Below are 71788 nucleotides of genomic sequence, written 5' to 3'. Positions count from 1 at the left end.
GAATTTAGTACGCTTACCTTGGATAAGCTATCCAACTTGAGTGACATGTAGGGATAATAAGGCAACTTGAGTATGGAAAGCTTTTCTGGATTAAAATTAGAAGGAAAATGTCTCGATGGATACCTCCTCCATTCCAATACTCTTAAACTATTTGGAAGATATTTGGGACCTTTGGAAAAACGACCATTTTTTATGATAAGTGTTTTGAGATTTTGAAGTCTCTTTAAAAGCTGTTCCATCCCATTTTACTTCTACATCATCATTTTTCTCTTTTTCCAATGGACCTTCACCCCTTTCCTTTCTAAATAAAGGAAATTCCAAATGTATGATTTCAATGGCACTAGTTCCCTTTCATCACACAAAAGTAAGAACATGAGTTAATTAAAATACATGTATTAAAAAAATCTTTAATAAACTTGAGTAAAAAAACTATTACTTACTTGATTATCTTCCAAAACTTTAATTATATCCTTGTAGAACCATAATCTACTATGTTTTCCAGGCACTTTTGACCATTTTTCTCGACATATATCTTTGCCCATGTCCTCTATTAGATCATGTAATGTTATTCTGAATTGATCAATCTTTATGAGAGATTTCTCAACCAACACTCCAATATAATATTTCATGCAACTTCCATAATGAGCTTGAAGTATATATGCAAGTTCCTCTAATTCATACCCTTTAAAACAACAGGCAATATCAAGAAAAACACTCTGTTCTTCTTTTCCCAAAGCATCAAAACTAACCTGAAGTATCTCATGTATTTTATCATCAAGATGTCTTTCAAATTTATTCAATGCAGATTCCCATTCTTCTACTTTTTTTCCACACAAGTGACTACCTATTACTTCCAAAGCCAATGGAAGACGGGAAGCATAAGTTACTGCACGGGTTAAAACATTCTTATACCTTGGGTTGACAATATCTGTTTTAAAAGCTTTCCATTGAAGCAACTCTAAGGATTCTTGCTTATTTAAACCTTGTACCTCATATGTTCTTTCAATGTTATGAAGTGTCAACAAATGTTTGTCCCGTGTTGTAATAATGATTCTGCTTCCAGGATGAAACCAATCAGGTTTTCCCGCAATAGCTGTCAACTGTTCATGCTCATCAACATCATCCAAAACCAAAAGAACTTTTATTTGACTCAGTCTACATTGTATCTGTGAAATTCCTTCCTTAACACATATTATCTGGACTCCCTCCTTTTCTAATATCTTACAAAGAAGATTGTTTTGAAGATGCACCAACCCATATTTTTGTGAATTTTCTCTCACCTTTTCAAGAAAACACACACCTTCAAAATTGTCGGCAATCAAGTTATAAAGAGCAAGAGCAAGTGTTGTTTTCCCTATGCCACCAATCCCATGTATCCCTACCATGTGAACTCGATCAGTAGAATCCATTTCCAAAAGTGAAATTACTTTTGACATTGGAGACTCGAGTCCAACAGGGAAGTCAGCCACTGGCAAAGGTAGACGTCCAATCTTTCTTGAAATGTCTTGCACGATCTTTTTAATAAACTCATGTTCATATCCATGCCTGCCCAACAAACAAACACATAAATACTTTTACAATTCAAAATTGTAATAATGAGAAACAATTACAGAAAGAAGTATACGAAGTGAAGTTACCCATCTTCGAAATGATAGCCAGACAAATTGGCTACTTCTTTCAGAGCCTTCTTCCATGTGTCCACCTTGTTGTTCATGTGATCCTTGTATCTGTTCTCATGCTTAGCTATTGCCTCTCCAAAACTGTTTTTTAGACGGCGCACATCAGAAGGATCCACCTTAAAGAAAACCGGCTAAACAAAGCGATTGTTTCCCTTGATGCAGTGAAGGATATGGACAAGCTCATCTAAGCAAAAAGAAGAAGCAGCATAGTTAGGAGAGAGCACAACGATGGCAATCCTGGACTCTTGAATTGCCTTGAGAAGTGCAGGTGTGATTTCCTCTCCGCTTTGAAGCTCGCCATCATCAAAGAAGGAGTGGATTCCTTTGCGACAGAGAGCTTTGTAGAGGTTGCCAGTGAAACCTAAGCGAGTATCTTGGCCTCTGAAACTGATTGAACACATCGTATTTCCATACATATCTGATGGAAGAAGAGGAAAATGGACGGGCAGAGTAGGAGGAGGAGGAGGAGGATTGCAGAGCCATGAGATGGAAGCAAGAAGGATATATGTTGGAGTGTTGGATGATGATGAAAACCAGAGAAACATAGTAAGTATAAATAAAGAGAGAGAGTGAGAGTGAGAGACAATAATAGTGGGTGTAAGTCTAAGTCAGTCAACTTAGCAACCACGCAGAAACTGCATTCATTCATTATTGATTCCTTGGGTCCACCTCTCACCCACGCGTCATCACTATTTAAGTTTTGTTCAAAAGAATCCTATGCTATTCTACAGTGTGGTGTAATTCTTATTAACTATTTCTTTGGCACAAACGTTGTTGTAATTAGCATACTGTGATCTTGAAAAACACTGACTTATTATTAGTTTTTGCCTCGAAATTTCAAGCAAGTGAAAACTTGTATCCCATCGGCATCATGATTTCTTGTTGCATATTGCATACAAATTCCACGCAGTATCATTATTCATCATTTCATCCCCATGTAGTAACTTGTCAGTAGATTAAAACTTTAGCGGTCAAAAAATGTGGAAAAAAAGGTTACATCTTTTATAAAAACAGCACTTTGATGTATGAATGAGTAGACAAATGTTGGAATTTAGAACATAAATGTTATAGTTTGTAAGCTTTCATTAATTAACACTATCCAATATGAGATGTGAATTTTCCTGTATTATTCTTATGATAATGTGTGATAATGCCAAAAATTCTTTAATTAATCACACTTATACAGACTAATTGAGTTGATGTGATAAGGTGTCAATTCTTTTTGCCCTTGTAGAATATCAGAATATAGATAGCTAAGTCACAAGCTTGTTGTGAACACATTGCTACAATTCTTGGTTTGTAGAAAAAAGAATCAAGAAAAAGTAACAGAGATTGAGAGATGGAAGTAAAATAAGGTACATGGTTTCCTTCAAAACTAGGATTCAAGAAAGTAACAATAGAAAACTTATTCAAACCAACAAGGAATCATTCTTAACCAAGAGAACCACCCCAATTACCAAATACACTCTTAATTATATGCATTGAGCCTTGTATATATATTGATATAAATAGAGATATTGTATCATGGTTCTCTCATTCATTCATTCAATCCATTTCCATAAACTTTGCTGGAATAATAAGGAAACTAAAAATCACAAGTTTAAGAGAGAAGAAGCTATAGCCACTAGTATTATTCTGCAATGGGAAAAAATAACACTGCTGGGGCTACAATGATTGGATCATATGAGGAATTTGAACCTTGCTGCAGATGGATTAGAGAAGAAAAACATGTCACTGTTGAGATTGATTTGAAGGGTACTAAAATTTCTTCCCTCTATGTTCTCTTCTAGAAAATAACCTCATATTATGCATATTATCCTAATATAAAACTTTTTTATATCGTCAACTAAAAAATTTATAACCAAGTGTCAAATTAGGTACTAAGAAAATATGTAGAAGAGTATCATAAGTCTCTATTAAAATATATAATAACATGTCATGTTTTCTTCTGAATAATTTTTCGCAGGTTTCAAGAAGGAGCAACTTAAGGTTCAAACAAACAACAAAGGATTGCTAACTATCTTTGGAGAAAGGCCTCTAGATTCATCCAACAACAAATGGAGCCGTTTTCACAAAGAAATTAGGCTTCCAAAAGACACAAATGTGAATGAAATCAGTGCAAAGTTATCTCATGGAGTGCTCTCTATTGTGATGCCAAAGAAAGTTGAAGAGCATTACTCCTCCTCCATTGGTGAATTGAAAACAAGGAAGAGGACAGCAATTAAGGTTGTAATTGGAGTAGTGGCTGTGGTGGTTACATTGGTTACACTTGGAACTTTTGTAACAAGAATTATGAATACTCATTATCCTCATGGTGGTGCTGCCAAGGTTGATACTTGATAATGTTGCAAATGTTTAATAATTTGAATGAAATTGTTAAGTATGATGAGTCTTTGTTCTGAATATTTTGTGTTGGGAGAAAGAACAGTGCCAAATTTTAGATAAATGTATTATATCAAATCTTTAATATATGAGAAAAATTGAATAAAGTATACAATAAGTGATTTGGGATGAAATAAAAAATTAAACAAAATTTAAGACAAAATTGACATGGATCTTGCCTTTTTGAGGCTATCTGTATACATAAGCTTGCACTTTACGAGAACCTAATGGAAAAGTAACAGAAGGAAAACGGTTTTTAATGGTTCCATCGTAACGATTGATATATACAATAATACAATACAGGAAGGATTATTTTTCCAGTTTTTAGAGAAGCAGAAATAGAGGATTTTGGCTTCATTAGTTTTCTAACTGCAAATCAACATAAGAAACTAAATTATACAATATGTTGCGGGGATAGCTCAGTTGGGAGAGCGTCAGACTGAAGATCTGAAGGTCGCGTGTTCGATCCACGCTCACCGCATTTTTAAACAAACCCTATTTTAAGTGCCAATTTTTTATAAATGATAAGACATATACATACGAGATATCACACCATAGGAAATACAGAGACAAACAAAATTTTTTAAATGATTGAACACATGCAATGGAATACGTATATATTTTTCCAAAATTTATAAGATAATCAAGTAATTATAAATGTTAAACTACAAATATTTACTACCACCAACATTCAAACAATTAGTATTAACTTTTCTAAACCATATATTAACATTATATCTAAGTCATATTTGAAGTGTTAACAAACTTTTAAAAAAATAGGCCGTTACACATACAAATTTTTTTTGTATAAAAGTTTATATAAGTTAGCTCAAATCCAACAAAAACAATTCTTAATTTAGATTACGTGTAAACGCGTGTTTTCCTAACTCTTGAATAGCGCAAACGGTTATTCTCCCTCAATCAAAACCGCAACGCTTATCAAACAAATATCAAAATCTCTCAAAATCGTCGGGAAAAAGTGAAGGAAGTTGTGAAGCTGAATTCGAAAAGAATTATGAGAAAATAAAATAAGAAGATGAAGAAGAAGTAGCAGGAGAAGGAAGAGGAAGAGTTTTGAATTATGCACATCACACATACACCGAAAATTTTTAAACAATACACTTAAATATCTTCATGTTACATTGAAATTTGCTGCAAATACAGAAAAATGTTTCCTCAAATGCTGTATTTTTTTCTTTATTTATTTCTTTCTTTTAGTTGAATGAATATAAGTTCACAATCTTCCAAGTAATTCTGTATTTAAGAATTTAAGAATAAAACAACAAGAAGTTTGAGAAGATAAAACAAGAAAAAAAAAGGATGATGATGATGATAATGAAAAATAAGAAGAAGAAACAGCAGAAGATGAGGAGGGAGAAGAAGAGTTTTTAATTATACAGAACTTATCAGCACACATAAACCGAAATTTCTTAAACAATACACTTAAATATTTTCATGTTACACCGAAATTTGCTTTAAATACCAAAAAATATTTTCTTTAATGCAAACTCTTATATTACATTCAATTCAAACCATCAACGATGAACAACAATTTTCAAAAATAAAAACAACATTATTCACCTACAGAATCATAAACTACTAACGAAAACATTAACTAGAATCGAACCACACCTCAGCCACTTGATTGGATTCAAAACAATAATCAACTTCCTTCTTATTCAATTGATAATCTAAACTTGAATTATTCATTATCTTCAACAACGAGATAACTGTTCAAAACTGATTTTAGAGCTAGATTTCAAAAACGTAGAGAACAAACGAAGAGAAACGCAGAGAATGCAGAGATGGAAGAGAATGTAGATCGAAAACGTTGAGAAAATTCGAAAATAGAAACGAAATCTTTTCGAAAAAGGCAGTCATATATTCGCGCGTTGATTGAAAAGTTAGTTAAACAGTAATACGTGAGGTGAATTAAATTAAGGAGATTTGTATAAAGTATAAACTTGTATGGAATAATGACTTATATGTGGAGAATATTTGTTAAAAAAAAAATACTTACTTAAATAAAAATATATGTATAACATAAGTATATTTTTGAATGTCGAACACTTGACACGTGTCAAATACACTATCACGTTACTTAATTAGTATACAGTATATTTTAGTTTATAACTAGTATATGTTCCCGTGCTCTAGACGGGATAATAAGTAAAGTTATATAAATTTTTTATTAAAAAATTAAATAAAAATATATATATAATAATTATTATTATAAATATTTTATAATTTAAAAATATTAAAAATAATTAGTATTTATCTTAATCAATTTAGATTGGTTGAATAATCATCTCATTTGTCTGCTTAAGCAATTATTTGGAGTTCGAATCTCGCCTTATGTGTATAACAATTTATTAGTTAGCGGCACACTTTTAATAAATAGAGCATTAGAGCATCAATGTGTGGTAGATTAGTCTTTGACATGCCAAGTTAAAAAATCCGTAGAAAAAAATGTATTTGTCTTTAAAATAGATTAATATCTCATTATTAATAACAATACTTATGGATTTTTGTCTTTGTTAAAATTTACTTGGGACAAATTTATTTGTTGATATCATATTCATTCTTGAAGTCAAAACAATATTATCAACATTGTTCCTTGTTAAAACTTCACATTTTATGACATAATTTTAAATTTTTAAACTTATAGACTTACGTCATTACAAAATTTATTAAATTGATTAATATTTCTTGGTAACATAGTGTACCGAAATATAATTATTGCTGAGTATTAGTCAGTGTGAAGAGAAACCAATAACAACTTTTGTTATTCAATATATAATTTATTCTATTGAAAAATAAATTAGTATTTCCTGAACTGATAAATACATTTCTTTTTAATTTCTTACACCATTTGATTTGGCAATATTTGTCGTTAAAGAATAACAAATGATCACACTGTCTGACAATATGATATACAAAGTAATTTCTTATCTTAAAATTAATTATGGTTAGTGAGATAAAATTCAAAATATTTTTTTATTTTCTTACTCAAATTTAAATTTAAATATAGAATTTATTAACAACTTATCCTTTTTTAATTTCAATAACAAAAATAAAATTGATTAGGTGCAAAATATTTAGCATTTAATCATTTCAATCATTTAAATTTTAGTTACCTTTAAATATGATTATGATACTTAACTAAGTATTATATATTCTTTACTAATTTATATTTAATAATTTATCTCTAATAATATATTTAATAGTGTAACAATTAGTTTGTTATATCTGTAAAACTTTTAACTATAATAAAAACTAAAAATGTTAGATATGATGCAGAAAAAAACTAAAGCGTCATAAATATTTTACTAAAATAAAAAATATATTTTTTGTTCATTTTTTAGACACGTATCTATTTTTTTCAAGTTATAAATTTTAATTGATATAAATTAATGACAATTAAGTGTATAAAAAATATTAATTAATAAGAAATAAAAAATACGTAAGGCAAATATGGTCTAAAAACTCAAAATATTAATATGTTATATTTTATATTTTCTCAATTTTAGACTATCACAAACGAACATTAGTTACTCTTCAATAATGACAATATTTTTAGAAAAATAAACATAATTAAACGATCTTAAAAATATACTAATTTTTAAAATAACAAAAAAAGTACAATTACCTAAAATATATAACATTTGTGTAGTAACTAAAATTTAATTGTCAATATGAAAGTTATATATAATATCATATCATAATCAAATAAGTGTTTAATCAAAGAATTTAATGTTTATATAATATGACAAAATAAATTGAAATTTGAACTTAATCATAGTAAGAGCTCAAGTTTAAATTTTCATAAATCTTTTTTTCTGTCAAAGTGAATTATGCAATAAAAAATATTCATAAAGGCATTATTAATGTTCAAATAATAGAAATAAGATCATACTAATTATATTTATACAATAATCTAAAATTATAAAATTAAATATTCATCATATATATCAAAGTAAAAAATAATTTATTTATGAATAAAAAACTAAAAAATGTTCTTAAAAAATTGTATATGCAAATAAAAAAATAAATTATAACTTATAAAAATTATTTCTAAATTTATTATATAAATAATAAAACTGTAAAAGTTATGTATCTTTATAAATTAAGTTGTATTAAATTATAAGATATCTAGATATTTAATCAACTTAATTAATTAGTTGTAATAAATTTAATTTAATAATTTAAAAATTTTGAATAACACGTTTTAGAAATATGCCAATTCAAATAATCTAGATTAAAAATAAGAAAAATATAACCAAATTATATAATACAACATAATATTCTTAGAAGGTTTTTATAGCATATCTAATGCCAAGTTTATCATCATCTATGGTATACTATAATCTAATTTTACAATTATTTAAACTTTATTTTTATAAAAAAATCACATTATTTATTTTGAAAAATATTTATTCACAATTATAATTTAAATAGAATATAAATAAATATTAAATCAATTTCTTTTAATAATTACTCAGTCACAAATATCTATAAGAGAAATGAGATTTAAGAGCATATAAAATAAATATAGCACCTACAACCTTTACACTAACACGATAAGATGATCATCATAAGCATTTTTAGCACAATTAAACAGAACAACATATAATAATAAAGAAACAATCAAATCTAAAAAAGTTATAGAACACCTATCATGCACTACGACTATTAGCATTGAAGAAACTTTAACCATTTATTCTTTTATTAACCATCTTCTTATTTATTCTGCATTTCATCTACGAATATGCCAAGAACCAAACTCATGCTTATTAAGCCTTTCAAAATCTCATATATTCGTGCCAATCACAATATTATTATGCGTCGTCCATACATACCAAAGAACTAAAAATAACAAAATTATCCATTTATTTTTTATGATGATTTTTTTATGATTTTTTATCAGTCTTGAATAGTTTGCCAGTGTATTATCTGAGCTTATACAAAATACCAAAGACCGTTGCTGAGAAGATAATTTTTCTACAGAGAAGATTTTTGTGGAGTAAGGAGGATGGGAGGCAGGGTATGGCGTTGGTGAAATGAGAGTTGGTGCAGGTCCCAAAGAAATTCGGTGGGCTGGGAGTAGGAGATGCTATGATTCGGAACACAGCACTGTTGTTTAAGTGGTGGTGGTGTTTTGCTAAGGAAGAGTGCCCATTGTGGAAGAAGGTGGTCTGTTCCTATAATAATTTGAGGCCGAATGAGTTACTGTCTTCTCAAGTGCTGCCTACTAGAGGAGGCCCATGAAAGAATATTTGCCATATAGAATTTAAGGAGCAACATTTGGGGGATAAGATGATTACAGGTCTGGCAATGGAGATTGGTGACGGACGAAAGATCCAGTTTTGGGAGGATGTTTGGTTGCAGTGTGGTTCCTTGAAAGATCATTCCCCCAGGCTCTTCTCTGTTTCAAACCAATAATGTGGGTCGATGATTGGGGATTGTGAGTTTTGGGATGGGTTAGAGTGGATTTGGAACTTCCAATGGAAGCGGGAGCTCTTTCAATGGGAGTTAGATCTTCTGAGTCAACTACATGAGGCTTTGAGACCTGTGAGGCTAGCGAATAATAAGGAGGATAGAGTTGTGTAGAAATATGATAGACTTGGTATTTTTTTGATTAACTCTTTTGTGCAAGTGCTACAAGAAGAAATGCTATCAGAGGATGTAACCAGTTAAAGCTTCACAAAGACCATCTGGAAAGGTTTGGTTCCACCAAGGGTGGAGTTGTTTGCTTGGTTTGTCCTGGTAGGCAGGGTGAACACCAAAGATCGGCTAAGTCGGTTCGGAATTATTAGCCAGGATGATAAGAGCTGTGTCTTATGTAATAAGGATGTTGAGTAGGTCCATCACTTGTTTCTTGGCTGTGATTTTGCTTGGCAGGTGTGGAGTGCATGGATATCTATGTTTGGCCGGCTCTAGACTTTCCCGGAGTTAGTGAAGGACCATTTCCTGACTTGGACAGATGAGCCGCGAAGTAAAGAAAATCGAAAGCAGCGTTTAAGGTATTTATGTGCGATCATTTGGCACATTTGGATGGAGCGAAATAGGAGGATATTTCATAATCAAAAGAAAGACGTAGAAGATATCATCACAATGACCATCCTTAGCTGCGACGAGTGGAGAGGTGTGATCCCTAAGGTTGTCTTTGTTCAAGGAGTTTGTGGGAGTTGCCTGTTTTTTTGTTTTGTTTGATACTATTTGCTCCACTCTAATGTGTTGAGCTCTTTTACTTTAAAAAAAAAGACAAAATAATATTGTATATATTTAAGTTAATTTTAATTTTTTTTAGTAACCAAATTTATCATAACATAATCGATAAACAATGACAGTTAATACGGATTGGATACGTTTTTAGTATAATATATGTTTTATTATTTTGTACAAAACAATAATAGTTTTAATTTATATATTTATTATTGGGTATTAAAAATAAAAAAAGTATTTATATTATTAGTATTTTTCTAACCTTCCTAAACTCGAATGTGATTAGGCCTAAAAGCTTGTCCACCTCGTTGAAAATAAATGTAATCTAATCAGTTTTCATCTGATAGTGCTATACATTGGCATAATCCACAGGAGTATTTTTATACATAGAATTATCAATCAATTACGTATGACTTCTGATGAAAATAATATATTAAACATAGATATTATTTGTTAGATAAAAGATAACAGATTGATAAAGAAAATTAATTATAATGGGTATATTCATTTTAACAAATATTTTTCTATCCAACACTATCAAAAATACCATGGCCACCCTAAATTAATGAGACAGCAATAGAATGACTAAATTGAGACATTTTCGCACTATAATATTCCTCAAACAAATAATTAATGAAACACTCATTTGTGCCTTTTCATTTTGAGTACATTTATATATAAAAAAAATTACACATAAAAAAAAAAAGAAAATACCATGACTATTATCTAACAAAATTAATTTGTATTTATTGCATTTAATTTGAATAAGTAAAAAAACATCTTATTTTAAGTTAGTTCTTAATTCACATGATTTGAATTTAGCTCAATATATATATGAATATATGATTTGATTTGATTTAACTATTAGTAAAAAATATCTCGATTATCTATTGTATTCATAAATTTATTATTTTATTAATTAATAAATTAATCAAATTAATTAATTAATATAGATAATTAGTATATATAATTAATTTGATTTAATAAATTAAATAGAATAAATTTAAAAAATACTAACAAAACATTAAAATAAATAAATTAAGAAATACTACCAAATAAAATTGATATAAATTATAATAAATTATGTGATATTTAAATATATAATTAAATTAATTAGTTGATATAGTTAATTTATCGTAATAAATTTTATTTAATGAGTTGTAAGAAATAAATTGCTAAACACTCTTAGAAGCATGTTACGTGAGCTCCATCGACCATCATTAAGTGTAAAAATCTGATTTTTATATAATAGAATAGATAATAAATAGAATAGATGAGAATATGATATGTGACGTATTTTAATCATAAAATTGATAATATATAATATTTTTTATGAATCCTTATTGCTTATTCGTTGCTAATTTTTACGTTATTACTTAATAATTTTCACTTATAAAACTATCAACTACCTAATATTATGGTTTAGTTAATAATAATGATGACGTTAATATTTTTCATAAGTCTTGTTAGTATTTATAATTAGGAAAGAATCATAAATAAATTTATTTCCTTAACGACTGTTAATTTTGTTGTGAAATTTTATATTATCTTTAAAATTTTAGCGTAATTGAGTATAATTTTTACATTTTAAAATGAATTTATTCGAGAAATTAAAATATAAATCATATTATTATTACAAAATTACTTTATTAACATAATTAATGGTGCTTACTTGAACAATTAAATTTGGGCAAATCACCCATTTAAACGAAGCATTGTTTAAATTTATACAATTCCACCAAAGTAAAAAACGTTACAAAGTTCCACCAGGTGCATATTTCTTTATAGTTCGAATTAGTATAATTCGAATTGCACATTTATATTAATTCGAATCATACTGATTCGAACTACACACGCGCACACAAGCACTAATTCGAATCAAGCTGATTCGAATTACACACACAAGCTTACACTAATTCGAATTGAGTAGTAGTCATGTATTCGTGCCCATAGTAATTCGAAAGAGGCCATTTCAAATTACTTCCTGTTTTGCCTATATAAGGAGTTTGAACTAACCTCATTCGAACCACTATTCCAAATCCAAATCCCACCAAATCCCAGAGAAAACGACCCATAACGACTCCAACAAAGGCTTGAGCAGAATATTTAGCCAATGGGGAATAATCCAGACAGACTTGATCGTTTGGATGGAGTAGCCCATATAGCTGGTGTCATCAACGAAGAGGTTAGTGCGAAGTTGTTATTTTAAAATAGAAGCGAATAACTTTTTTTTCTATATATTTTTTGTTAGTGATTTTGATAGTGAATTATGTTAGTGACTGTGTTAGTGAATATTTTTAAAATGAATTTTATTAGTGGTTTTGATAGTGAATGATGTTAGTGGTTTAGGGGGTGCACGATGTTAGTGGTTTTGTTGGCGGTTTCGTTAGTGGTTTCGTTAGTGAATGATGCTAGTGATTTTGTTAGTGGTTTTGTTAGTGGTTGTGTTAGTGGTTTTGTTGGTGGTTTTGTTAGTAGTTTTGGTGGTGGTTTTGTTAGTGGTTTTGTTAGTGATTTTGGTGGTGGTTTTGTTAGTAATTTTGTTACTGATTTTGTTAGTAGTTTTGGTGGTGATTTTATTAGTGGTTTTGTTGGTGGCTTAGTTATTGGTTGAAAGATTAAAGTTATTTTTTATTTTCTGGTACATTATCTTTGCAACCCCAGCGATGCATCTCGAGCATGCGGCGACAGCAGGGTATGCGTCTGGACGAGAGGTACGTTCTGTACTTGCAGATGGTTGGCTTATACCATCTTGCGAGGCTGAACGAGAGATGGTTCAGACTGGATGAGCCGCTAGTCAGTGTGTTCATTGAGCGCTGGCGTCCGGAGACACACACGTTTCATATGCCGTTCGGGGAGTGCACTATTACACTGCAGGACGTGGCGTACCAGTTAGGACTGCCAGTCAATGGACGTTATGTTAGTGGTTGCCTGAAAGATTTCCAGACGTACATCTAGGGTGGTCGGCCAGCTTGGGTCTGGTTCCAGAAGTTGCTTGGTGTATTGCCTCCTGCGAACCAAATCCAGAAGTTTGCAGTGAACTGCAGCTGGTTCCAGGAGACCTTCGGAGAGCTCCCTGAGGGCGCCGATGAGCCCACAGTTAGGAGGTATGCCCAGGCCTATATCATGATGCTGTTAGGGATTCAGCTATTTGCCGATAAGTCTGGCAACCCCATTCACATCAGGTGGCTCCCATACGTAGCTAGGCTTGAGAACATGGGTGGCTATAGCTGGTGATCAGCTGCTCTCTCGTGGTTATACCAGTGCATGTGCCGAGTGGCGAACAGACATGTGGTGAAATTAGCCGGACCGTTACGGCTACTTCAGTCATGGATCTTCTGGCGCTTTCCTGGATTTAGACCTGCTGGATATGATACATTCACCTGGCCCTTGGCCTTGAGGTATTGTTATGTTTTTTTGTCGTCTACTATTATTTTATTATATCTACGTTTATACTGTTATATTACTTGGTGTTATTCTCATTTCGTGATAACATGGGCATGGGTTGCAGGTGGTCTGGTCACAATCCTACAGTGAGCGAGAAAGGACCTCGAGTGTAGATGTGAAGGCTCAGGATAGACCTCTTACAGGCTGGGGATGTAAGTACATGAACCACTACTTCGGATTATATACTCTTTCAGATTAGCAAGTGTTCTTGGCTAATAGCTGATTCTATGTACTCGCAGTTTATTTGGATGCCATACATCTCTCCTGATGTTCTTCAGGTTGTGCATCCGAAGATATTGGAGCTTTGGCATACGGTGTTGGGGAGGTGTGTGACGGCGCTGATATATTTTGTTGTCATAGAGTGGCACCAGATAGATCGGGTGCTACCACAGTTTGGTGGAGTACAGCCCCGACCCCAGCCCGTCCTCGACATCGACTTCTTAATGTCGAAGGATGGCAGAGGTAGTGATCGTTGGTTCCCGTACAGCTTGCAGTTCTGGCACCTTCATTGAGAGAGCCGAGCGGATCATGTGCTCTGGTCTAATGTTGTACCTGACCTAGGTCCGTCACATGATTTTCTAGATTGGTGGAGTCAGCATGGTAAGAGATTCCTGTCACCTGAGATGTATCTTGGGGATCCCAGAGCCGTGCCTATTCCAGAGGAGGCGACACAGCGAGGTGCCGGACGAGTGCCTGACATGGATTGGGTGGACGATGTTTCGGATAGGCGTCGCGTTGAGCGGAGAGCTCGTGTTGGGACACGTAAGAGCCAGCGTGAGTGGAGGTGGCTGAATCAAGCCATGGCGGAGGGAGACGCTAGGGGGAGGGGTGGTGGCAGACGATGGGGCCGTAGTGGACGACGCAGAAGCCGTGCTGGAGTAGACGGGGGCCATGACGAGGATGACGACGCTGGAGATCATGATGGGGCTGGTGGGGAAGATGACGGAAGGCATGATGGTGGAGGGGGTGGCAGGATCCCGGGTGGATTAGGCGGCAGGACCCCTGGCGGAATGGGTCGAGGAGGTCATGGTGGAGATTTGTATGTGTCTGGTGCGGTAGACGACTTGGGTCATAGTGGCGGGGGAGATGGAGGAGGACCCTTTGGCGATTACTTTGTTGGTGTCCCCAGCTCCGACCAGGCAGTTCATGACAGCCAGACATGGGTTAGTCCAGGGCAACTACTGTCAAACTTGCTGACCAGTGATGGTCTTGATGCGGATTTCGGAGGATCACACTTTCTAGAGGAGATCAGTGTCATCTGAACTCTTAAGACCCACCGCAGCAGCTCATTGTATGACTCATCCCAATCACCGTAAATATGGGTGACGGCCTTCTGCTTCGCCAACCAGACCCTTCTATAAGTCGGCCTGAACCCGAAGTATGCCTCCATGGCATTCAGCAGTACCTTGATGTAGACGGATGCATCAGCTCTAACCATTTGACTTATGAATGCCGAAATCACATGATAATCAAGACTCATGTGGTCACTTGAGATCAATGTCGCGAGACAAGTATGAGGTCCGTTGTACCGTTTTACCTCCCAAATACCCTTGCGCTGCCGGAGACTAAGCCTAATCAACCATGTGCACCCGTTCCTAAATTCGGTACACTTTCCAACGTACCTGCGATAATCGGACTCCACCACTTTGTACTGTACCCCGCGTCGGATGCTATACGTCTTCACGCTTAACACAGCCTCCTCTTTATCCTAAAACTGCTAATCAACCTGGAACTCTGTCAGACCTTCAGTACCCTGGGTATCTCTAGCACCAAATCCAATGGGATCCCCAGGAACCCCCTCCTGTCTCATGGCATCCAAGTCCAAAGATGAAAAGTGCGGAGGGTACTGCTGTGTCCCAAAGCTAGAACCACCGCCAGTCCCAGCTGGATTACTCGCTGCAATGTCATCGCCACTGTCATCAGCAATGAGGTCCAGGTCCACATCATCATCGTCATCATCATCCAGCAATGCATTACCCATACCAGCTGGCGCCCCACACTGTAAAGAAGTCGGCACCCTATCCACGATACCAACCTCTCCGCCACCACTGCAGTTTAGATCAACGGCGAATGACGGGGAGGCAACAGGCTCGTCCAGAGGTGCATTCATAGGCACGGACGAAGATGCACCAACAAGTCTCGAGCTAGAACCGGCTACCATGCCTATAGTGTGGGTATTCCGGTTCGAACCCCCGAGCTAGATACCATATTAACCAATTTTGCCAACAGTTTAGGTGTCTTGACCTCGGGAAACTGCCGACGACAATGAAAGAGGACCTGCAAATCCTCATCACTCCCTATGATGAACAATCGTACTTCACGTCATCTCGCAGCACTGAGATAGGAATGCGATAGAATAACTTCTGAACCCATTTCACGTCTTGCAGCCCAAGTTTCTGTATTATAGAATTCACGAAGTTATCGAATCTCATCGTAGGTCTCATAAAAATACTCAGAAGATCCTTATGAGTGAACTTCACACTAGATCGTGTTTTTCTCTTAGTTGACCCTCTGTAATGCACCAACACTACAAAACTCTCCTCACTAGCCATTTTGTCACTCTAATGAGAGGAATTCACGTTCACACCATATTTATACACGTCTGACCCTCTATAATTCGAAATTGTTTCGAATTATACATATATAATTCGAATAAGCTCTCTTCGAACTGCCTACGAACCAACCATTTCTAGTTCAAATTGACTAGTTTCGAATTACCCTCCATATAATTCGAACACCCTTGATTCGAATTACTCACGTTTGTAGTTTGAGCTGGTTTGATTCGAATTACAGATATGCATGCTTTGGTTGATTCATGTCTCATTTTTTTTTTTTTTGCTGAATGGCGAAAATTGTCTCTCCTATTGGCTTAAATGGGTGATTTGCCCATTAAATTTAGCTTCTAATGATACTAAAGTCAACCTATTTTATTGTCTTGTGCCTTCAAAAATTCACAAGACTGACATAAAAATCTAACAATTGAGAAATAAAATTCGTTATAATGGGTATGTTCATTTTAATAAATATTCTTCTATATACTATAAAAAATACACTGGTCACCTTGAAGTACTACAAGTTTAACTTCCATCAACAGTGATAGAATGCTTAAATTGAGATATTTTCAGGTTATAGTATTCGTCAAACAAACAATCAATGAAACACCCATTCGTACCTTCTCATTTTGAGTACATTTATACATAAAAGAAATTCTACATAAAGAAAAAAAGAAGAAGAAAATAAGAGTTGAAATAGCAAGAGCGATAAAAACGACGATTCTTATAATTTTGTGTGGCCACATATATATAGTAGACCAAAAGAGCATGATTATCTAATAAAATCAATTTGTATTTATTGAATTTAATTTGAATAAGTAAAAAATTATTTTATTTTAGTTTAGTCCTTAATTCATATTATTTGAATTTAGTTCAATATATATGATTTGATTTTATTTGATTTAATTAGTAATTGAAAATATCCCAGTTGCCTATTTTATTCATAGATTTATGATTTTAATGACTAATAAATTAATCAAATTAATTAATAAATAAATTTATTAATTTAATAAATAAATAAATAATTAAAAAATACTAACAGAACATTAAAAGAAATAAATTAGAAAATACTAATAAATCAAATTAATATAAATTATAATAAATTATGTAATATTTAAATATCTAATCAAATCAATTAGTTAATATAGTTAGTTTATCGTAATAATTTGTATTTAATGAGTTAAAAATAATAAATTGAGAAGCATGCCACGTTAGTTTCATCATTAAGTGTAGAAACTCAATTTTTATATAAGTGATACTCTAACAAAGATTTTATAATTGTCTTCATGTGAAAATTTTTCTTTTTGACCCTTAAATGATGAATTATAGGGTTAGATTTTATATGTTTTGAAAGTGTTGTTTTTATTTAAAATGTGATCAAATAAATAAATCACATTTTTATATAAAATATTTTTATAAAAAAATATTTTTAATATCTTCGTTTGAGTAGCTCCCTTTTTATATAATAGAATAGATAATAATATAAAAATTATACGATAAGTGATTTGAGAAAGAAAAATACAATTAAACAAAATTTAGGACAAAATTGATATGAATGATAAAAGTATGAAATGAAAGTAAACAAAAGAATTGAAGAATAAACTAAACTTTATAACAGGAATATTAAGCTATGTTATATTAGTACATTAAATATGTATTAAATTGCGGGGATAGCTCAGTTGGGAGAGCGTCAGACTGAAGATCTGAAGGTCGCGTGTTCGATCCACGCTCACCGCATTTTTTCTTTCTCATTTGTTTTCTGCATTTTCGGATTAGGGTTTTCCTTTTCCGTAGACTTGCACCTTGCACCACCTACTCTTTCGTTAGGTTCTTCCGTTTTAATTAATTCTTTATCCAATTCGATCCTCCATATTCAAATTGCGACATCTACGGTGCCCGCAAAACCCCAGATTCAAAACCTTTTTCTCCTTTCCATGGCTTCTCGGGGAGCCAGCGTGGTACTTTCAAGGGCCAACAGAATAAAATCGAAGCTGCAAACGGCGCTAGAAGCCACTGTTCTGGAGGTAGACGACGTGTCGTATCAGCACGCCGGACACGCCGCCGTTAAAGGAAACTCCGATAACGAGACTCATTTCAACGTGAAGATCGTTTCCCCAAAATTCGATGGGCAGAGCCTCGTCAAACGACACCGTATGGTGTACGACCTCCTCGCCGACGAGCTCCAATCAGGGTTGCACGCTATCTCCATCGTCGCCAAGACACCCCAGGAAACCACCGGCGCCAAATAATGCGAAAGTTCCAAGCTTTTGAAGGTGTGAGTGCCCAAAGTTTGAATCTTGTCCCTCTTTTATGCTAACCCATTTAAATTTAGGCTATTGATATAATCAAAGCTCGAGGCTTTAGTGTTAGATGTAATAACTTATTGTTCATTAAATCAATAATTGGAGTGAAAGCTTAACAGAATAAGCTTAGTTGATACTTACCATTCCTTGGAACTGGGGCTTCTTTTGAGCACCATGTGTTTGTGTTTATGTGTGTGATGGTTAATGTGTCTGAATTGGTGGTTTTGTTTATCACCTTCTGTTGTGTTTGAACTGGAGAGTATGCTTACCTGTCAATGGTGCTATGCTAGCTGCATTATCATCTGTCATTACTCATAAGCTAGCTGTTTCAGCTGTGCTAGCTTTATGAATGGAACCTTGATGATCTTATGTGACTGAATGATTTGTAGAGTGTGAGATGTTCCAATTGTTTTGTAAACTATTATATTACTTTTTGTTTGATCCTGAATTATTAATGTGCACATATTCTTCTGTTCATGATGGTATTTGCATGCCCTGCCAGGATATATGTCACAGGTGTTCTTCATTATTATGGCATTTGTTATAGATCTTGATTTATTAATTTTTATAATTAGCTTTTTTTTTAAGTTGACTTTTTTTGGTAAATGAGAGGAAATGTCTTTGCCTTTGAGATTTTTTAGATGGAAACAAGTTTTCAGTCACTTCAAAATGTTGTGCTTTTGCCATTTGAATGGAATTGATTGACTCTGGCCAGAAGCTCCAATGATGAATCATTTATATGCCATAAAACTTCCTAATTCTTTCGTTCCAATTTCTGAAAAGTTTATGTTGAAGAAGGTAATTCTGAGGAGCTACAAAAGAAGAAACAATACAATGCTTTGAACTATGTTTGGGTTGAATTGGTGCATATCACTGCCAAATTTTTTGCTTTCAAATATTTTATGTGACTCTTCTTTTACATTATGTTTTTCTTTTACTGCTAGGTTCCCGATTTTCTGCATTGGAGAGGACTTAAATTGACTAAAGACGTTGACAAACCCGCATATTAATAGTGGAATAAACTAGGGAATTTCCATTTCAATGTTGTTTGGAATTTTAGTAGAATTGATTAATAAATGAATGGAATATAGTAATCATTATAATAATTTATTTATGTTACTTAGACATTTTAGACTTTTCGTCATTAGTAAGCGGCGATTTAAGTTAACTAACGGATGAAGTGAAAAGGCATGCAAATAATAATGAATTGACTAGCTAAAACGAATCCAAAGTTTTGTTCCTTTTTTTATCTTATTTTATTATTAAGTAAAATAAAATATAATATCTGGTATTATTATAGAAAAATATAATTATTGGGAGGCTATGCTTACTTTCCTCCGTCTATACTCTCTTTTCTTTTCTCCTTCTATACTAATATATCGATAAGAATTATTGATGATAATTTGGTTGAATAATTCATGATTCAGCTGATAAGTATGATTAGGTTAAGTCATTGAAATATATTGAATAAGTCATGTGATTTGGATCATGTTTGTTTCCCTGTACTAAAAAAAAAAAATTTAAGATTAGGAAGTCGAGAAGAACTTCTACTTTGATAATTTTATTAAAAATATTTTTTTGTAAGAATTTTTATCAATAAGTTTTATATCTAAATGCGTGCATAGAGTTTATTCACGAATACTTTTACTTTTATAAAAAGAAAAATCATCAATATTTTCACTCCAATTAAACACGACTTCAGATAAATGCTTTTGAGATGATATTTTACTACGATTTTATTTATATTTTTATATAGAAATTACTTTCCTTATTTTAGAGGTAGTTAGGATTAATTTGGATTGACTTTTGAAAAGTAGATATTTTTTCATTTTTTTTAAATATCTTCTTTTAAATAGATATATTTGGATAGTTTTTTTTTTTTTAAATCAAGTATCAAAACTTCTTTTACTTTTATTTTTCTTTATAAGATATTATTGACTTTTTAAAAAAGTAAATAATTTGTTTTTCAAAAAAAGTATTCTTTTTTAAAAAATACATATAAATATGGTTAAACCTAATAGAAGTATTTTATTTTTGAAAAAAATTACCTTTTTACTCAGAAAAACCAATTCAAAAAAAAAAAACTTATTCCAATGGATTTTTTTTTTGGATTCAATTTATTTTTTATCTAAAATAAAACTTTTTAAAGTGACTATTTACATAAAAGTAATTAGAATAATCTTTATATAGAGATATTAGCTAATGTTGTTTTGATGGTAGTTATTATCTTTACATGGATAGTGATATATATTTTTTTTTTTTTGGGTTCATAAATAGTGACATTTCTTAATATCTAAGCAAAATATTAGTCTCTTGAGAGCATTTTCTCGTTTTTTAATACCAAAAATAATAATAAAAAAAAGATTTCCCCAAATTTTTGTTATTAAATGGTACAGGATATTTTAGAAGGGTAAAATGTGTTGATTTTCACTTGGAAGGTTCAACTCCAATTCAAACAAAATAGAAAAACCACAACAAAAATTAAAAATAAATAAAGAAAGAAAGAAAAACCAAATAATATAAATATCTAAATGCAATCAAGATAAAATTAGATATGATAACTGTAAAAAAAAAAAAAAGAAGATAAAATTAGATATGATAGCTTTTAATTTATTTATTTTGAAGATAATTTATTTTGAAGGTGTATATTTATAAATACTAAATAGATGCACGAAAACTAAAGATAATAAACCCCTCTCAAAAGTAAAATAGAGATTCTCAAACACACTCAAAACCAATTGTGCCCTAATCTCGCTTTCTCTCTCTTTCACATCATCACTCTCTCCGATCAACGCTTCTGCCGTCGTAGCTCACCAAGTAATTCCTTTTCTTCTTGCTTTCTATGTTTTACCTATTCGATTTTCTCTTCCGTTTAATTCACTTCTTCAATCGATTCCAACTAGTGTCTCTGTACTGGTGCCCATTGGGAAAGAAAAAACTAACAAAAAGTAGTTTTGTTGGGATTCCTTGTAATATGGATCGGATCTTTGTGCTCGCAAATTAGGAGAAGCTGTAATTCTCCAAGATGCTTAATTTCTAAAGGGGGAATTTTTCTTCTTCATGAATTGGGATATGGGTTTTGCTTGGAGTGTTTATATTGAATTGGATAGGGGTTTTTGCCTGTTATACGTGTTTTGGTTGGTGTGTTTGTATTGAATTGAACTTCAATGCTAGAAAAATTCCTCTTTTTTCCTCCTGGTTGCTAGAACCCTGATTAGCTAGCTACCTCTGTAATTAAGGTCATTAGTTTATTTGATTGTTCCAAACTTCTATGTTATCCATTGAGAATGCGAGCTTGTTTGTTTGTTGAGGAATCAGCTAGGAAGCAATAGCAGTATAGAATTTCTACTCTTTTTTTCACTCTATATTTTAGAATCATTGTAATTGTTTTGGTTCTTTCTTGTATAGTTGTTGTTTTCTTTTTTGGGGGGGGGGGGTGGGGGTTGGTGGTTTACAAGGGGGAAGAGAGCAAGCTTAGTAAAATCTAGAATAGTTCAATAATGATGTTTCCTCTATGTTTGTTTCCTCAAAATATGATTTTGAAATCATGAAAAAACTTTTGGCTGCCAGCTTTTGTAGAATTATGACCCTGTATCACTTACTCCGTATCTGCCTGATTGGTTTTAGTTTGAGGAGGTGTTTCTTATTGACTCTTGTTTTTGTTTCAGATATCTGACTAATAAGTTTGTTCATGCGTATTTATGCAGTTGATCAGCTGCTATTTTGTTATTCTATTTTGTCAAAGAAGTGCACACAGCAAAATGGACGATTGGGGTAAGATTCTGATTATGGTTTTTTCTTCAGCTGTTGCTTATAGTTTTTGTTTGATTTTTTTTTTTATCTTAATTGGTTAAAAATGTACTTTATTGGAAAGAAAAAAAAATGTCCACATGTATGGTGAACCTTAACCTCACTTGAAGCTGAACGAACTTATCTTAATCTTAATTTTTATTTGTTGCTAATAGATGGAATTTTTAAAATGGCAGAACTTAAATAATAAGATACATTAAAAAGTAAAATCTCACACTTTCTTTTATCCTTTTTAACTGAAATTTTCATTATTGATCAATTGTGTTCCCAAATTGTGTGGTTAAAAGCAGTGCTAATCTAAGTGCTATTAAATCTACTGTAATAAATAATCATTCAATTCAAGTATTACATGTTATCCTATTTTATTTTGTTTTGTTGTTTATTTGACCAATTTTGTGTATTTGTTTTAGAGGATGAGCAAATTGCACCTATTGACCTTAACAAAAAGGAAGTGACTAAAAGTAAATGGGATGATGAAGATGTGGATGAAAATGATGTAAAGGAATCATGGGAGGATGAAGATGAGCCTGCTCCGGTATGAACATTTAAAATAATGTTGCTTAATTACACATGAATATGGTTGTGTGCTTGTGTAACTTATACAGTGCATGGCCTTTTAAATACTTAAATGCAATCAAAACCACATTTTTTCTTTTCATCCTTTGCATGATGCAGATTACCAGATGTCTATATTTCTAATAGCTTTTTAGTAAAATATATTATATTAATATTAACATAATAAGATTTATTTGTTTTAACTTTTTGCTATTAGATTTTCAATTTCAGTTTTATAAAATATTGTACTTGAGTGTCATGATTGCTTTTTATGAAGTGATGCTCCGTTTCTTATAATTACAATCTTTTAGGATTTGCTCCTTTGTTATTAAATTTGTGTATTCTTTGCATTATATTGGCAGGCACCAGCACCGGCACCTGCCCCTAAAACAACCGAAAAGGCTCCTAAAAAATCTGAAAAAGCTGCTGAAAAGAAGGGAAAGAGTGTAGAACCAGTAAAGGAAGAACCGTTGGATCCTGTGGCTGAAAAACTTAGACAACAAAGGTATTTCTCTTAAATTAAATTAGTTTACCTTGCGTGTCTTTTGGAAGTATTGTTTTGGTTAACAGCTGTAAATACCATACAAAATGCAGGTAGCAAGTTTAGGTTTGCCGGTTAGGAAGATGTAGTTGTGAGCAAGTGCTCATTGCAAGTCTAGTACAATGAACATTCTATTAGAGCTAGATCTAGTTTGGTTTCATTATAGGACACACTTAGTGCGGTGATTTTTAAAGTGTACTTTGACTGTGGTGCTTACTTCTTACGTGATGAAGATTTGTCTTTTACTTTTTGATTAGAACTATCCATAGAAGATAAAAGAGATTGTTAAAGGGGTAGGTAATGAATGATCCTAGTATGGAAGTAAAAAGTTTGCACTTTACGATCAGTAATCTTCCTAACAAATACTGTAATGGATATGAGCACTACAGTACCTATTGTAATCCACAAAAATGATTCACCTTAATCTATGAGGTGAGTACTATATATAGGCCAAGGAACCAATAATACTCCAGAGCAAGATTAAGGATGTTCCTTTTAAATCAAATGCAGAAGTTCAGTAAGTAGGCACACCACACTTCCATGGAACAACCTTTTCCACACTGCTGCTAGAGCCTTTGAACTTAATGATCATGGAAAAAACTCTTAAAAGCTTACTCCTGATTTATGGTTTAAATCAGTGTTGGGTGTAACGAGATATATATTTTTGTCTGATGCATCATTCCAATTAAATTTGATTTTAAGTCATGATAGTGATAAAATACCTTTTGCTGGATTGCCTATGTTTCTCATCTAACTCTAAACTCTACAACAGACTGGTTGAAGAAGCAGATTATAAGAGTACCAAAGAATTGTTTGGTGGTGGGGGAAAAGATGAGAAAAACCTTGATACTTTCATACCCAAGTCAGAGAGTGATTTCTCGGAGTATGCAGAGCTTATCTCACACAGGCTTCGTGCTTTTGAGGTGACTTTGAAACTTCTTCTTCCCCTCTGTATTCTATATTTGTTGAAATGGCATTCTAATGATTTCATTGATGAATGCAGAAAAGCTATCATTATATTGGTTTGCTGAAGGCTGTAATGAGACTATCTATGGTTCAATTGAAAGGAGCCGATGCAAAAGACATTGCATCTTCAGTTACTGCCATTGCAAATGAGAAGATAAAAGCAGAGAAAGAAGCCAATGCTGGAAAAAAGAAAGGTAATTTCTTTGAGGAGATTGAAAGAAGCGCTTTTTTTATGTTTGTGCTGGTTTTTGTCTTTGTTTTGAGCAACTTTAAAGCTTTTGTTATGTCTATTGTCTGCAGGTGGCAAGAAAAAACAGCTTATTGTTGAAAAACCGGATGATGATTTTGCTAGCAGTGATCGATATGAGGCTTTGGACGATTATGATTTCATGTGAAAAATTTTGGTTCGATTCCATTCAAATAGTCATGGGATTCTTCAACCTGTTTCAACATTGGAAGTTGGGACAAGACCCTTCGGCATACCCTTATTATCTAAAATTGATGAGAGCTGTCCTGTAATTTGTCCAATAAGTGTGTGCATCAGTGTCTTATTACTTGTCAATGTCGATTTTGTCACTATAACAACATCTGTTTTTCTCATACTCGGAGGTAGATTTCAGTAGATGATTCATATAATTTAAAAAGTTTGAAGATGAACTTGGCAACATTCAACTTTACTTTTTGGGTAAATTATGTTTTTTTTTTGGTTGGTCATGGGGTAAATTATGTTCTTGGGTTGTGAGAATTGAATTGCCTCTTTCTTCATGCCAGGTCCATTTATGTTAAAAGCTGGATGTTGGCTTTGGCACCATACTTTTATCCATTGATTTTTTATACATAACCAATGTTAGTAGTAATCCAAGCATAGAGCATTCCAATCACATCGCATAGAATATATCTAACCAAAAATGAAACACTACCTACATCGAATTAGATTCCAACTGGGAGAAATAATTTGCTGCTTGTTAGGGTGAATCTTCTCCTAGAATATATTTGGAATATTAGAAATTAGAATTGGTTCAAGAGTTGAAAATATTTTATTTTAAAAAAAATAAAAAATGAATTATTTAAATTTTTGATAATTTTAATTTTAATTTTTTTTTGTAAATTAAACTAAAAAGAATTTGATTTCTAAATCAATTTTCACACTTTTCAAACTTAATATGTCAAATGTCAAAAATATGTTTATTTACAATTAACAAAATAATTTTGTGAAGGATAAAATTATAAAAAAAATTAATTCATATAAAAATGATTTTAAATTCAAAAATTAAAAGTCAATGGATTCTTTTCTTAAAGAATTAGAACTTTTTTCTCATATCAAATAGTTTTTAAAGGAAATAGATTCTCTAAATTTTTTTAAACACTTGGAATAAAATGTGATCTCTTACCATTAATTTTATAAGTGAAACCAAAAATAAATATGAAAGAGAGCAATCAAGGATGAGATTAAACAGTTAACACCATTCAATTTCTTTTCATTGTCAATTTTTTTTTCAGCGGAGAGAATCCACTCCCGTTGGTAAATAAGTTCTAACTAAATTTAAATTTTAACTGGAAAGAAAGAAAAAAGGATCCAATAACAAGAATCATGACATAATTATAATGAGTTTCAGTGTTGATGCTATATCGCGTTGATATTTGAAACTGATAGCTTCATCTTAGAAAGTGCAATTGGGGAACACAGAAGGGTTCATTATCTAATGAGTCCTAAAGACTTGGCCTTTTATAAGGCTCAACAAACGCTCATAACCTTTTTTAAGCGATGTTCCACCATTAAGCACATTAAGCAGGTTCAAGCCCACGTTTTTCACACTGGTTTTCACCATGACAACATCGTCCTAGGACAAATCATTCTCTTCTGTTCACTTCACAAGCACATGAACTATGCTGTCTCTGTTTTCAACAAGGTCCATAACCCAGATACATTCATTTGGAACACCACGATCAGGGGGTTTGGTAACGCCCTACAACCTCAAAAGGCCTTCGATTTCTATCGCAGAATGCTGAGAGAGAAAACAGCACTAGCGGATACTTTTACGTTCTCGTTCTTGCTCAAAATTGTTGCTTCATTCGGACCCATTATTTTGGGGAAGCAACTGCACTGTAATGTAGTCAAGCTTGGTTTTGAAACTCATGCTTACGTTGGGAACTCCCTCATGCACATGTATGGTATGTTGAGGGAGGATGAAACTGCACGCAAGGTGTTTGATGAAATGAAGGATCCGGATTTGGTGACTTGGAACTGTGTTATAGATTGTCATGTGCATTGTGGGAAGTATAAGGAAGCTTTGGAGTTGTTCACAAGGATGGTGGATGCTGGGGTGCAGCCTAATGATGCGACTTTGGTGGTGACGCTCTCTGCATGTGGTGCTATTGGAATGCTGGATTTTGGTAGGAGGGTTCATGATTTTGTCCAAGAAACAGGTCTTGATGAGGTTACAGAGGTTTCGAATTCGCTTATTGATATGTATGCTAAGTGTGGGGTGGTGGAGGAAGCGTGCGAGACGTTCTGGAGGATGAGAAGGAAGAGTGTTGTTTCGTGGAATGTCATGATCTTTGGGCTTGCAACGCATGGCGATGGACGAGAGGCGTTGGCATTGTTTGCAAGAATGTTGGAGCAGAATGCAGTGAGGCCAGATGAGCTTACGCTCTTGGGAGTGTTGTGTGCTTGTAGCCATGGAGGAATGGTTGAGGAAGGGAGGAGGTATTTTGATGTTATGAACAGAGAATATAACATCCAACCGACGATGAAGCACTATGGTTGCATGGTAGACCTTTTGGGTCGTGCTGGTTTAGTTGAAGAAGCATATAGATTAATAAAGAGCATGCCAATGGAGTGTGATGCTGTCGTGTGGAGGACGTTATTGGCGGCTTGTCGAGTTCATGGGAACATTCTACTTGGTAAAAAGGTAAGGAGCCATCTGTTGGAACTGAAAGCAGATCATAGCAGTGATTATGTTCTTCTTGCAAGCATGTATGCAAGCAGGGGTCAATGGAATGAAATGAGCAGAGAGAGAAAATCAATGCAGGAAAGGCGGGTTCAAAAACCAGAGCCCGGTAACAGCTTAATTGGCATTCCTGGAACAGGGTTAGAGAAAGTGACCCTTGAAAGATTATCCTAACTGTTGTACATAGTTCCTCCTGTATGCTTAATTCATGTAGCTTTTGAAGACCTTGTCATAATTTTTTGAAGTTCTCTGTATAAAAGTCAGCCAAAGCTAATGACTAATGTCATATGAAACAGGTCTTCACTTAAAAAATGTAGTTTGAAGGGTTTCTTTCCCTCCTTGAATACAAAGTTATCAAAACCAACAAAGTCAGAATAAAAGCAATAACTCTTAAATGGGAAATGATCATATTATGATAGAAGTGTCACAGTATAACAACATATTCATTAGCTTAACCGAAATTTACAAAGGGTGTGGTTGTCATCAATTGCAGTAACTTGACTACTGCAACAACACAAGTTCGTAGTGCAAAGCCCAAAAGATATAACCATATTACTTCTCTTCTTCAACTAGCACTTAAAAATCGGATTAGTCTAATGTGACAGCCTAATGGCAAGTGACCTACATAGAGAAGGGCTTTTTGCATAGGTAGTTAGTTAGTTGATGTCAGTTTGATGTCTAAAACTGGACTTGTTACTAAATGGATCTATCAATTGGAAAAGGGCTCAAAAGCCTTGTCTTGAAACAGTAATCTAGAGCAACAGCAGCACAGACAAAAATGAAAAAACTCTCAGCTACATAAATGGTTCCATCTAGGGCATGTGATAAGAAGCTGTCAAGGTTCAGTTCAAGAACTGGTCCACCACCCAGGGTTGCAAGACCTGTATCACAAGTTTGTTACTTTATTTCAACAAAAGAAGAGAAGATGATGTACAAACTTTTATGTGAGTTGATGAAGTCATGAAATTCTTACTAATTCAACCTCAAGTATGACTGATTACCTTTAACAACACCGAAAGCAGCGGCTACCCCTGTTTTAAGATTAACGTCATCCAAGTTTCTCCTTACTGCGTATCGAAAGGTTACTCCAAACAGTATGCAGCTGATGAAGTTGATAGCCAAAGGGAGAAGCAGCTGAGTAGTGTCTGTGACCTGAGTGAGGCATATGGGGAGCCCTGAAAGGGTGCCAACAAGGGCAGCAATGGATGCTGCTTTTACTGACTCCAATCTCTCTTTGTCCCGGTCAATTTCTTCGCCATCTTCAGCTCCACTCTCGCTTACTAAGAGTGCGCGTTCTGCTTCCTCAACCAGGGCTTTTGCTTCAGATATTTCTCTTTGACATTCTGCAATCTTACATTACAGTGATTCAATTTGTATCAGCATAGACTTGGTATGAACCAACCTATAAAAAAATTTCAAAAGCACTAGAAATGCTTCAATGTACTTTTAACCACAAGCAATAATCTGAATTGTAATTTCAATAAAAAGGAATTCATTAAGAATACATCTCTACATTTTTCATGGAAAGATATACTGTCTCCCTCCCCTGTTGGCTGAAATCTTTTGATCACAAAGTCATGGCGAAGCATCTACAAACCGGTTTTAAATTGTGGTTCCAATTCATTTAAACAACTAACCCAAATTCAAATTGCAATCACAAAAAATTGAAGGCCACAATGTGCATCACAACACTTGTAATACCCTCATAATCACAACAACCGCAACCACAATTTAGAACCCTGCCCTTTATGACTTGCTAAGATAGCAATGATTTCAACGCATTTGAAAAGGGTATAACATAGCACATGGGATTCAATATGATGTGATATGATATAGTATATAGTTATATACCTCAGAAGCTTGTCTTTCAAGCTTGTTGACATAATCCCTGAACTTCTTAGCAGCAAGTTCTTGTTCTTCAATGATGGCAAGTTGTTTCTTGGCCATGTCAACCCTCAGAGAAGCCTTCTCCAAGCCATCAAGTATTGACTTGTTCTCTTCTTTGCTCAGAAGCTCCTCAACTTGCTCGTTCACAATCCCAGTCAGAGAAACCCTCTTCTCTTCTGACTCTGAACTGTTACTGTTATTGATGCTGCAGAAGCATGTCAATGGTGGGAATGATTTTGAAGAAGCTCTGAAGGACTTTATGAAAGGAAGAGAACGAGAAGGAACAGCAATGGAGTTCATAAGAACAAGAGTGCAAGGATTGAGAACCTTCATTGCAAGAACCTTGAAAATCTAATTCCTCTTATCTATACAGAGTTCTATGGTGGCTAAGAAAAAACAATATCAGATGCTGTCTCCCCTGTTATTAATGTTAGGAAATTATTTTAATTTTTTAATTTGTATGAGTGCAATACATATATTAAGTGTCATGCTCAAATATAAATAGACTTTTAGGGTTTTGGTTTCCAATATACCAAAGTCCCCTTTGTTGCTCTTTTTTCATCAAAAGAGTTGTCGTTCAACCACCTAGAAATACAGAAGGCTTTGGTTGAGGAAAATCGAAGGAACCACAAGATCCAAATCCTTCCATCAATTTCTGACTTTTATAAATAAAGGTCCGCTTTCGCATTATGATATATTTTGGTGATTCAATATGGATAATCTGAATTATTAAAATTAATTTATTCCAATAAATGGTATCAGAGCCATCCATAATTTAATTATCGAAAATATTTAATTTTATTTTTTTTATTATCATCGAATTAAAATATATATATATATATATATTGTTCACGTTATGAAATTGTTGTAAGCACACGAACTTGGTCGGTATATACACACGAAATTGTTCTGCGTTGTGTGTGAGCGTCAAGAGTAAATACCCATAGTCGTCCCTGAGATTCACGCAATTACTCATAGTAATCCCTAAGATCCCGATTTCCCTATTATAGTCCTCCAGATAGAGCTCCGAGCACTCAAACTGGTCCCTGGCCATATTTCAGGTGATGACTCATCACCAGAGCGCTGACGTGGCTACGGATTGCCACGCTGGAGGGCTCCCAACGGCTAGCTGAGCTGGCTAATTTACAATTTGTACCCATATTGGTCCCTCGTACTATATGTAACCCTAAATCCCCAAATTCTCAAATACTTCATCCCTTCATCTTGTTCATCTCTTCTTCTTCTTCTTTCATACACTTCTTCCCGTTCTCACACAGTTTCAGCTGGGGCTGCTACTCATGTCGATGATGGGTGGTGGTAGCACTGCAGGTGGAAGCTCTGTTCGTTCCCCATCTAGCTGGAACCGGAGTAGAACGCAAACAAAGAGCAGTAGATCGGTCCTGCCAGAATGGTGTGGCTATGGCTGCAGGCTGGTCCTCAAATGGTCTGGAACAGATTCGAATCCAAACAAATCGTTTTATGGCTTCCCCAACTATAATGTGGGTTAGAATAATTACTTGTGTTGTTATGATTCTCCTCCTCTGACTGTTCTTGTGTTGTTCCTCTCTGAACTTTGATCCTTTCTTGGTTACAGACAAGTGGGAAAAGATGGTGCGGGCTTTTTGTGTGGGCAGATTCTGTGAATGAGGAACAGGATGAGAAGTCAGAATCGTGTGGTGATGAAGTGAAGATGAACTTTGATTGGAGGCTTCGAAGGTTGGTAGAGGATGTCCAAATGCAAAAAGTGATTATCCAATTATTAGTGTTAGCTGTGTTTGTATTGATAGTGTTATTGGTGATCCTGTATTGTAAATGATGAATGAGTTGGTGGTTTAGGATTTTCTGTTAGCAACAGATGTAAAAAACTGCTTCTTGATTGAATGAAAAATGATGTTAACTATGAAATTATTGTTAAGATAAATTTCATTGTTTATAAAAAAAATTGCTTGTTGATGGAATGAAAAATGTTGTTAACTATGAAACTGTTGTTAAGATAAATTCCATTGTTTATCAAAAAAAATAAAAAAATACTGCTTCCACCTGAATGGTAAACCACAAAGCATAGTATATTAAGACAAATTCCATTGTTTATCAAAAAACAACAAAAGATGAAGGTACAAGGCAGCCTAGAAACCATTATGCTGCTATCTGTAGTTTCATCAAAAGCATGGCATATCAAAAAGACCTTTGGATCACAATTCACCATCTAGTCATTGTACGATGAAAAAGATTAATTACACAAAATAGAAATTCCTAAATATGGCTGAATAAGCTTCTAGTCCAACATCCATCAGCCACTTCTGTAAATATGCCCAAGCATCCTCATTTAACTTTTTGATCTTGTCCATTCCATCTCTAAATTCTTGGTATGTTGTTGCTCTTACACATTCTCACAAAAGTTCCCGTAATTGTAAGTCCTTCCAATTCTTGTTGAAATTTTTTCATAAATGCTAGACGCAGAATATATGATGCACATCAGGTATCACCTCTTTCACTGCTGATATCAGTCCCTGCCAGATTCAGAAAATATTATACATATATAGCTTCAACAAAATGTAAACATATATAACCCTGACTTTATATTCGTGACCCATAATAGTCCCTAACGTTTATGCTTATCCCCATAAAGGTCCTTAAAATTTACAATCGATCCCTATAAAAGTCCCTAACAGATATGCAGATAATCTGACAATGATTCGGGAGCTAAACTATAAACAATGCAATTGGAGTGACAAATTTCTTCTAAAAAAGATGGTATCAAATGAATAAACTTGGTTTACCACAGGCACCATGTAAAAAGTTGGTAAGAACGTGGGGTATGTTACTATTGAAAAGCTATCATTAATTAAGTATTGAAGCCAAAAAGAACAGAACATATAAGAAGAAACCTATACCTCAATTTGCTTTGGTCAACTAATGCAATAGCAATCTATTTCCCTGACAATATGAGAATAGAAATCTCTCTTCCACTTGATCTACACTGCAAAACGATGAAAAGGTTTTCTGACTAAATGTTATAAATAAATGACAAAGTTGCTAGTGAATAAAATGCATCAAGTTGTTAGTTTCCTCAAGTCCAACAAATTTGGCAGAACACAACTTTATTTTTTATTCTTTTTTTTTTTGTGATAAAAACACCACTTTCATTTTCCTATTCTTATTAAAAGTGCAACTAATTTTCCACCATTCAATTAGTTCTTGTTAAAATCTAAGTATAACAATAAACCATTAATAGACCTGTATGTCAATTTCAGATTTCACTGCCTTTTGAAATAACATATCTAGTCTGACTAGATTATTAGGCAATTCCTCCTTCACAACATTTATCACAAATTTCAAAGAGGTATTTAGCCAAGCGTGGAAACATTTTAGACAAAACAAGTCCATCTTGCTGTCAAACTTAACTATATAGCAATCAATGGTGTACTTCAAGACAATGTAAGCTTTGATAAATTTATTGTAGTACTAGTATATTTTAACTCATATCCAAATCACTATCAAATAAAAACTCATCTCTTAAATTCATCTTACTACAAAAACTTAAGTGCACAAAGATAAAATTAAGATAAAAGCTCATTATTTGTCCCTGAAATTTTTGGAACATCAACATTCTCTTGAAAAGATTATAACAAGTGGTCCTCAAATAGAAGTAATTAGTCTAAGAGTTACTACAGGACGGCCAAAAAAAAAATCACTCCAGGATCAAGTGAATCCCTAAAAAATTAAACTGATATTTGGAAAACTATTCATAAGCTGGGATTTTTTTGTTGGCACCTTGGGCTGGGTAGGAGTCTTTGACATTGATGGTGGCTGTGTGACTTTAGATGTAGTATGAGCTTTGGTATTGGAGTGTGACATGAACACATCAAGAACACATTTTTGAACCATATCCCTATTTCATTCTGGTTAAATATAGCAACCCCACAAACCCCAGCCAACCTTCAAATCCTAGACACTACAATGACACCAAAACTCCCGAACCTCAGACACACAAACAACTTGCATATCAACAACCAACACTGAATCGAAAATGCAAAGTAAAAAAAAAAAGGAGGGAGATTACCTTAAATACGATCACAAAGTCCGAATCTCTTGCTTCTGGTGATGGAGGGGAAGAACGAAAACCTCTTGCTTCTTCTCTCAACTTTTTCAACCCAGGGATTAGAACCCTACGCCATTGATGAGTATACGAAGATGGAGTCAGAGGGTGAAAGAAGAAGAGACGAGTGAAGTTTGTATTGGCGAGAAAACTGATATTCATGCTAAATAACGTCAAAACGGCGATGTTTTTGGCTATCAAGGGCACCAAACCAAAACGACGCCGTTTCGGAGCCTTCCAGCGTGGCAATTCGCGGCCACGTCAGCGCTCCGGTGATGAGTCATCACCTGAAATATGGCCAAGGACCAGTTTGAGTGCTCGGAGCTCTATCTGGAGGACTGCAATAGGAAAATCGGGATCTTAGGAATTAGTATGAGTAATTGCGTGAATCTCAGGGACGACTATGGATATTTACTCGAGCGTCAATGTATATAAATTGGTTCGTATATGAAAGGCTTCCATATATATGTATTGTTTTTGTTTGTGTTGAACTCAGATTGCGTTCTGAGCCAATTTTATATACATGTATAATATATATTATTCTTTCGATTATATATATACATTCTTGCGTACAGATAGCGTAAAGCATGTTCTATTTTATTTTGTTTATAAAATTGATAATTTCTTTTGAAATATTGATGGAGTATTATTGAATTATAATTGTCTAGGATCTAATTATGTATGCTATTAATTTAGTATACAATTGATTAATAATTTCTTTTGGGATATAAGGATTATTATATATATGTCACTTATGCGAATATTGATCTAGTCAAAGGAAGATCTATATTTGGCCAAATTATGAGTATACATCAATAATATTTGAGTAATAAAAAATATTAATTGTTACATAAGGTAACTAGTAACAATTTGGATTATTATATCCACTTATTTTATAAAGATTTGATTTTAGAATAAATTGATTGAACATTATGCTGCCAAAGTAGCCTCTTTTGTAAAAATTGATTTATTTAAAACATTAGAAATATGGTATTATGTAATTCATGCGAATATTGGTCGGACCAAAGAAAGATCTATATTTGGCCGAATTACATACACATATTGATAGTAAATACATGTTTGGGTAACAAATTAAGAATAAAGTAATGCTTATTATTTATGCGAACAATAATCGGTCCAAAGGAAGTTTATTGTTTGGCCAAATAATAAGCATTGCATACTTTTGTTTATTTTCTATTAATTATGCGGTCAATAATCGGCCTAAAGGAAAGTTATTGTTTGGCCAATTAATAGAAAATATATGCGGTAATAAATATGTTGCGAAGTTTAAGTCTCAATGTGCGCATTAAGCCGGTCCAAAGAAATGTTTCATGTGTGACAATATTTGATTACTGCAATGAGAGTATCACTTACAATTAATTTTTCTATCCAAAGAATGAAAATTAATGTTGTTCTAGATATCTCAATAAGGATTTTTTTTCCATTATTTAACTAATGTTTACTGCATGTTTATTTGTTCTAATCCAGAAACTATGGCTTCAACTACCAATGTTTCTGCACAAATTAGCAGTATTCCTATAATGGTTCAAACTTTAAAGTTTGGAAGGATACCGTGGAGATTGTCTTCGGTTGTATGGATCTGGATATAACTATTCGAGAGGAGAAACCCACTTCCACTCCGGAAAACCTCAATGAGGTTAAAATAGAGAAGTGGGAGAGATCCAATCGAATGAGCATTATGATCATGAAACGCTTAATTCTTGAGGCGTTTCGGGGCTCAATTACTGAGGATAAAGATGTTAAACAGTTTCTGAAAGATGTCGAAAAATTTTTTACTAAGAATGAAAAGGCCGAGGCAAGTAGTCTTTTGAGCAAATTTGTCTTCATGAGGTATAAAGGTAAAGGGAACATAAGGGAGTACATTATGAAAATGTCTCGTCTTGCTTCAAAATTGAAAGCACTAAAATTAGAGTTGTCTAAAGATTTACTCGTGCATTTCATTTTGATTTCCCTTCCTGCACACTTTGGGCAATTTAAAGTGAGTTATAACACTCTGAAGAACACTTGGTCCTTAAATGAGCTTATATCTCACTGTGTGCAAGAAGATGAAGTCATGTGAGCACTTTTAGTCTTATCTTGCTGTAGTCTCTCTTCTTCTTACACACAGTGAGATATAAGCTCATTTAAGGACCAAGTGTCCTTCAGAGTGTTATAACTCGCTTTGAATTGTTCAAAGTGTGCAGGAAGGGAAATCAAAATTAAATGCACGAGTAAATCTTTAGACAACTCTAATTTTAGTGCTTTCAATTTTGAAGTAAGATGAGACATTTTCATAATGTACTCCCTTATGTTCCTTTACCTTTATACCTCATGGAGACAGGTTTGCTCAAAAGACTACTTGCCTCTGCCTTTTCATTCTTAGTAAAAAAAATTTCAACATCTTTCAGAAACTGTTTGACATCTTTATCCTCAGTAATTGAGCCCCAAAACGTCTCAAGAATTGAGCGTTTCATGATCATAATGCTCATTCGATTGGATCTCTCCCACTTCTCTATTTTAGCCTCATTGACGTTTTCCGGAGTGAAAGTGAGTTTCTCCTCTCGAAGAGCTATATCCAAATCCATACAACCGAGGACAATCTCCACGGTATCCTTCCAAACTTTAAAGTTTGAAGCATTCAGCATAGGAATACTGCTAATTTGTGCAGAAACATTGGTAGTTGAAACCATAGTTTCTGGATTAGAACAAATAAACATGCAGTAAACATTAGTTAAATAATGGAAAAAAATCCATATTGAGATATCTAGAACAACATTAATTTTCAATCTTTGGATAGAAAAATTAACTGTAAGTAATACTCTCATTGCAGTAATAAAATATTGTCAAAATTCCTGTCACAATGAAGCCTTTCTTTGGACCGACTTAATGCGCACATGGAGACTTAAACTTCGCAACCTATTTATTACCGCATATATTTTCTATTAATTGGCCAAACAATAACTTTCTTTTGGGCCGATTATTGACCGCATAATTAATAGAAAATAAACAAAAGTGTGTAATGCTTATTATTTGGCCAAACAATAAACTTCTTTTGGACCGATTATTGTTCGCATAAATAATAAGCATTACTTTATTCTTAATTTGTTACCCAAACATGTATTTACTATCAATATTTGTATGTAATTCGGCCAAATATAGACCTTCCTTTGGACCGACCAATATTCGCATGAATTACATAACACCATATTCCTAATGTTTTAAATAAATCAATTTTCACAAGAGATTACTTTGGCAGCATAATGTTCAATCAATTTATTCTAAAATCAAATCTTTATAAAATAAGTGGGTATAATAATCCAAATTGTTACTAATTTTTTTATGTAACAATTAATATTTTTTATTACTCAAATATTATTGATGTACACTCATAACTTGGCCAAATATAAATATTTTTTTGACTAAATCAATATTCGCATAAGTGACATATACATAATAATCCTTATAACCCAAAAAGAATTATTAATCAATTGTATACTAAATTAATAGCATACATAATTAGATCCTAGACAATTATTATTCAATAATACTCCATCAATATTTCAAAAAAAATTATCAATTTTATAAACAAAATAAAATGGAACATGCTTTACACTATCGGTACGCAAAAATGTATATATATAATCGAAAGAATAATATATATATTATACATGTATATAAAATTGGCTGAGAACGCAATCTGAGTTCAACGCAAACAAAAACAATGCATATATATGGAAGCCTTTCATATACGAACCAATTTATATACATTGACACTCACACACAACGCAGAACAATTTCGTATGTATATACGGACCAAGTTCGTGTGCGTGCAACAATTTCATAACGTGAACAATATATATATATATATATTGATTTGATAATAATAAAAAAAAATAAAACTGAATATTTTTTATGATTAAATTATGGATAGCTCTAATACCACTTGTTGGAATAAATTAATTTTAATAATCCAGATTATTCATATTGAATCATGAAAATATAAGACAATGCGGAAGCGTACCTTTATTCATAAAAGTTAGAAATTGATGGAAGGATTTGGATTTTGTGATTCTTTCGATCTTTCTCAACCAAAACTTTGTGTATTCCTAGGTGGCTGAACTGTAACTCTTTTGATGGGGAAAGAGCAACAAATGCGATTTTGGTATATTGGGGACCGAAACCCTGAAGGCCTATTTATATTTGAGCATGACACCCATTAAACTCTAAAGCTCAAATAAAAATAGTATATAAATTCTAAAATATAATATATCTAAAATCCAAAAGATAATTATCTAAGGAACAAAAGATAATATATGGTTTTATTCTCATTTAATTTCAAATCAAAAGTAATAATGACTTATTCAATTTAGCATATATAACAATAAATGAGATCACCATTATATAAGTCATTTAAGTTGAAAGAGTATAATTTATAATTATAATTAATATATGCATTGCCACAAATAAATTAAAAAATTAAAATAATTTCCTCACAATTAAAATTCATATCTTTTCCCAAATATATAATGTTTTCCTTTTATATATGAAACAAAGGGGGAAAGATCAAATTTAACTAGAATTATTGTGTTTATGATGTTAATTTATTACAAGGTAAGATGGCTAATTCATAATTTCATACAACAATTTAACCCTTTTTTGTTATGGGTGATTTTTTTTTAAATTAAATCTTATACAATCTAGTAAAATTTGGAGTGAATATAAAAGAGGAATTTTGCGGGCTTAGAGTGATTGGGAACTTTGGAATTTGGATCATGCAGTGAAAGAAATATTGGAGATTTTGTTGAGAAAGATAAAATATTCGTAAAGTGAATTGATTTAGTTAAACGAATTGTTCATATTTAAATATAAATATATATTCTGTAATATTCAATATCCAGAGTCCAAACATAACATATAACTATATATAAAATAATTTTTTTAAGACAAAAAAAAAAGATTTTTACTCAAAAATCAAAATCACACAGCATGTGATATGATTATGTAAACGTCGTTATTCTTCTTGAGCATCGTTGCACACTTGCATGTTAGTATGTTACCTTGAAATTTTTGGTAAATTCCTAATTTAATATGTTTTTATTGTTGATCAGTAAAGAAATTAGATATAAACTTTGAAAAATACATAATATAATGTGAAATACTGAAATGTTTCACATAAAAAAAAATCATTCATTATCCTAATTAAATTACTAATTAGTGATATAATATGGTAATTTTGTCCCAAAGAAAAAAAAAAGAAGAAAAATAATTAGTGAGAATTTCATATATAAAAATATAGGAAAGTTTTCACATGTTCCATTGCACTTTATTGAAACACTGCTATACCTTGTCTATTAAGCGTTTGATTTAATAATAAAATAAACTTAAGGTTCAGATTGACAGGGTAGTTTCTCATATGGAGAGTCTTTCTATGTAGAACACTATAGAGACTAGACGTGTTGCTCCCTTCACCCAACAATCCAGATTTATAATACCAGCCTTGTCCTCCTGTGGTTTGATGGCTAGCTTATATTTATTATGGGAGCCGATCAATGGACAAGCCAGGTCGGAGGTACGTGTGGTTCTGGGTTCATTTGAATGTGAATTTTTTACAACAAAATTTTTTAAAATGATTGTCACGATACGTTAAAAAATAAATACCGATTACTATGATACGTTAACAAATAAATACGTATTAATACGTATATTGTTTAATGATAAATTAACATGTGGACAATATCATCTGCAAAAATAATTTATTGTGGTAAACATATATTATATATTCTTTAATATTAATATATCCTTTAAATTAATTATAAAAATACTCAAATATTCTCTTAAATAAATTTATTAAAAACATTAAATTTTTTTATAATATTCTAAAAAAACAGTATTTTATTATTAATAAAGTAAAGTATCGTTTTTGTCCCCAACGTTTGGGATAAGTCCCAAAGTTGTCCCTAACGTTTCAATCGTCCTATTTAAGTCCCTAACGTTTCAAAACTGACAGAGGGAAAAAATTGAGACGATTTTGAAATGTTAGGGACTTAAATAGGACGAAAATGTTGGAGACAAAAATGATACATAGAAATAAATTTTAATTTTATCCTTCAATAATATCAATTTTTTACTATACATAGTATTCAATTATTTTTTAATCACATCTAAATAAATTACACTTAATCATATTACTTTCATTTTAAATAAATTAATTTTTTTATAATTTTACTCTTAAAGATTTTTAGTTATCATAAAATATTTATAGAATGACTAGTATATAAACTTGCAGAAAAAAAAATAATAATATATATATAATAAAATATAAATTATACCTTTTGTCTCTAATGTATCAAAATTTTTTAAAATTATAAAAAAATAAATTTATTTAAAATAAAAGTAATGTGATTAAGTGTAATTTATTTAGATGTAATTAAAAAATAATTGAATACTATGTACAGTAAAAAATTAATATTATTAAAAGATAAAATTAAATTAAAATTTATTTTTATATATCGTTTTTGTCTCTAACGTTTTCGTCCTATTTAAGTCCCTAACATTTCAAAATCGTCTCCATTTTGTCCTGCCGTCAATTCTGTTAACGGATTCCTAACGGCAGGACAACATTGAGTCAATTTTGAAACATTAGGAACTTAAATAGGACAATTGAAACATTAAGAATAACTTTGAGACTTATCTTAAACATTAGGAACAAAATCAATACTTTACTCTAGGGGTGCACAGACCCGACCCGGTCCGAAGGCCCGGCCCAATCCCGAACACTTTAGGGGCTAATTTGGTGTGATTTCATCGGGTTTAGGACCGGGTAAGGGTCTCAAAAATAGACCCGGTCATCATACACAATTAATATTTTGTGTTATTAGTGATGGATCATGACTATTCTTATGTGGAATTTAAGTATTGTAAACTTGAATATTTTTTGTTATTAGTCATTATAAGACTATAAGTTAATGTTTTATGTTTAGAATGCATAGGACTTTAGACTAATGCATAATATTGTGTTATTTGTATTGATTTAAATATTTGGTATTATTAGACAATATTAGTATTGATTGTGGTTTTGCTTTAGTATTGATTGTGGTTATGCTTTAATTTTAAAGAAGGGTTGGTTCTTGTTATATTTTTCTAAGTGAATTTTACCATGTTAAATAATGGTTGGAGTCTTGAAAATTTGGATATTTTTTCATGCTAGCTTACAAGAAGGTATCAACGTAATGTAATGTTAACGGCCCGGTTTTTACCCAGTTTTCACCCGGTATAATTGTGGCCCGAAAGTGTATTGGTTTCATCGGGTCTAAGGTCGGGTTCGGGTCTAATAAATAGACCCGATGTATATTTCGAGTCGAGTCTGGGTCACATCAAACCCAGCTTCACCCGGCCCACGTGCACCCTACTTTACTCTTATTAATATTAAAAAGACTAAAAACCTTTTGTCTTAGTATTGTTTAATTGTATTTCGAAAGACTTGTATTCTACTTTAAAAATATTAAATATTTACAAAGTTCATTTTAAATAATTAAAATAATTTTTAGCATTTATTTAAAAAAGATTAAAATATTCTTTAAGCAACATTTTTAAAATTACTAAAATACTACTTAAAAAAGAGTAACTACCTTTTTAGAATAAAACGTTGTATAATTATATTACACATGGTAATTTTGATATTTTTTTTATAAAAAAACTAAGGCTGAGCAAAATAAACTTATTAAAAGATTTTAAATAAAAAAAACAATATTTTAAGGTTAATTTTCAAAATACTATCATTTTAGAATTAATTCATATTATTTTATTATATAAGAAATTATAAACTAAAAATTTCAGGTTAATTTTAAAAACGAAAAAAAATTAGTTTATTTTAACACTATAAGAAAGTCGTCGAAACTGTCGAATTTAACAATGAATAAATCTGACCGTATAAATATCGTCGGTAATTATTTAGTAGCAGATTTTTTTATCTGTCGCTAATTACTAACGAATTTTGTAGTGGATATAAAGTATAAACTTGTAATCGGTGAAATTTGATGGTAATATATTATTTATTAATAATTAAATTAATAACTGCTAGCAGATTTAATTGACGATAAACTTAAATTTTATTTTTTTAAAAAAAATTAAATTTTAATATATAATTTTAAAGATTTAAATTCAATGATGATTAAACTAACAATATTTAAATTTTACAATTTACCATAATAATTTATTGAAAACTTTTAATTCAAAGCAAACAACTTCCAACATAAAAAATTATGATTAAAGTTTATTAAAGTTTCAGTTTCACTCAACTCTCATATCCAATCTTCTCAAAATACCATATTCTCACCTTTCACCCCAAATTTAAACACCACATACACACTTTCTACCTCCAACCATTCAGTTAATGATACATAATCAAATTGTATTAATCTAGTTAAACTTTATTCAAGTTTATTTTTTTGAATATTTAAGTAAATAACCAACGGTGACAGCGACCATGGATATTGGGGTTAGAGGAGTGTAGGGTTAGAGTTTAGTAAATGCCAACAATATAAAAAAAATAAAAGAAGGAAGAAAAGAAGACATACCTGGATAAAAGAAAAAGAGTAGCATCGTAGTTGATGAAAACAAACAGCAACGGTGGCAAACAATGGAGGTAGCAATTCGCAGAGAGGAAACAAGCTCCTTCATAGTAGAAACAAGCTCATAAATTTAGGGTCAATTCTACTAGTGAATTTATCATCGAACGCATAGTCTGTGACCAAAATAGCGCATTTCATTTAATTATCTTACAGTCGGATTTTTTCTCCCCTAAATTCGATGGTAAAATGCGTGCCCACCAAAGTTTTTTTTTGCGCCATTTGTTGCGGTTGGAAAATATAAATCCGACAGTAATATTTTATAGATAACAAATTTAGTGTTGCAACTGCTAGTAAATCTAACGGTAATGTCCGACGATAAATCTAACGGTAATCAACATTTTTCTTGTAGTGTAATGATTAAAGTAGCCTCTTTAAAATTCTAACAAAAATAATTTTTTATGATTAATTTTAAAAGACTATAACACTTGAGGTTTAAGTATGATTATTTGTATTAGAAAATAAAATCTGAATATGACTTGAAAATTACTAAAATTTTTGCAGAATTTATTTTAAGAGATTAAAATACTTTTTTAACATTAATTTAAAAAGACAAAAATATTTTTAAATATCAAATTTAAGGTATAAAATATAGACTATAATCATGAATTTTTAGAAAGATTAAATTATCTTTTATAAAATTAATTAAAATTGTTTTATTGTATTAGAGAGTAAAAATTAAAATCTCTTAAAATCTTAAAAGAAAAAATAAAATAACCGTTTATAACATAAATTGTTTAATTATATTAGAAAATATAAATTTCAATGTCTAAAAAAATCCCAAAATAATAAAATACAGCTATAAATCCTAATTATGTTACAACAAATAATCCCAAAAACCTCCAACGAACTAACTTACGGTTCCTTAGAAAAATTAGCCCATGAGCTGCAATTCATAGAAAGCTTGGCTTGCCTTGAAACATCCCTCATCAATCATCATATAACAACAAAGCCGACACTTTGTCAGTGCTATATTAGTCTTTTTATGCATTATTTCAGGGATATTTTAGACATTGTATCACGTGTGCACGATAAATACTTTATCTATTACCGTTTAATACATGGTATATCAATGTTCCAATAAAGTAAATGGAACATGTGAAAGTCTTCCAAAAATATATAATTTAGCGAGAAAATGTTTCACAGTGAATAATAAAGTATATATAATGAGTAATGACAGATGCCCGCCGCCCCTAATTGGAGCTACACTTCACTGCCGGCGTTTTCTGGCGCCGCAAAATGGCCTCCTTCCTCCGTACAGCTCGGAAGCTCGCCTCTTCATCCTCGCAGTACGGCCGCCTGAAATCGCCACCCTCCACCACTCGCAATGCTTCTGCGTTTCGCGCGCCGCCGCGTCCCCCGATTTCCGACAACAGCAGTAACCTCCTCGCCGGGAAAACCAACGGCGTTACGAGAATGTTGCCGTGCTCTGCGCCAATCTCCAGTAGCTACGACCGCAGATGGAGAACGAGAAGGGTTGGTGTGAGGAAGGGAAACGCCGCGGCGGTGGAGTTAGCGTTGAACTCAGTGGTTAAGGTTTTCAGCGTTTTGTGCAGTCCCAACTACTTGCTTCCATGGCAGAACAAGTCTCAGCGTGAAACCATGGGTTCTGGTCTGTCATCACTTCATTCTTTTTTATTTATTTATTAACATTTTTTTTTTCTTTCTAAGAAATGTTTTCTGTACGGTGGTTACTCAAATGAAAATATTTTTATGTGAAGATGATAGATAAGATATGAACATGTGATCTGTTATGTAGTGTAGTGTAAAATTATTTAACGATTTTCTGCTAACATCTAATATTTTTGCGAGTTTTGTTTTCAGCTAGGTAGCTACTAGTTGGATTAGAATAGTAGAATGTAAATATCTTAACCCAAATAGTAGATGCTATGTTTCAGATTAACAAACTGTGTGGTTGCACAATCAACTAATCATGTATTGTCATGGTGTAAAAGATGTTAGACTCTATCTATGACAATCTTTAAAGCATACATACATGTAAAAAGTTATGATCCGTTGATAGAAAAAATCTCTACATTAATTGTAGAAAAGTGTGGCTTAGGTTATGAGTGTGAAGGTAAAATATGTGCATTCTTATCACCAGCAAGTCAAGGTGCAATTTCGACAATTCAAACTGGTGATCTCCAATAGGTAGCAATCTTACAAATGCACTGAGGCTCACTGTAAAAAATCTTTGCATTCATAATCTAGTAACTAAAATTCACTTGTTACTTGACTTTCATTCTTCATTTCTATGATGTTCATGGCAGAACTTAATTGAGATAGAGTTAAAACATTTGTGGATTCTGTTGATGAAATTAGAGGGAGACATTGAATGGAGGAATTGCCTATTTTTCTAGGAATCTGTAGACCTATTTCATCTTTGTGCTCTTGGCTTTCTTGCCTTTTAGTTTGTTTGGTGATTAATCATTTTTCTCTCAAAATTCTCCGTGATGGTGATGTAGGGTTTGTGATTCCGGGCAGGAAGATTCTCACGAATGCTCATGTGATAGCTGATCATTCGTTTGTGCTTGTTAGGAAGCATGGTTCTCCCGCCAAGTATAGAGCGGAAGTTAAAGCTGTTGGTCACGAGTGCGACTTAGCTATACTCGCTGTTGAGAGTGAAGAGTTTTGGGATGGTATGAATCCATTGGAGCTTGGAGACATCCCGTTACTACAAGAAGCAGTTTCTGTTGTGGGATATCCTCAAGGTAGCAATATCATGTTGATTAATCGTCTTTACATATTTTGCATGGGATATTGCATTAATGTAGCAGTAAAAGAATTATTTTTACTATCATCAAAAGAAAGAATGCGCAAAGAAGGATATTAAAATGTTCTCGTGAAAAGGAAAATGCAGCAGAATAATCAGCTGTCCAAATTTTTCTACTTTTATTTCCTCTTGACAATTTTTTTGATCCTCCAAAAAAATACTGAAACATTTCATAAATAAGTGGTATTAACTATTAACAGTGAAGTTATGCAAGGTATGCATTCACATATGAATTAAATAATTCACATAGCTTTTGGTTTGCAGGTGGTGACAACATTTCAGTCACTAAAGGGGTTGTCTCTAGGGTTGAACCTACACAATATGTTCATGGTGCCTCCCAGTTGATGGCGATACAGATTGATGCAGCCATAAATCCAGGGAACAGTGGTGGCCCAGCAATTATGGGCAATAAGGTTGCTGGAGTAGCATTCCAAAATCTTTCAGGAGCTGAGAATATAGGGTATGCCTTTCATTTTCTTCGACTTAATTAATATGGTTTTCAAAACAGCAGATTCATGAATCTCCTATTATGGCAGTTGTTTTATGATTTCCATGTATGCTAGTGTTGAAAAGGAAGCCATGACAAGAAAAATAGAATGAGTGAAAATTATATGTGAAGAACAATAACAGATAATAGATTTCACTGGAAATTACATGATAAAGTGCATAATCTTTAAATTATCATGGAGCAGTATATATTTGTTTGCCTGATCAAACATAAATGTTTCATACTAGACTACTTTCCTTTTCATATTGGATGTTGCAGTTACATTATACCTGTACCTGTAATAAAGCATTTTATATATGGTGTAGAAGAAAAAGGAAAGTATACTGGATTTTGCTCTCTGGGTTTGTCGTGCCAGCCAACTGAGAATGTTCACCTCAGAAACCATTTTGGCATGCAACCTGACATGACAGGGGTGCTAGTAAGCAAAATTAACCCACTTTCAGATGCACACAATGTTCTGAAGAAAGATGATATTATACTTTCATTTGATGGAGTGCCTATAGCAAACGATGGCACAGGTATGCTCTTTTCTTTTCTTCTGGATTTGTTTTCAACCAATGTTCACTGTGGATAACCTTTGAGCAGGATAAACATGCAAAATTACTTCCTTCATATGATTACTGTCTTTGCTTTATGCATTGTGATTATGAAACAAGTTAATAGCCAGAAGATTACATATATGCTGCAGTTCCTTTCCGAAATAGAGAGCGGATAACATTTGATCACTTGGTGTCTATGAAGCAGCCAAATGAAAACGCAATAGTCAGAGTTTTGCGGGATGGGAAAGAGCATGAACTTAATATCATTCTCAGACCTGTAAGCTACTGTATATATTATATCTTTATGTCAATGATTCTCCTTGTCAAGGACGCTTAACTTAATTCCCCATTCATATTTTGTCACTTTATTGTTAGACTTAACTAGTATTTAGTTGTGATGGAAATATATTGCTGTTAATATTTCAGCTCCAACCCTTAGTTCCAGTTCATCAGTTTGATAAACTTCCAAGTTATTACATTTTTGCTGGTCTGGTATTTGTTCCGCTCACTCAACCATACCTTCATGAGTATGGAGAAGACTGGTATAATACATCACCTCGTCGTTTGTGTGAACGAGCCCTGAGGGAATTGCCCAAGAAAGCAAATCAACAACTTGTGATCCTATCTCAGGTTAGCATCTTTTAACTCGCACATTCTTCATTTTAGTTGATTTCTGCATATGGATGCTGATGTTTGATCCGGGGAATGCTTCTATTAATTATATTTTACTTGTCTTTAAGGTTCTTATGGACGATATCAATGCTGGATATGAGCGTCTTGCAGAACTACAGGTGCCAATTTATTTGTTTATATAATCGACTAAACAGTTTAGTGTTCACATCAATGCTGGATAGTGGGATACGACTTGTACATATTTTGACCATTTATTACAAGTTAAGATTGTTCGCATGAACCGAACCTTTTTCGCCGAATATTTATTTTGATGTATGATTCTGATTCCCAGGTTTTGAAGGTTAATGGAACAGAGATTGACAACCTAGAACATTTATGTCAACTTGTTGAAAACTGTAGCACAGAGAGCGTGCGATTTGATTTGGAAGATGATCGTGTCATTGCCTTGAACTATGAAGTCGCAAAAGTTGCCACTTCTAGAATTTTGATGCGTCACAGAATACCTTCAGCAAAGTCTGTTGACCTTATTGATACACAAAATAGTTCACAATCTGAACTAGCTTCCCAATGTTGAGACTCTTAACAAATACTATTCATTTAGGTATCATTGCGTGATAGTTTCAATGCAAGGATCAGATTGATATTTACTTGGCATTGTCACACACAAGTTGAGAATTTTCATTTGTGCTATATGATTATATGAATTTCTACCCCCATTACCACAACGGGTATTTGCTCACTCAATATGCGCACTGCAATTGTTCACGAAACCAAGAGGAATAGCCATAAAAAAAAAAAAAACCTTGGACCTTGACAAGGTAGTTGCGTGACTGGCTAGGTAAAATACCTATTTTAGTATTTTACTATTTAGTGTTTACATGAAGCCAAATAATAACCAACACCAGAATAGACTGCATAGTTCAACACACAAAAATTGCAGACAGCGAGTTTGCCAGGGTAAAAATAGTATAACTCTAGATTGGGAACACATTTAGAGAAACCGATGGGAAAGTAGTTGGCGGTCAATAGCAATGCAACATATGACAAAAGACAATGTTTGGAAGAATGCCTCACAATGTAATGTAATAATGTATCACTATATCTAACATCTCGAATATGTAAACTCCCATAGAAGGAAAAATAACAAGTTCTCAAATCTGTTGCAACATCGACAATTTCAACGAAGTTCAAACTTCCATGCCTAAAATTGCAAATTTTAAAATGAGCGAAAATTTTGAGAAGTGTTTCTTTATGCTTTCTATTCATTTCCCTTCTGATTTAATGGATCAAATGTGCAATGTCAAGAGAGCATAAAACAACACATCAATATTTCTAACAAGTACAATAATTCAAGAAAAGAAGGCAGTGAAAGACTTGGACCCGACTACACAAGTCATTAAGCCACATTACTAACGAATACAAGAGCTGTGATTGGAAAGATGCAGAGAAGTCAGACAAGAGTGACCCATTTCTAGAAACAATTACAAGCCTACAATGTATTAATCCAACTGAGCCAAACAACGATTGATAGTTTAATAAATACTTAGCAAAACCTCTTGCCTAGGTTCACCGCAAGATAGCTCTCTCAAACTCTCACCAACTGAGGTTCCGCTTCTGGCCAGATGATATGGTACTAACAAAAAAAGTACACACAATATTTGAAAACCACCAGTTCAATTGCTCGATGAAAATCTCCAAAATAACTAAACCAACCAAAGAAACAATATTTGCATCTTTTTCGGTGGATAAAATGCACACGATAGACAAATCACAAAGTACAAAAAACTTCAGAGTTCATCCTTCATTGTCCAACTCCAATCTTGCAAATTCAAAGAACACCATTGCCTTTATGAATAAAAAGTACCCCTAATAAAAGAAAAGTAATTTGGGCGTCTTCTGTCAAGAGAAAATGAACACGTTGAAAGGATTTAGCAACAACAAACATAAGTCTGCACAACTAACCAAATTACAGAAAAGATGAACTCATGGTAAGATTCATTTGGCCTATCTCCTTTCAATAACGATAGCTTACAAGTGCAACAGTGCATCTCCTTCTACTCGGTGATAGAGCAATTATGAATTTTGATTGATTGAATTTGACTTTTAAATAAACTACTGATTTGAAAATGAATCACAGTACATAACATAGCATTCACAAAAGGAAGAATATGAGAGCCAATCAGATAATCTTCCAAATCTCTACACTATCCAATTTTCTGCATATTTCAAATTAATGTTTCTACATTCTCTTCTGTTCTCTTCTTTTTTCCACTTCTCTTTTCCATCCAAAAGTCTGCGTGGATGTTTGATGTGAAGGAAAGAAAAAGAATATGTTTCCAGAAAGCCTTACACAATTTAAGTTCTATAAAAAGAGAGCAAATATGATTCTTTGTTAATATTTCAATTTCCTTTTTCGTATCCAAAAAATGGAAGGAAACGGAAACAAGTATCAAACTCCCATGCTTTTTCCCCCCATTTCGCAGTCTTCTGTTATAACTTATTCCCTTTCCCTTCCCTCCCTTAACGAAAACGCAGGCCAAGAGGAATGCCTCTGCTCACGTTTTATATTGCTACAGGATCAGAATCACAACACCAGGGTGTCGAAAGCACCAATAGAAGCAGAACATCATCAAGAAGAAAGTTACAACTTCAAGATCAGATTAAACAAGAAAAACCCTCCTAAAAGCCACAACCACAAGTCCACAACCACCCCCACACAATTGATAACAGAGAAAATGCAACTAAAATGATGGAAAGCTAGAGTCAAGTTCCCAGAATGATTTGATATGATATGCTATGCTATGGATAGTCGGTCCTATCACATCATTGATTCTATTCAATACCTATCTGCCACAGATTCTGACAAAATTATTCTAACTAGTAGCATTTACCAGCAACAATTGAGCCGAAAGCATGGGTCAAAACTCAACCTCATGGCTAACAACTTTAAGCAGATAAGAATAACAAGAGGAACAAGAACAAGAACAAGAACAAGAAGTTAATGGAAGCTGAATTATATACATACATCATCTTACTGCACAGAAGGAGCCATGTCATTATTTACTCAATAATAATCGTAATCATAATAATAACAACAACAATAAAAATGAGATTTGAGAGAAAATAGAACCGTATTATCATATCAACCTACAGTTTCATCCATTATCATCATCATCATCATCAAGAACAACAAGAAGAGAGTGATGAAGTTCATATAACAGTTCAAGAAAAGCTAAACATACTCAAATTCATCTTCCCTGAGGTGCGCGAAGAACTTCACTTTGCCACGTCCTTCAATTTCCGTAACAAACTCAACCTTATAAGGCAAGTTAGCAGAGATTCGCTTCCCGTTCCATAACCCTACGTACTGCTTGATCTGACCTTCCATTCCGTCGAGATCGAGCTCCGGAACCTTGGGAACATGATAGACCTTGAGCGGCGATTTCACCCTAACGCGCGCACCGACCTTGCTGACCTTGGAAGATTCTTCTGCTTCTTCGTCTTGTTGAGAAGAGAGTTGAACTGCGACCTCGCACCTGACGAGGCCGGTTAGGGGACGGCGCGTGGGGGTTGGGAGTGAGAGGGCGCGTGAGGGTTGAGGGAGTGAGAGAGGGTTCTTGGGGAGAATCATCCATGAAGAAGTGCAGTTAGGGGAGACGCTCACGGAGGATGAAGGCGAACACGCCCTTGTTAGGTAACTGCTACTGCTGCTCATGCTCATGCTCATGCTTCTTTGCTCAATTCAGCGCTTCTTTGCTGTTTCTTTTATTTTTGATTTATTGTGTTTGTGATTATTATGATTCTTATTTGTTAGTTGCTCCCTCCATTCATTTTAACCTTTTCAGCAAGCACATTTATAACTTAACAACTGCCTGTATACTTAAAAGTCAATATTATATAAAATAACACAAATATAATCCAACGACTTTTTCTACTCTGGAAAAGAAAATTTATATTTACTTTTGTCTAAATTGATACACATCTTTGTATTATAAGTGAAACTATTTTGTGTAGATTTTATATTTTATCTAATGATCAAAAGATATATCAATTTGTTGAAAATTCCTTTGTATTTTTTCTGTGTAAGAATAAAAGGATGTGGGATTCGCACGTGGCAGTGATGGGATATTGGATAATTTTCTGATTCTGGTTTTAATTCAACCACTCACTCCCAAAATACCAAAATTTAGTACAGTGGATAATTTACGTGATAATAATAAATTAATAATAACAGAAATCTCCTTTTTAGTTAAGTTTTCTGTAAACTATAATATGGTCTTTGGAAGGGGACACGTGAGTGATTTTGCAACACACCCACAATATCCATTATCCACCCGTTCGTCTATATCGAACTGATATTCTCCTAAACTCATGGTCTTTTGTCCTCATTCTTCCGAGATTTTCTTTGCTACGCATTGTTGTTCTTATCATACACGTTTGATTCTTTCTAATGATATTTCTAGTTTGGCAGAAATTGCTAGTGTCTATTATGATTGGGAATTTCTTTTATTAGTCAAATTCATCATTTTCTACTGCGTTTTGAAGCCAATTAGAATTCATAAATGGAGCCTCCTAGCTCAGTATATAAATTGACCCAACTTGCTGTCGGATAGTACCAACAATTGCCATCAAGTCACACATGAACCTGCCATAATATATTTATACTTTCAAGTGGACTACCCTTCACATAATCTACCACTTTTTCAATTCCCACTTTCTAATTGGATGGTATTAGTGTATTACCATTTTGGTAGGTTTAGCTACCCCTGCATTGCTCCGCAACCATCTGCTGAAGCTGGATTTGGAGAACTGCAGTCTACAAGATTTCAGTATAAACTTGAAATGTAGATACAATACAACTTTCCATCTCAGAGATTGCGACACGAGAATCAATGGACCAAACCAAGTGGAAGAAATGGGGAGAAATGCAATACATTCAGCGGCTTGTTGCAAGTAATGCACAAATGTGTTGTTTTTCTTTTTTCACTGAGGACAAAAATAAGGAAGACAGATATGCAAGCAACAACAGATACATATAACCGGAACAAAAATTTACAAAAAGCCTCAGCTGTTACAGCGAAGATAGGGAATTTCACATGGACAAATTGGGTATCTGGACTTGTATATTTAACAAAAGTACACGAGCTTCTTTCCAGAACCCATCAAAAAATTGAAAATGACTCACTGTTATCGTATACGAGAACGGCCAATTAGCCTGCACTGTTCCGGAAGCAGAGTAGAAACTACTTGTCCATTGAGTGGAAAAAGCTCACCATCAATACCACATCCATTATGAGTGTGCTTCCCTGACTTTATCCTCACAGACTTTACCTGCATCCAAACAGACAGTCATACAATGAACAAATACAGAAATAATAAAAACCAGGACAACAAGACAATCCGGACACTAAAGAACCTAACCAGATAAAGCCAACCAATCTTTTTTCATGACACAGCTCAGAACTAATAGCAATTGTTGACTGTAGTATTCTAAATTTGATTAGACAAAAGCAAGCAAAGATTGGAACATGGTAACCTTATTTAAAGGCAACTCTACCAGTTAATCACCACAATAATATGCAGTTTTAAGAACTAATGATGTGTATAATGCAGTCTAAACAATTTCATTTTAAAAAATATTAATGCAAATACCTTTACATATTCAACATATGGCAAGGAAAGGTGTCGACCCATCTGCAGAAGTACAAAAAATCTCAATAGCCGCAACCTTCCAACCCCATGAACCAAGAGCATATCTAGTGTGTTGTCATCAAACTCGGCTTTAGGAGCAACCACCTGTGAGCTTTGAACAGTTCTACATGCATGGTTGCAAACCAGAATGCCAAGGAAATGTCCCTTCGAGACAACCCATTTGTCTCCAAATCGAGGCACAACCTCCTTTGTGGGTCCTACTTCTGTATCATCTGGAGGCCCTGGCAACTCAATTGGGTTTTCTACATCCCAATTAGCCTCGGGATCCCACTTTGGTTCAGCATCCCATATAGGACCTGGATCAGAAAGTGTTGATGATATATCCTCTCTATCATTTGTCCCACCGTTGCCCCATCTAGAGTTATCATGTGTAGTGGTCAATCCAGTCCATTTATCATTCCTTGACTTAGACCTGGTTCTTGGCCAGTTTGGTGTCGTTGATAGAGGCAGTTGAGGATGAATAACTTCAGGTTCTGATGTTACATTCCCTCTTCCAGACGACAAACGCTTTGACTTTGGATCTATGCCACGCACCAATTCTGAAGGTTCAGTACTAGCATGAGTACTACTACAGGTATCCATGTCTCCACCAGACAGTCGATTTGGAGTCATTATTGAGTCAATACTTGAAAGACTAGATGCTCTGGGCAATCCATCCTTATTCGATCTTCCCATGACGTCTGTATACAGATCTGCAATATCAACTACTTCCCGTTCACCAGACAGCTTTCCTTCTCTCTCAGTTTTTGATGCTGGAAGATATTCAACTTCATAGCTGTACCGCGGTAAGCATAAGAACTTGAGGAATCCAGCAACAAAATACCGCAGTGGGCCAAAGCGCTGCTGATACTTTTCAGAAAGTTCCAACACTGTAACATAAAGAATACACAAGTACATAAAGCCAATTCGAAAGTGGGCATTACTGATTGTGTCAGACAACGATCTATCTATCTTCCTAAAACGTGATTTCTTCACTCCCTACCCCCAACTCATACAACCACATTTTGATTAACTGTTGAGGATTGATCATGTGTATTGCATATATTAGCACAAGGCAGGACAAACATGACATTGACCATGCCTCAAGCCCAAACAGCTCTTGCATCAACGGCCCATCTTTAATATAAAAATCATTCATGAACTTTCTATTTAATAGCTTAAGGTTTTGGAATGGTTGGATCTCGATACAAATCATTTAAACCCAGAGGTGATTCTAGACACACTCATAAAAGAAACATGTTCGGAAAAATATGGACCCGAGAGTATATTAGCAACAAGAAACAAAGTATCCCAGAAAAGGTAACACAAACCAAGCCATTTCCCTATTTTATACTAAAACTTCAGCCATCACCAATAAGAAGTGGATTCTCAAACAAGAATTATGCAAAGTAGTAAGTTTTGTAAATGGCATTGACTTACCATCACTAACAAAACCATAGTATGAAACTGTCAATCCATAATGAATCTTATTACTCTGAATCCATTCGACAGCAAAAACATCTGTAGCAGTAAGGCCCCCCTGAAGCAAGAAAATAGAATGAATATTAACTGCAAGGATATATGGACTATTAAATAAATCAAAAAATCTATACGGATCAATGTCTATTTGTCTATTCCCAACCTGTAATATTCGAATTAGTTATGCCCATCAATTATTTGAGATCGGAAAGAAAGAATGCTACCTTTACAATAGCCATTGCTGCAGATACTGGATCTCTGACACCAAGAACAGTCCATACCAGAGAGTTATCAGAACCAGCTGGTATAATTCCAATGGGTATCGATATTCCTTCCTTTTGATTGTCTCTACAAAGGAGACCATTGAGAACCTACAAAATCAACCACAATATATAAATAAATAGCATATATATTCACAACATGTGCATATATTTGTGTTCTAAACCATGAAAGAGAAGTTCAATTTCTGCAATGAGCATGACTGAAAATCCTTGTTTAAGAAGCTTTATGGTTTATGAATGGCTGTTTCATGATAATACATAGTACAATACCACATTTTTTAAATGATTTCCATGTATTCATGAATAACTGGTGAAACTCTAATGGAAGGAAGATTTTTTGTTATGGAAAAGGTTAGTTAAAAGTAATTAGTTATAATCGTTTAGTGACATGATTAGTATATATAGAAGTGATAGGGTGCATAGTCATTTCAGTAAAATTTCTCTAATATCCTTTCTATCTTGTAATTCTTGATAATTCTTCAAGTAACACCAGAGACAATAAAATCTTGTTTACTTCTAACAAAAAATAACCATAATAATTTGTAGTTTTTCTTCTATTAAAAAGTAATGTGCTTTTCTCTTAACGGAAGGAAGAGTAATCCAATAAAAAATCATATTAAATCTAAAGACAGAACTTTAAAAATACTTTGTGAGAAACTTATGCTATTGAGCCACTTTAGATTATTAATTCACTTTAGTTCCCATGAAAAAGTTAGCAGGCTTCCTATCACTAATGTATTTGTAAGAATGACTAACATGATCTACAAGGAATCCAAGACTAAAGTGGGCAAGGACACATTGTAACCGATACTAACTAGCAACCAAGTTGACAGAGTACAGAAGGGGAAGAATTTCTGATATGATATGTGTTGATAGAAGAGAAAAGTACACAGATCAGAGAGATTAGCGAATAAGTCACCAAGAGAATTGTTGGGAAAGAAACACGCCTCTTGAATGCCATGATTATCATTGTGTTTCTTACTTTCTTTTCAAAGACATACTAGACCCCACTGATCTAATATATCAGTTTAGAGAGAGGGGAGACACATCTCAGTTTCCCCATGCTGGCTGTTAAAACCCTACCATTAGTATATTTAGATATAAAAGTGCTATTAGCACTGGGATGAACAAGGAAGATAACCAAGTGTCTTCAATCAGTCCTAGACAGCTTAGAATCTAGTCGTAGATAATGTTCAAAAGGCTTTTAGGAGAAAAAAACAGGCAATAAACACAAAGAAGATACTAATTCCATCAAACAAACCGGTAAATCATCAAAATAGCCTGCTGACCTCATTGATTATCCCATCACCACCAACACATATTATTCCTGAAAAAAAAACACCAATTTCAAGAACAGATAATAGTAAAAAAAAAAATCCACAAAGGTGATAAAGAAAACTATAATCAATACATATTTAAACTGTAGAAGACTGTACCGTCAGGGCAGGTACTGATGTCCACAGTTGATGCAAGCTTTTTAGCATGACCAGCATGTGTTGTATTGACTACCTCCAATCTAAACCCAGCAAGCTGTCATAGAACATGCCAAACATAATAAGTAGGAAATTATACATGCTGCATTGTCCAATTGTATCTTATATATAAAATGATGCACATACTCCAACCATATGGACTTAAGTATTCTGATAAAAACAGATGTGAAATAATAATAGTTCAAGAGTAATATATTGACAGAGCAATGAAAAACTATATAAAATATAAATACTAATATTATTATCAATCTTATAGAATACTCTAGTGTTTTATGCAGTAAACTTTGAAACTTCATATCTAAATTTGGCATCGCATACCATGATAAACATAAGTGCACCAACAAGCCTATGCAGCTTAAACAATCAAAGAGTATGTCATACCTTAAATATTGGTTCCACAATATTATGGAAAACTTTGCTAGAACGGCCTCGCCCCGAGCGTGGGTTTAAAATTACGAGCATCTTAGGTGGGGTTTTACATCTAAAGAGCAATTCAGGAGGGGTATCAGAAGGAAGTAATTCTGAAGAAGCTTGCTTCTTTGAAGACACTAAAGGGTGGGGAAGACAATTCACAAAACACTGTTGATCTGCAAATCCACCAACCCATTGAATTGCCTCTTCTTTGGTAGAAGCAACAAAGCGATAGTCCTTGCGACTTCTTTGAGCTTTCACAAAACAAGAAAGGCCACACGAAGGCTTTTTCAATGGGTATGAGTGCACCGTGAAATGTCTGAGACCAGAATAATAAGAAACCTGTTTAGAACATGGACTAAAACTAATTAGTCAAATATATTATCTTCCCCTAGCAACCAAATAAGAGTAAATAGCAAACATATTTGATCCGACCATCCATCTCACACTAAAAGCAATATATTACCGAAACGACATCATCGAGGTGCAGCACATGTGATCCCCAAACCAATGCCTTGCTTGTTAGTTTGGCATCCACAGCTTCTTGGTCAGTAACCTCAAGAGAAGCAAGCTGAGAACCACTACTACTATCTACAGCAATCTTTCTCTTATCCAAAACAAGCTTCCCAGAGTATACAACATATCCTAACAAATCCGACTTCTCGTCTCCTCCTCCTCCACCACCACCACCAATATCAATTCGATGTTCAAAACCCTTGCTCATATCCTGATCATCCTGCCGCCCCGTCACAGGGGCACCACTGCCAACCTCCCCACTCCTCCTCGAAGCCTTCGCTTTGCTTCGCTTCTCCGGGAACACGACTGGGGACTTGTGCTCGGCCGTTCCAATTGGGGAACACAATCCCAGCCGGCGCAGCGATTGCTGAGGCGACGAAAGCCTCAATGGCGCCGGCTTATTACTACCACTACCGTTATTGTTACTACTACTACCAGTGGAATTCCTTGAAAGACTCCCACTCCTGTGCATATCCCTCATACTACCATCAACCTTATTAATCCCACCACGCAGGGGATAACCTACATGACGCAGTACCCTAGCCACACTTTCTTGGGGCGAATTCTCCCCTTCACTCTGATAAAGCTGCCAGATTTAGGATTTAGCAGAAACTAGGGTTTCAAGATTCCAAAATCAACTTCCCTTTTCTGTTTTTCAGCTACTGTTCAGCTCAGATCGCGAATCAACGATCGGATCTAAAACCGAAACTACTAACCATAAGAAAAGCAAATGAAATTCCGCAATCGAATCAAATCAGCTCACTCTCTCTTCCTGTTTCTAACCCTAAGCTTCTGACGTCGCGATTTTCAAGGAATGAACGATAAATTGAAAGTTGGAACAGGGGAAATTGAAACGAGAAATTGAGGAGAGAGTAAAAGCAAAGCGAAGCAAGCGAAAGGAGTGATTAGTAATGTGAAAGGAAAAGCAGAAATGTGATAGTTAATGAAGAGAGGAAGAGAAAGAGTGAGTGAAGATGGAGATGGAGATGGACGGTCAGGATGTCACAGGCTTCAAAACGGAGTCACCAGTGTCTTAGTTTCTGTCTTTCTTTCTCTCTTTCTCTCTTTCTCTCTTTCCATTTGCCGTCATTGTGGTTTGGTCTGTGGGTTTAGATTGGTTGTTTCTGACGCACCAAAACAAATCCATTTCCTTTTTCTTTTCACTTTTTTATCTTTTTCTTTATTTATTGGTTTAACTTTTTTCATTTCAATTTAGTTTAATTTTAATGCGTTGAACACAGTCCTCTCTAATCGTAGTTATTCTTTTAAATGATCGAATATAAAAAATAATTATTTTTATTGATATATAATTATATAATTATGTATAAAATTATTTTATACTAATAATATATAAAAATTAAATATAATTAATTATTGTAATTTTGTTTATAAAAAAATTAAATCACCAAAACTAACCATAAAAAATTAATTCGTTAACAAAAGTAATCATGAAAGATCATAATTCTTCAAATGTCTATAATTGATTAGTTTTGTTTGTGAAAAATAGTTAATAGACGATTGCTCCAATAGACTACAGGGAGAGGAATGTTAACATAGCCATGAAGGTTGAGAAGAAGATTAAAAGTGAAATCAAAGTTATGAGAGTATGGTTTGTGACCGTGATTATTTTTGTCAAATAAAACTAATTATTTGTAGGCATATAAGGAGTTATGATCTTTTATGATTACTTTTGTCAACGAATCAATCTTTCATGGTTACTTATGGTAGTTTAATCTTATAAAAAATAATATATTTATGGTATAAATTAACAAATAAATTATTCATATACAAAATATATAATAAAAATATATAAAATAACATAAGTACATATTCCCCAAAAAAAATACACATAAAATATAGTGATTAATTTTTTATATACATGTGTTGCAATTGTTTTCTTATTTCCCTTATGCAAGAAAAAATATCATACTATATAAATAGCAAAAGTTAATTATCAATTAGTACAGGGGTATATATATATATATATATATATATATATATATATATATATATATATATATATATATATTTAATGTACATAAAAATTTATTAGATTGTTATAAAAGGTTTGATTATTCTAATGATTAATTATTTTATTAAAAAATATCTAAAAAATATAAATAAATGATAAATTTGATAATTGATTTTTAGTAGACAATTTAATTCTAAATAATTAATTTATTGCACATTGTTTTAATCAGACTAAAATTTATGAAATACTTGTATAATTCTAAAATATATTTAAAATGTGTTTTAAAAACTTAATATTATTCAATTTTTAACTATGTATTAGATTGGTTAAATATATAATTGTTTTCTGTATTAAGAGTATCAAAAAAAATTTATTACATAATAGTACATGAAAAAAAAAAAACAATTTATTCTTTGATTTCAAAAGAATACCAACGCAAATTAATTATTTCTTTTAATACATATTGCGATTTTTTGGAAAAAAAAAATAAACAATTAAACAAACACCAACACCTGCCACTGTTCCAGCTCATATTCCACATTACAGTAGGGGATAATATCATATAGGAAAATATATGATATGATGTTTGTTAGGCTGAAATTATTTAATCATTGAATTGTGTATATTGTACAACTAGATAACTTCTAGGCGATTGGGTTTTTCTTCTTTAGACTTATGTGTGTCAAAGTCCATGTACTAATAATGAAAGCTCATCTTCTACATCAACCTAATCTAAAAAAAAAACATTTTTTTTCTTTGGTCCACCTTCCATTTTGCTTTTATTAATACCATTTTTTAGTTGGTCTTTCTATTATTGTTCATGTGCCACTTAATTAAAATTTCTTGTAATTTAAATTTTAGTTGGGTTTAGTTAGTAGTGATCAACAATGCTAAAAAACAGGATATACTTTTAAAGTATTTACCAAAACATTTGAATTTTTCTATTATAAATATCCATATAATAATAACAAATATCCTATATTATATGACTTATTAGCTAAGTCATATAGAGAGCAAATAGATTTTGGAAAAAAACAAAAACATAATAAAAGTTTAAATTTAATAAAATAGTTCTTGAATTAAAGAAATAAACCATATTTGACAAAATACACCAATCATCATTTGGTTGCCATTGTTAACATCATTGTCAATGTTATTAGCTAAGTATTTACTTGATATTATTATAATAAAATATAGATTTTAGTCTTTCTTGAATTGCGTTTAAAAAAAAGACTGCGATTAAGAAATTAAGAGTAAAGGCATAAATTAAAGTAAGTTTTTATATTATGTTTAATATAAAATATACTGAATTAAATTATATCTCAGTTTATGTTTAATTTAAGGTAAATATAAAAATTAAAAAATAAATTTAAAATTTAAATAAAAATATTTTTAAAAATATATAATATTAAAATTTTAGTTTTGGTCTTAAAAATTTTTGAAAGAGAAATTACAATCACTACCAAATTTACCTAAAAGTTTAAACTGATTTTCGAGTTCACAAAGGATTGAACTCTTGACTTTTTGAATCTAAAATTTTAATACTATGTCATGATACCACTCATTCCAAAACCTTCAGCTGATAAAAAAATATAACACTAATAATTATATCTCTAATACTCCCTAAACCTCCATTGTACAATTCCATTGGCTCCTCATACTTTTCATTATTTTTAAACTTTTTAATACCAATAATTATGCATCAAAATAATCTTAGGCTACCTACCTAACTGCCTTTCTTTGTCATGCGTTCTTCCTCCTTTATGTAACTTTTGTTCAACTTTGTTACCAACTTTTGAATGTTAATTATAATACAAGGTTGTAGCATGCATGTATATATGATTCATCAACTGCTTTTTCCGTTTTCCTTCTTCCTTTTGCCATTTTTTTTTAGTCTAGCAGACTTCCTTTAATTTTGCTTTCATTGATATAAATTAAAGTATACATAAAAAATTTTAGCTTTTGTCATTTCATATCAATCAATCTAATTATAATTAATTATAAGAAAATCATACTCTTTATGTATAAAGTATAAACAATAACGTACTATATATGCATCGACCCATTTGTAGTTGAAGATGCCCCATTATTATCAATAATCTAAAGATTAAGAACAAAGTTAACAGTACTATACGTTAAGTAATTACATATATATTTCAGTGATAAGTATATGTTTTTTATTTTCCTAATAATATGTCTGATAATTTTCTTAACTTGTAAGCCTAGATCTCAACCAAAAATAACTACTTGAAAGCATAGTAGATAAGTTTTTAACTTTTTTATGTATGTTTAGAATTTACTACTTTAGGATAAAAGAATCCAAAGATAAAACACGTTGGAGGGGGGAAATTAAAGTGTTTATTTACGTAATTGGATACATTATAAGGCAGAACATAAATTATTAACAACCATGCATATATATAATCCAATTATTGTTAAGTTGGAAGTTTCCATAAGATGCGTCTAACTAATAAATAAAATTTGTCACTTTTAGAATTAATTATTGGTAGCTCATGCCCAACCTAACACGTTCTTTGTTTCTATCTTATTAATGTACATAGAGGGCTGTTAGGAAAGTACATATAATAAACAAATAAAAGCAAAAAGCAACTAAAAAATAAAATAATATATATATAAAGGCTAAAAAATTTTGATATGGGAGTAAAATAAGTGATATATTTTAACATGGTAATTTTTAGTGTTTTTTAAAATTGTGGGAGTACACAAATCGGAGTCCGATTTGTGTTTAAAAAAGTGGAAAAAATTCAGAGTACATAAATCGGACCATGTGAGTTGTTTGATTTTAAAATTTTGCTTAAGAAATCGCATGGTCCGACTTGTGGTTGAGCAAATATGAATTTCCCAAACTAGAAAACGGACCCTCCGAGTTATTTGTTGTTATCAATTTTTTCATGAAATGTAATATACAACGCAACTCGGACCCTCCGAGTTGTTCCACTTACACCACATGGCTGTAAAGCACGTGTATTCCCCATGTTCGAGTTTAACACCACTTTTACTTCCTTAATCAAATTAAAAAACCATATATAAAAGAAAATTCAACTAAAATATAAAACTAAAAAAGTAAATAAAGTGACTCATTTTTTTATATGAAAAAATATTGGTGTTTTTGTTGAAAATGAGATTATTTGGTATAATTACATGTAAATAGATTTTGCAGGTGAAAAATCAACACTTATAGAGTGCATGATGGACATGTGTCATAATTCTGACAATACACAGGGTGTGTATTGGACACGTGTCATTATCCTAACAATACGCAAGATGCGTGTTAGACATATTTTTACTCTTCTACATTGCTGTAATACATTTTAAATATTAATATTCAACCAAAATATTATCTTTATTTCTATATTAAAAATAATTTGAGTTGATAAAAATAAAAGTGTAATAAAGAGCAACCTAAATTTAGTATATGATAATATTTTTAGCAATACCCAAATTATTAACAATACAGAAGCAACCATTTTTGTACTTCTAACAATCTGACTCTATCATTATTAAAGATAATAGAGAACCACACTTTACAAATTAATTATTATGAAGGAAAAGTCATTTTCTTTAAACACAATATCAGGTATCTCGTATTATTCGAGATGAGTTTTTGAAACCCATAAATAATACCCAAATTTCTAACAATATATAAATTATACTTAACAATAGAAAAATAGACTCATACTCCTTGAAACTACTCTCCATTCTTTTCAATATAGTTTGATAACTTGTCCTCGATTCACTTGTAATTATCCTAGTAAGGAAAACATTTGCTTGAATATATGGAAATCTTGCCTAAACTCTCATGTATCAATTGTTCTCAAAAGCACGTTACCTCACAAATGTCTTGAATTTTCTGTCATTCAATTTTAACATTTGTCTTTTTTCAGTTTTAATCTTCTCTGGTATTGATAAAGTGGTGTGGCAATTTATTTGACCATCAAATAAAATAGAATTTCAGTTTCTCTAATTTTCGAAAACAAATACTATCTTAAAATATTTTTTTAGTTAAGATAGAAGTTACGGAGTTTCTCTTTTGTCTGGTTTTATTTTTTCTTTTACTTGCTGTCTTTATATTTTTTTTTTTCTATTAGTCCTAATTCCTAAGTCACAAAAAAGGTGTGAGATTTAGAGTATTTTGACTATTTTTCATGTTTGATTTTATTTTTATTTTTATTTTGGTCTAATAAAATTTTATATCAGTATTTATAGGATCATATAATATAAATAATTTGCAACTAAATGTAAATTTTATCATTTTAATATTTAATTTCAATTCAACTTAAATTTTATATTATTAAAAGAATATTAAGAAGTATTGTAAAGAATTTGTAAAAAATAGATAAAAAATATGTGTGTTTTCAAAATATAATTGAACTATAACGTTCCAAACACTGTCACAATCAAATTCAAATATCCAAAAACAAAAAATAACAACAGACATTAATTATGTAAGGTAGCATATTTTAATTGGTTATTCAGCAAGGGGCGGATTTAGAGGGCCAATGGAGGTTATGATCTTCTTAGAAAATTTTAAAATTTTTATATATTATATAATGATGTATTTAACTTTAAAATTAAATTGTAGTATAGTGGTTAATTAAAAGAATTTTTGTCCCTATGATCTGAGTTGAAATTCCAATTGTTACATTTTGAACATTAATAGTGTATTATAATTTTTTAGGCCAATCATTTTTTTTAATTGTTTCTTCGGAGACTTCCCTTAAAGTCTCTGCAATTCCCCCATAATAAAACACAAGAATGACCATATATCCAGTTATCTGTAGTACAATACAATAGCACAATTTTATTTATTTCAACTTTAATAACAAATCTTAATAACATATATCTTAACAAATAGTTAACTATGATTGCATTATTTAGTTTCCTATTAAAAAAATTGGTTTCCTATTAAAAAAATTGGTTGTCTCATAAAACTGCATACTAATTTATTTTTTAATAAAATATACAATATTTATTTGTATTTATAGTTTCTATAACCAGGATCATAATAGGTTGCAAACAATAATGGTGATTTGTCCAAATTTGAATCATGTTGTAGAATCATACAAAGCACAAGAGACAAGCACATGCGTTGAGAAAATTACTGACCTTTACCGTGCGAAACGTCGTCAACGAACTCCATCAAGTTCCGTCAACAACTTCGTCGAACTATCGTCAAACAAGCTCCGTCAACACCCTTGTCAGCAGCGACGTCAGCACCTTCCTCGACCTACCAAGCATCAACAACCGTCTCCACGGTCACAAGCTTCTCTCCTAGGGTTTTCTTATAATTGTGATGTTGGGGTTTTATGGAAATCCACCATCTAAGAGGCAATTGAAAGATTTCCCTCCACGGCAAATGACGTCGTTTTTAACAACGTGGATGTGAACAGTTTAGCTCCTATCTATTTCACATTGCCCAATCAAGCACCTAACGAACACGCCATCTAGCTAACGTGCCAAGTCAGAGTGCCATTGTGACATGTTAGCATTTTTCGTCGAGACAAATATCCGCGTGGATCGCGTTGTGTTATGGAAGTAAAAGACAGGGGGCAAAATGAATCGTTTTTATTTTGAGAGGTCGCGTTATCATTTTTAAAAAATGGACAGGGGTCGGATTAGGAGTTCACTCTATAATAAACAAATAAAATCAAAAGGCAATTAAAAAATAAAATAATATACAAAAGAAAATTCAATTAAAATATAAAATAAAAAAGTAAATAAAGTTGAAAAAAATAAAAGTGTAATAAAGAGCAACCTAAATTTAGTATATGATAATATTTTTAGTTGAATATTTTGAATGGCCTAGAGAAAAGAGGTTGAATCACGGCCTCTTTTTATGCTTTTAAACTTGAATAGTAAGCCAAATTCTACAACATTAATTTTGTTGTATCTACGAGATGAATTATGTAAAAGACAATTTAATTTTGTCTCATAACGAATGAAACAAAAATAAAACAAAGGAGAAAAAAGTACAGTCATGTATCATAGTTCAACCATCTTGTGCAATGTGGCATACATCCAATCTCCACCATAATTATGGTAGGATTTCATAATCTTTTCAAAGATTACAAACACTAATTCCCAAGAATTCTATCCAATACTGAACAAATGAAACTTCTGACCAATCTTGATTTGACTAGGTTCACTCTTCAGACTCTCAACACTAAATGCTTACCCAACTTAGTAAGAAAAATCTTAGGTTCAAGAAACAAAACAGAAAAGATTATAAAAAAATAATGACATAATTTTTGGCTTTTCTCCAAGCTAGACTCTTTGTTTTTTTTTCTCAATGGCTTTTTTCTAATACCTCAGATAAACGTATTTTTCTATTAATTGAAACAAAGAAAGATAAACTGAAGAAAACAAAATGTTCAATGAATAACCATGAAAGAGAAGAAGTAAAACAGCTTAAAAGCTATAAGCATAATCCAATTTTAGAATTCTCAAATGTTGCTTTCCATTCTTAGTGAAATGCTCTCTTTAGTGTAGTCGCATTGCTTCCAAAATTTAAGACTTGAGTGGTGAGGTTGCTGAAAAAACTCAAATTTGTGGCAACTCCATATATAAACCTTCTGTTATAGAAGTTCTGATACCATAAATGTATCAAATCCAGGTTCAAAGGAACAGAACTAGAACATTAAGATTGAGAGAAACTGAGAGCAAACGTAGAGGAGATAAATGCTTAATTGCATTATTGACACTACAAGAAAAATCACTTTTAGTGGCCATTTATTTTGCTTTTAGTGGCAATAAAAATAGTCGCTAATACATTTACCGGCAATTATATATTAGCCGTCTTATGCTTTGTCGCTAAAAGATTTTAGCGGCAATTATAATATTTGCCGGTAAAGACATTTTTAATGGCCATAAAAAGTATATAACTTTTAGTAGCCATTTTCTTGGTAATTTATACGGCCACCAAAAGTAATTCTAAAATTGCAATGTTATTCACTTTTAGTGGCCATTACTAGGGGTGTTCGCGGTACGGTTTGGTTCAGTTTTTGAGGAAAAAGTCATCCGATCCGATTATCTAATTAAATTGCGGTTCAGTTTGGTTCGGTTTTTTCAATCAATTCAAAAAAATACTACCATACTATTTTACAAATTCATAACATTGAAATCGACCAACACAAATACACAATAGCTAACAAAGTCTTGGTCTAATGAAATTTAACGACAAAAGGAATTCAAATACAACAATTAAAGAAGTTTAAAAGTTCAACAGTCAACAGAACTGAAAATAAAAATAAAATTCCATTAAAAGATAGCCAAGTTATGGTGTCTTCTCGAATAAAACAGCTAAACTTAACGTAAACCAACCTGAAATAAAAAAGCAGTTACATAATAAGAACAACAATAATAATAATAATATAACACTAGTAGAAAAACATTCTAATCTAGTTATATATTCTAATAATAAAGAGAACAATTCATACCATAACAAGATGTACTCAATCAGACTCAACACCAGAATCTTCTTCATTAGGGTCAAGAGTGGGTGCAACTTCTACAAAATATATAAAACAAGAAATAATCATAACAAATTATATATATAAATAAAAACTAGATTAAAATAAAGAAACTTATAAGTCGAAGCTTAACTATACCTAATTCCAACTTCTCCAATTCCTCGATGAGTTCCTCAAGAACAAGTTTTGGAGAGTTTCGGAGCCAATTTTGTGTACAAATTAACGCTTCAGCTGTCATTGGAGTTAGAGAACTCCTATAATTATTCAATACCCTTCCTTTAGTACTAAATGTCGATTCTGAAGCAACTGTGGAAACTGGCATGACTAAGGCGTCTCTTGCAATTTGCCCAAAAATTGGATATTTAGTGGAATTCACTTTCCACCAATTTAGAATGTCAAATTGCATGCCACTCTTCTCTAAGGCCTCCATAAGATATAACTCCACCTCATTCTTGTTAACATTCTCATTGAATTGCATTTTCTTCTCAAATTTCATAGCAAAAGAAGTTTCATGTGCCTTAAGCTCTTGTGTGCCAATTTTAGGAGGATCTTGGTGAGTAGATCTTTGATAGTTACCAATCCCACCAAACAGCCTATAGCTATTAAACACCTTGAAAATAGTCTCCTTTACCTTTGAAGTCAAGAATTCAGCATCTTCTTTTTCATACAACTTTTCAAAATCCCACTTAATTGAAGCTTATACCTAGGATCAAAAACCACTGCAATGAAAATCATCATGTTTGTGTTTTTTATATTTCCCCAATACTAATCATACTTGGACTTCATTTTCTCAGCCATGCTTGAAAGCACTGGATCATTTTCTTGATAGCACAAAAATTCAAGATTCTTTTTTGCAGTTTCCAATTAACATCAATGTAATGAGTAGTAAGGCAAAGGTAGTTCAAGTTTTGCACAGATGACCAACAATCAGTTGTCAAACAAACATTTTGATTTGGTTGATTAAAAACAGACTTCAACTTAATTTTTTCATTCAAATAAAGCTTCCAACAATCCCTAGCAATTGTGAGCCTTCCAGAAATTGGAAACTTGGGTTGCAAACAACTCATATAATAACGAAACCCTCCCCCTCAACATGCGAAAAAGGTAATTCATCCACAATAATCATTCTAGCAAGCGCTTGTCTATAACGATCAACATCAAAAGATACAGCAGAAAGTAAACTACCTATCCCTTTCCTATCATCTTTTATCGCATCTTGAAAACAAAGAATCTTTTGGGTAGGATCTAATGCCTCCTTTGGAAATTTTTTGCATTGCGACAACAAGTGATTTTTCATGTTACTGGTGCCATTTTTATGTGTATCACAAGCATAACTAGCCCCACACCAATTACATTTAGCTCTAGGGTACTGTGGATTACTAGTTTCATCTTTAGTAAAGTGATCCCATGTCCAAGACCTAGGTCTACAAGGCTTTCTCTTACCTTCGCCGGTCTCAGTTTCAGCGGAGTCATCAACAGGAGCTTCTTCAACACCCCGCCTTTTCCCTCGGCCTCTACTAGCAAGCTTCCTTGTGTTTCTATGAGGAGCTGGCACAGCAGGCAATGCAGTTGAAGATCTGATGCTTGTTGATTCATTCAGCAGAGGAACTAGCGGCAATCCAGTGTCGCCCATATTTTCAATTGAACTGACATCAAACTGCATAAATGAATCAATAACCAGCTATGAATCAATAAACAGCAATGATTAAAATAATTCAACAAACTGAACATTACCTAACAAACAGCAAACAATGATTCAACAAATAGCAAGTCAACAACAATGAATCAACAAACAATAATATGAACAATAAAGTAAACAATACCAATGTTGAGTATAATTTAACCAAATTAACAGTAACAATAAGGTCAAAAATACCAATAGCAAACAATACCAATAGCAAGGTTAAACAAAATCAGGTTTTACACTAGTAAACAACACCAATAACAACAAACAGCAACAATTAATCAATGATTTAACCAAATTACATACCTGACTCGGTGGCTCGGACTCCATATCTAACTTGAATCGGTGGCTGGGTGGGAGACCGGGAGGAACGTGGGTGCTGTGTTGATTGGTGACTGGCGGATGCTGCTTTTGAATCGGTGACTGGGTCGTGCTCTGCTACTGCTGGTGCGAAGGACGAGGGTCGTTCAAGCTGTGGCTGGGGCTTCGTTCTGTCCGCTGCGAGGTGGTGGGAGACTGGGAGGAACGTGGGTTCGCCTTCGTGAGAGGAGAGCACGACTGTAGAAAACATGGGTGGCTCAGTGGCTAGGTGCACCGGCGCGACTGTGAGAGGAGAGCGCGACTGTGAGAGGCTGAGAGCTTTCGATTGGGGTTGGGGTGGGAGGCGTGGGGTTAGGGCTCAGGACTCGCGCTCAAGGGAATTGGGGTGGGGTGGGCTGGGGTTGGTTTTTTAGGGTTTTTTACTCCACCGGTTCGGTTCGATTCGGTTAGGTTTTCCTGGTCAGAACTGAAAATTAAACCGAACCGCAAAAACTGCAAAACACATTTTTTTTTTCTCGATTTTTTCGGTTTTCGATTTTTTCAGTACGGTCTGGATCGGTTTTGAACACCCCTAGCCATTACTATTGTTGTCAAAATCCATTTTACCAGCAATTTATACCTATCTATCTATCTATCTATCATCTATGATAACTAACTCTGAACTTATTTTACCGGAAAATCTTGTGTCCTAGACAGGTATTGATTTAATTACCTATCTATCTATCATCTATGATAAATAACTTGAACCCATCATATAAAAATGCTACTAACAGAACTATCATCATGAATACACCAAATTGCACAATATAGTGGTAATGTATCTAAAATCACAAATTTAAATAGTAATTATATTAATCAAACATAATATTCAAGCAATTAAACAAGCGCATAGACACAAATAAAGAGAAATTATGAAACTATACTGAATAAATGAAGCAATTAAACACATCAATTTGAATAGTGAGAATAAAGAGAATGTGTATTTTCACTTCAAACAACCACAGAAACACAAATCAAATCATAGGCAAAAGTAAAATAAAAACAAAACGAAATGGATCAAAGTAAAGAGAATGCGCATAAGAGTTACTTGCTACAACGAATTGCTACGATGCATTAATGAAGGGCAAATGTGACAGCGAAAATAACAAAGGTTGGCGACTATGACGGCGAGGGCAACAACGACTGAGACGATAACGGTAACATTGTTCGCTGTCTAGAACAGCAACGCGGATCTGAGTGGATCTGGCACGGATTTGACCTAGATTTGAGGCCGAGCGTGGAAACAGGAAGACAGAAGTGCGTGTAGGATGATAAGTGGCGATCGTCGATGATGGCAAGGCCCGGGACGGTGGTAGTAGGTGGTTGTCAGTGGAAAAAGTTGAGATAGAGTGGGTTTTCAGGGAATGGGTTATCGGAGACAAGGGTTCTTTCTTTCTTCGATGGATTTGCAATTTAGGAAATTAAATAATTGCCAGTATTAATTTAAAAAAATAAAACAAAAAGTTAAAAAATAATAATTTAGTTGCAATAATAATAATTACTATTATAATATATAATAATAGTGTCAAATATATAATTGTCACTAAAATTTTGTTTTTAAACTTTTTTTTATGTATTTTTTAGTGACAATAATAATAATTGTCATTATAATATATACTATTAATGACAAATATATAATAGCTATAAAAATATAACTTAAATAAAAGAAACAGTGATTATTACGTTATTGTTTTTAAAAGTTTATTGCTAAAACTCATTTTTCTTATAATGTGGAGGCTTAGTAATGTAAACAGGATGAGAGTACATGAAGAGTACATTATATTTGTAAAAGTTCCTCCAACATATTAATTAAATTTAACACAACCATTTTTAAACATTCAAAATAGTGTATTAAGGAATTTTTTTCCATTTATTCTGGATTACACAAAACAACAAAATTAAAAACCATAAACTCTTATACTCAGTTTTCTGGAATTTTTACCTTGAGCTGTTTGTTGTCACGTGAAGCCAGGTCGTGTGCAAACTCCTGATCATTTAAAATATTTCTCCAATTGCTTGGCTTATGTTTCTCGACCCCTCGAGTGAGGACGTCTACTTCTTTCTTCTATTTCTCCTTATACTTAGACATTTTACTACACGATAATACAACAGCAACATTAACCAAATTCAATGACAATTCTAAGACATCAAACGGGATAAGAGTACATTATATCTACAAAAGTTCCTCAAACATATTAATTAAATTTAACACAACCATTCTTAAACGTTCAAAATAGTGTATTAAGGAATTTTTCTCCATTTATCCTAGATTACACAAAACAACAAAAATTAAAAACCATAAACTCTTAGATTCAGTTTTCTGGAATTTTTACCTTGAGCTGTTTCTGGATCATTTAAAATATTCTTCCAATTGCTTGGTTTATCTTTCTCGACGCCTCGAGTGAGAGCGTCTCCTTCTGCTTAGGCATTTTACTGCACGATAATACAACATAAATATTAACCAAATTCAATGACAATTCTAAGACATCAAACGGGGTGAGAGTACATGAAGAGTACACTATATTTGTAAAAGTTCCTCAAACATATTATTTAAATTTAACACAACCATTCTTAAACATTCAAAATAGTGTATTAAGGAATTTTTCTCTATTTATCCTGGATTACACAAAACAACAAAAATTAAAAACTATAAACTTTTAGACTCAGTTTTCTGGAATTTTTACCTTGAGCTGTTTGTTACGTAAAACCAGGTAGTGTGCAAACTCCGGATCATTTAAAATACTCCTCCAATTGTTTGGTTTATGTTTCTCGACGCCTCGAGTGAGGGCATGTACTTCTTCTTTTTTCTATTTCTCCTTCTGCATAGGCATTTTACTGCACGATAATACAACAGCAACATTAATCATATTCAATGACAATTCTAAGACATTAAATGGGATGAGAGTACATGAAGAGTACACTATATTTGTAAAAGTTCCTCAAACATATTATTTAAATTTAACACAACCATTCTTAAATATTCAAAATATTGTATTAAGAAAATTTTCTCCATTTATCCTGGATTACACAAACCAACAAAAATTAAAAACCATAAACTCTTAGACTCTTACCGGATGTCATGTGAAGCCAGGTGTGTGCAAATTTCGGATCATTTAAAATATTCCTCCAATTGCTTGATGTATGTTTCTTAACGTGTCGAGTGAGGGCGTCTACTTCTTCTTTCTTCTATTTCTCCTTCTGCTTAGGCATTTTACTGCACGATAATACAACAGCAACATTAACCAAATTCAATGACAATTCTAAGATATCAAACGGGATGAAAGTACATAAAGAGTACACTATATTTGTAAAAGTTCCTCAAACATATTATTTAAATTTAACACAACCATTCTTAAACATTCAAAATTGTGTATTAAGAAATTTTTCTCTATTTATCCTCGATTACACAAAACAACAAAAATTAAAAACCATAAACTCTTAGACTCAGTTTTCTAGAATTTTTACCTTGAGTTGTTTGTTGTCACGTGAAGCCAGGTCGTATTAAAATATTCCTCCAATTGCTTGGTTTATGTTTCTTCGACGTCTCGAGTGAGGGCGTCTACTTCTTCTTTCTTCTTAGTGACAATTAAATAATTGTCAGTATTAATTTAAAAAACTTAAAACAAAAAGTTAAAATAAATAATAATTTAGTTGCAATAATAATTACTATTATAATATATAATAATAGTGTCAAATATATAATTGTCACTAAAATTTTGTTTTTAAACTTTTTTTAATGTATTTTTTAGTGACAATAATAATAATAATTGTCATTATAATATATAGTATTAATGGCAAATATATAATAGCCATAAAAACATAACTTAAATAAAAAAAACAGTGATTATTACGTTATTGTTGCTAAAAATTTATTGCTAAAAGCCTAAAACTCATTTTTCTTGTGATGTGGAGGCTTAGTAATGTAACACCCTCA

The 71788-nt window shown here is 32.8% G+C and overlaps 7 protein-coding genes, 1 long non-coding RNA gene, 2 other non-coding genes and 1 pseudogene across 12 annotated transcripts; 7 read left to right on the top strand and 4 right to left on the bottom strand.

Annotated features, from left to right (window-relative positions):
• LOC112751477 (disease resistance protein Roq1-like) overlaps positions 1-2254 on the bottom strand; it is a 4063-nt pseudogene extending 1809 nt beyond the window's left edge.
• A 938-nt stretch (positions 2255-3192) lies between these two features.
• Positions 3193-4082, top strand: LOC112751476 (inactive protein RESTRICTED TEV MOVEMENT 2). The gene is made up of 2 exons (XM_025800627.2): positions 3193-3434; positions 3646-4082. The coding sequence occupies exons 1-2, from the start codon at positions 3320-3322 to the stop codon at positions 4017-4019; spliced, it is 489 nt and encodes a 162-aa protein (XP_025656412.1). The 5' UTR covers positions 3193-3319; the 3' UTR covers positions 4020-4082.
• Positions 4083-4469: 387 nt separating this feature from the next.
• TRNAF-GAA (transfer RNA phenylalanine (anticodon GAA)) lies at positions 4470-4542 on the top strand. Its single transcript has one exon. It is a non-coding gene; the product is annotated as a tRNA-Phe (tRNA).
• A 13407-nt stretch (positions 4543-17949) lies between these two features.
• On the top strand, positions 17950-18022 carry TRNAF-GAA (transfer RNA phenylalanine (anticodon GAA)). The gene has a single exon. It is a non-coding gene; the product is annotated as a tRNA-Phe (tRNA).
• On the top strand, positions 17975-19694 carry LOC140179271 (uncharacterized). Its single transcript, XR_011872848.1, has 2 exons — positions 17975-18558; positions 19533-19694. It is a non-coding gene; the product is annotated as an uncharacterized lncRNA (long non-coding RNA).
• Positions 19695-21260: 1566 nt separating this feature from the next.
• On the top strand, positions 21261-25317 carry LOC112751473 (uncharacterized). 2 transcript variants are annotated; one of them, XM_025800625.3, is made up of 7 exons: positions 21261-21405; positions 22296-22362; positions 22809-22933; positions 23316-23458; positions 24267-24417; positions 24498-24654; positions 24761-25317. In XM_025800625.3, the coding sequence occupies exons 2-7, from the start codon at positions 22350-22352 to the stop codon at positions 24853-24855; spliced, it is 684 nt and encodes a 227-aa protein (XP_025656410.1). In that variant the 5' UTR covers positions 21261-21405; positions 22296-22349; the 3' UTR covers positions 24856-25317. The 2 variants fall into 2 exon arrangements, with proteins under 2 accessions (XP_025656410.1, XP_072074057.1); XM_072217956.1 differs by having other exon boundaries at positions 21394-21600.
• An 846-nt stretch (positions 25318-26163) lies between these two features.
• Positions 26164-27585, top strand: LOC112751471 (pentatricopeptide repeat-containing protein At4g21065-like). The gene has a single exon (XM_025800622.2). It carries the CDS (start codon positions 26164-26166, stop codon positions 27583-27585), a length of 1422 nt encoding a protein of 473 aa, XP_025656407.1.
• A 210-nt stretch (positions 27586-27795) lies between these two features.
• On the bottom strand, positions 27796-29771 carry LOC112751472 (uncharacterized). The gene is made up of 3 exons (XM_025800623.2): positions 29263-29771; positions 28413-28761; positions 27796-28292 (listed from the first exon to the last, which is right to left on the bottom strand). The coding sequence occupies exons 1-3, from the start codon at positions 29629-29631 to the stop codon at positions 28108-28110; spliced, it is 903 nt and encodes a 300-aa protein (XP_025656408.1). The 5' UTR covers positions 29632-29771; the 3' UTR covers positions 27796-28107.
• Positions 29772-43165: 13394 nt separating this feature from the next.
• On the top strand, positions 43166-47216 carry LOC112751469 (protease Do-like 10, mitochondrial). The gene is made up of 8 exons (XM_025800620.3): positions 43166-43636; positions 44490-44735; positions 45062-45257; positions 45564-45823; positions 45994-46121; positions 46271-46474; positions 46585-46635; positions 46809-47216. Exons 1-8 carry the CDS (start codon positions 43264-43266, stop codon positions 47049-47051), a joined length of 1701 nt encoding a protein of 566 aa, XP_025656405.1. The 5' UTR covers positions 43166-43263; the 3' UTR covers positions 47052-47216.
• A 2259-nt stretch (positions 47217-49475) lies between these two features.
• LOC112751470 (ferredoxin-thioredoxin reductase, variable chain) lies at positions 49476-50402 on the bottom strand. The gene has a single exon (XM_025800621.3). It carries the CDS (start codon positions 50202-50204, stop codon positions 49710-49712), a length of 495 nt encoding a protein of 164 aa, XP_025656406.1. The 5' UTR covers positions 50205-50402; the 3' UTR covers positions 49476-49709.
• A 1089-nt stretch (positions 50403-51491) lies between these two features.
• LOC112751468 (sphingoid long-chain bases kinase 1) lies at positions 51492-57534 on the bottom strand. Of its 2 annotated transcripts, none has more exons than XM_025800618.3 (8): positions 56299-57534; positions 55803-56174; positions 55365-55458; positions 55218-55255; positions 53872-54018; positions 53609-53708; positions 52130-53058; positions 51492-51808 (listed from the first exon to the last, which is right to left on the bottom strand). In XM_025800618.3, the coding sequence occupies exons 1-8, from the start codon at positions 56827-56829 to the stop codon at positions 51665-51667; spliced, it is 2355 nt and encodes a 784-aa protein (XP_025656403.1). In that variant the 5' UTR covers positions 56830-57534; the 3' UTR covers positions 51492-51664. The 2 variants fall into 2 exon arrangements, with proteins under 2 accessions (XP_025656403.1, XP_025656404.1); XM_025800619.3 differs by having other exon boundaries at positions 55803-56151; positions 56299-57439.
• Positions 57535-71788: the final 14254 nt, after the last annotated feature.

Source organism: Arachis hypogaea, chromosome 15, assembly GCF_003086295.3.
Source record: "Arachis hypogaea cultivar Tifrunner chromosome 15, arahy.Tifrunner.gnm2.J5K5, whole genome shotgun sequence".
Classification (NCBI taxonomy): domain Eukaryota; kingdom Viridiplantae; phylum Streptophyta; class Magnoliopsida; order Fabales; family Fabaceae; genus Arachis; species Arachis hypogaea.
Note: the sequence above shows the minus strand (reverse complement) of the source record. Positions and strands in the feature narration are given on the sequence as shown.

Bases quoted from the DNA above. Each gene is read 5' to 3' on its own strand.
- LOC112751476 (XM_025800627.2), top strand. From the start codon at position 3,320: ATGGGAAAAAATAACACTGCTGGGGCTACAATGATTGGATCATATGAG. The intron at 3,435-3,645 runs GTACTAAAATTT...AATTTTTCGCAG, and splicing joins TGTTGAGATTGATTTGAAGG to GTTTCAAGAAGGAGCAACTT.
- LOC112751473 (XM_025800625.3), top strand. The intron at 22,934-23,315 runs GTATGAACATTT...TTATATTGGCAG, and splicing joins ATGAAGATGAGCCTGCTCCG to GCACCAGCACCGGCACCTGC. The intron at 24,418-24,497 runs GTGACTTTGAAA...TGATGAATGCAG, and splicing joins ACAGGCTTCGTGCTTTTGAG to AAAAGCTATCATTATATTGG.
- LOC112751471 (XM_025800622.2), top strand. From the start codon at position 26,164: ATGAGTCCTAAAGACTTGGCCTTTTATAAGGCTCAACAAACGCTCATA.
- LOC112751472 (XM_025800623.2), bottom strand. From the start codon at position 29,631: ATGAAGGTTCTCAATCCTTGCACTCTTGTTCTTATGAACTCCATTGCT. The intron at 28,762-29,262 runs GTATATAACTAT...CTGTAATGTAAG, and splicing joins TTGAAAGACAAGCTTCTGAG to ATTGCAGAATGTCAAAGAGA. The intron at 28,293-28,412 runs GTAATCAGTCAT...CTTGTGATACAG, and splicing joins TGCTTTCGGTGTTGTTAAAG to GTCTTGCAACCCTGGGTGGT.
- LOC112751469 (XM_025800620.3), top strand. From the start codon at position 43,264: ATGGCCTCCTTCCTCCGTACAGCTCGGAAGCTCGCCTCTTCATCCTCG. The intron at 43,637-44,489 runs GTCTGTCATCAC...ATGGTGATGTAG, and splicing joins GCGTGAAACCATGGGTTCTG to GGTTTGTGATTCCGGGCAGG. The intron at 45,824-45,993 runs GTATGCTCTTTT...TATATGCTGCAG, and splicing joins TATAGCAAACGATGGCACAG to TTCCTTTCCGAAATAGAGAG.
- LOC112751470 (XM_025800621.3), bottom strand. From the start codon at position 50,204: ATGAGCATGAGCATGAGCAGCAGTAGCAGTTACCTAACAAGGGCGTGT.
- LOC112751468 (XM_025800618.3), bottom strand. From the start codon at position 56,829: ATGAGGGATATGCACAGGAGTGGGAGTCTTTCAAGGAATTCCACTGGT. The intron at 55,256-55,364 runs GTACAGTCTTCT...TTTTTTTTTCAG, and splicing joins CATCAGTACCTGCCCTGACG to GAATAATATGTGTTGGTGGT. The intron at 51,809-52,129 runs GTATTTGCATTA...GTTTGGATGCAG, and splicing joins CATATGTTGAATATGTAAAG to GTAAAGTCTGTGAGGATAAA.